This window comes from Macrobrachium nipponense, chromosome 35 (assembly GCF_015104395.2).
Source record: "Macrobrachium nipponense isolate FS-2020 chromosome 35, ASM1510439v2, whole genome shotgun sequence".
Classification (NCBI taxonomy): domain Eukaryota; kingdom Metazoa; phylum Arthropoda; class Malacostraca; order Decapoda; family Palaemonidae; genus Macrobrachium; species Macrobrachium nipponense.
The window spans coordinates 27053457-27125545 of NC_061096.1; the positions used below are offsets into that span (position 1 = coordinate 27053457).

A 72089-nucleotide genomic window follows, 5' to 3' on the forward strand; every position below is an offset into this window, starting at 1 on the left:
TTCACAGGCAGAACTCAACTGCTCTATATATTCACAGGCAGAACTCAACTGCTCAATATATACACAGGCAGAACTCAACTGCTCAATATATTCACAGGCAGAACTCAACTGCTCAATATATTCCCCAGCAGAGCTCAACTGTGCAATATATTCACAGGCAGAACTCAACTACTCAATATATTCACCGGCAGAGCTGAACTGCTCAATATATTCACAGGTAGAGCTCAACTGCTTAATATATTTACAGGCAGAACTCAACTGCTCGATATATTCACCGGCAGAGGTCAACTGCTCAATATATTCACAGGCAGAACTCAACTGCTCAATATATTCCCCGGCAGAGCTCAACTGTGCAATATATTCACAGGCAGAACTCAACTGCTCAATATATTCACAGGCTGAGCTCAACTGTGCAATATATTCACAGGTAGAGCTCAATTGCTCAATATATTCACAGGCAGAACTCAACTGTGCAATATATTCTCATGCAGAACTCAACTGTGTAATATATTCACAGGCAGAGCTCAACTGCTCAATATATTCACCGGCAGAGCTCAACTGTGCAATATATTCACAGGCAGAACTCAACTGATCAATATATTCATAGGCAGAACGCAACTTTGCAGTATATTCACAGGCAGAACTCAACTGCTCAATATATTCACAGGCAGAACTCAACTGCTCAATACATTCACAGGCAGAACTCAACTGCGCAATATATTCACAGGCAGAACACACCTGTGCAGTTTATTCACAGACAGAGCTCAACTGCTCGATATATTAACAGGCAGAACACAACTGTTCAATTTATTCAAAGGCAGAGCTCAACTGCTCAATATATTCACAGGTAGAACACTACTGTGCAATATATTCACAGGCAGAACTCAACTGTGCAATATATTCACAGGCAGAACTCAACTGCTCAATATATTCACCGACAGAGCTCAACTGCTAAATATATTCACTGGCAGAGCTCAACTGCTCAATATATTCACAGGCAGAGTTCAACTGCTCAATATATTCACCCACAGAGCTCAACTGCTCAATATATTCACAGGCAGAGCTCAACTGCTCAGTATATTCACCGACAGAGCTCAATTGCTCAATATATTCACTGGCAGAGTTCAATTGCTCAATATATTCACAGGCAGAGCTCAACTGTGCAATATATTCACAGGCAGAGCTCAACTGTTCAATATATTCCCCGGCAGAGCTCAACTGTGTAATATATTCATAGGCAGAGCTCAACTGCTCAATATAGAGCTGAACTGTGCAATATATTCACAGGCAGAGCTCAACTGCTCAATATATCAATAGGCAGAGCTTAACTGCTCAATATATTCACAGGCAGAGCTTAACTGCTCAATATAGAGCTGAAGTGTGCAATATATTCACAGGCAGAGGTCAACTACTCAATATATCGACAGGCAGAGCTAAACTGCTCAATATATTCACAGGCAGAGCTCAAATGCTCAATATATTCACCGTCAGAGCTCAACTGCTCAATATATTCACAGGCAGAGCTCAACTGCTCAATCTATTCACCGGCAGATCTCAATTCCTCAATATATTCACCGGCAGAGCTCAACTGCTCAACATTTTCACAGGCAGAGCTCAACTGTGCAATATATTCACCGGAAGAGCTCAATTCCTCAATATATTCACGGCAGAGCTTAACTGCTCAATATATTCATAGGCAGAGCTCAATTGATCAATATATTCACCTGCTTAGCTCAATTGCTCAATACATTCACAGCCAGAGCTCAACTGTGCAATATATTCACTGGCAGAGCTCAACTGCTCAATATATTCACAGGCAGAGCTCAACTGCTCAATATAGAGCTTAACTGTGCAATATATTCACAGGCAGAACTGAACTGTGCAATATATTCACAAGCAGAACTCAATTGTGCAATATATTCACAGGCAGAACTCAACTGATCAATATATTCACAGGCAGAACTCAATTGCTCAATATAATCACAGGCAGAACTCAACTGCTCAATATATTCACAGGCAGAACTCAACTGCTCAATATATTCACAGGCAGAACTCAACTGTGCAATATATTCACAGGCAGAACTCAATTGTGCAATATATTCACAGGCAGAACCCAACTACTCAATATATTCACAGGCAGAACTCAACTGTGCAATATACTCACAGGCATAACTCAACTGTGCAATATATTCACAGGCAGAACTCAACTGCTCAATATATTCACAGGTAGAACTCAACTGTGCAATATATTCACAGGCAGAACCCAACTACTCAATATACTCACTCAGAACTCAACTGTGAAATTTTAATATTTTCAACAAGCAAAGAAATCAACGGTGGTGCAATATATTCAACAGGCAAAACCCAACTACTTCAATCTATTCACAGGCAGAACTCAAACGTGCAATATATTCACAGGCAAACAAAAATATATATTCACAGGCAGAAACTAACTGTGCATATCACAGGCAGAACCCAACTACTCAATATATTCACAGGCAGAATTCAACTGTGCAATATATTCACAGGCAGACCAAACTACTCAATATATTCACAGGCAGAACCCAAATGCTCAATATATTCAGAGGCAGAGCTCAACTGTGCAATATATTCACCGGCAGAGCTCAATTCCTCAATATATTCACAGGCAGAGCTCAACTGCTCAATATATTCACAGGCAGAACCCAACTACTCAATATATTCACCTGCTTAGCTCAATTGCTCAATACATTCACAGCCAGAGCTCCAACTGTGCCAAGTATTTATTACCTGGCAGGTAGCTCAACTGCTCAATATTTCCTCAACAGGCAAGCTCAACTGCTCAATATAAGAGCTTAACTGTGCAATATATTACACAGACAGAGCTGAACTGTGCAAATATTTCATTCAAGGCAAGAACTCAACTTGCTCCATATATTTCAACAAGGCAGAACTCAACTGTGCAAATATTTATTTACCGGGCAGAACTTCAAACTGCATCAATATTATTCACAGGCAGCAACTTCAACTGCTCCAATTATAGTTCACAGGCAGAACTCAACTGTGCAATATATTCACAGACATAAACCCAACTGCTCAAATATATCCATCAGGCAAGAACTTTCAACTGTGCAATATATTTACAGGCAGAACTCAACTGTGGCCAATTATTATTCATAGCCAGAACCCAACTACTCAATATATTCAACGGAGGCAGGTGAACTCAACTGTGGCAATAAAAGTTCATCACAGGTCAGAACTCGAACCAACTGTGCAATATAAAATTGAAAAAGGCAGAAACTCACTGGGTGCAATATATTCACAGGCAGAACTCAACTCTGCAATATATTCACAGGCAGAACCCAACTACTCAATATACTTACAGGCAGAAATCAACTGTGCAATATATTCACAGGCAGAACTCAACTGTGCAATATATTCACAGGCAGAACCCAACTACTCAATATATTCACAGGCAGAACTCAACTGTGCAATATATTCACAGGCAGAACTCAACTACTCAATATATTCACAGGCAGAACTCAACTGTGCAATATATTCACAGGCAGAACCCAACTACTCAATATATTCACAGGCAGAACCCAACTGCTCAATATATTCACAGGCAGAGCTCAACTGTGCAATATATTCACTGGCAGATCCAAACTGCTCAATATATTCACAGGCAGAACTCAACTGTGTAGTATATTCACAGTCAGAATCCAACTGCTCAATATAATCACAGGCAGAACTCAACTGTGCAATATATTCACAGGCAGAACTCAACTGTGCAATATATTCACAGACAGAACCCAACTATTCAATATATTCACAGGCAGAACTCAACTGTGCAATATATTCACAGGCAGAACCCAACTGCTCAATATATTCACAGGTAGAACTCAACAGTGCAATATATTCACAGGCAGAACCCAACTACTCAATATATTCACAGGCAGAACTCAGCTGTGCAATATATTCACAGGCAGAACCCAACTGCTCAATATATTTACAGGCAGAACTCAACTGTGCAATATATTTAGGATAGTCTCCACTTTGGAGGGGTGCCGATCGTAAAAATATTTGCCAAAAATACTCTAATCAAGACAGGCTAATGAATTTATCAGGCATTATTAGCACTATAATAACGCATATTCTCTGTGAGTTTTATCATCCTACAGGAAAAATAAATGATTTTATGAAAAAAAATGTGAAATTCAGGGCCCCTTGTACTGTAGGTTATTTGGTGTTCGGTGTGATACTACAGTCTTAAATAGAAATTCTGTCTTACAGAATGTTGGTATATCTACCTGGAACATGCACATAAATAATTATCAAAATAGAACAGTAAATAAGTACGTAACAAAAAAAAAAAAAAAAAGAAAAAAAAAAAAAGAGAGCAATAACTGAAGCGAAAGCGCAGCCGATAAATATGGAAATTGCAAATATTATAGTTTATCTCTCTAAATGGGTCGATGTCGTTTTCTACGTTTCCTACGAGTAGTTTCATCGCAGAAAACCATTTTAGGGGTATCTAAACAAATTTTTGAAGTTCCTTGTCCTCAGAAAAAATAGCTTTTTCGCTTTTTCTCTGGTTTGGTTTTTTCGGGAAGGGGGGGGGGGGGGGACGGGTATTTCTTTGATTGTCCTAAATAATATAATTTTTAGATGTTTTAGGCTATCAAGTGACATAATAACTACAAACTCTCAGAAAGGTTTGTCCCTAAATCGAGGTTTGAATTTTTTCTGAATATTTCTTCCTAGCTATAGTCTCATTTTTCGGCGGGGCTTTCGCTGAACTTACCTGAAGTTGTTGCTCTTTTTTTTGTTATTACGTGCTTATTTACTGTTCTATTTTCATAATACTTCATGTGCATGTTTCAGGTGGATATACCAACTGTAAGACCGAATTTCTATTCAAGACTGTAGTTTCTCACCGATCACCAAATAACCTACAGTACAAGGGGCCCTGAATTTCACATTTTTTTTCATAAAATCATTTATTTTCCCTGTAGGATGATAAAACTCACAGAGAATATGCGTTATTATAGTGCTAATAATGCCTGATAAATTCATTAGCCTGTCTTGATTAGTGTATTTTTGGCAAATATTTTTACGATCGGCACCCCTACAGACTGGTGGAAACTGGAGACTACCCTTCACAGGCAGAACCCAACTGCTCAATATATTCACAGGTAGAACTCAACTGTGCAATATATTCACAGGCAGAACTCAACTGTGCAATATATTCACAGGCAGAACTCAACTGTGCAATATATTCACAGGCAGAACTCAACTGCTCAATATATTCACAGGCAGAACCCAACTGCTCAATATATTCACAGGCAGAACTCAACTGTGCAATATATTCACAGGCAGAACTCAACTGCTCAATATATTCACAGGCAGAACTCAACTGCGCAATATATTCACAGGCAGAGCTCAACTGCTCAATATATTCACAGACAGAACTCAAATGTGCAATATATTCACAGGCAGAACTCAACTGTGCAATATATTCACAGGCAGAACTCAACTGTGCAATATATTCACAGACAGAACTCAACTGTGCAATATATTCACAGGCAGAACTCAACTGCTCAATATATTCACAGGCAGAACTCAACTGCTCAATATATTCACAAGCAGAACTCAACTGTGCAATATATTCACAGGCAGAACTCAACTGCTCAATATATTCACAGGCAGAACTCAACTGCTCAATATATTCACAGGCAGAACTCAACTGTGCAATATATTCACAGGCAGAACTCAACTGCTCAATATATTCACAGGCAGAACTCAACTGCTCAATATATTCACAGGCAGAACTCAACTGCTCAATATATTCCCCGGCAGAGCTCAACTGTGCAATATATTCACAGGCAGAACTGCTCAATATATTCCCCGGCAGAGCTCAACTGTGCAATATATTTCATGATTAAAAACTAAAGGAGAAAAGACATCAGACCTTGCTCAAGATTTCACCTCTCGTAATAATAACTGTACTATATAGTCTGTCGGATAGATCTCCTGTAATAATAAATAGTACTAATAATTCTTTCCTCTTTGGTGTCGAGCTTCGTAACTGAGAGATATTTAGTACCATCTGTATAAACATACGTTAACCGTTTATGAACAGGAGAATGGTAATAATATTATTAGCTTCCGAAGCAATACAGGAACCTTTTTCGAAAATGAAAACTGTAATATTATAAGCTTCCGAAGAAATACAGGAATCTTTTTTCGAAAATGAAGATTTAAACAAATCAGCTCTTACAGCGTCATATGCATCGAGTATACCACCCAATTTTCACACGGGTTTTCAGAAATCGACAAGAAAAACCTAAGAACAAAGCTTATAAATAATAATAAATAATGAATTCAACCATACATGGGCCGTGGTAGTACTACTCAGGAGGCAAAAGATGCCGAATGCCAGCAAAGAAATACTACGGCGCCAGTATCTGCCCGCCATGTTGGTGTTGGAATTTGGGGGAGTCCAAATCTCCAAGTCTTGGCTGGACCAGTTGTTACAAGCACGTTGGCGATGGTATCTTTTTTATTTTAATTAGAAAAATATTACATTCATAACAGAATGTAGGATGTAACAAAATATTACAAGATTAAATATTATACATCCAATATTTACAAATTACTATTGCTTAGAAAAGGATTAGACGTCAAAATCAATTTACTACTTTTTACTGTAAATAGATTTAGCAATTGTTTCTTTATGTAAATCTGATGTTACAAAATATTACAAAATTAAATAAAAATGCAATATTTACAAATAACTATGGCTTAGAAAAGAATTACAAGTCAAAATCAACGTACTAGTACTTTGAACTGTAAATAGGTTTACCAATTTTTTTCTTTATATAAATTTGGATGTTACAAAATATTACAAAATTAAATAGACTTACAATATTTACAAATTACTATTGCTTAGAAAAGAATTAAAGTCAAAATCAACGTACTAATACTTTTTACTGTAAATAGATTTAGCTATTTTTTCTTTATATCAATTTGGATGTTACAAAATATTACAAGATTAAATATACTTCATCCAATATTTAAAAATTTCCATCGCTTAGAAAATAATTAGAAGTCAAAATCGATGTACTGTCGGCCAAAACTGGTGGCAGAGTTTCATAATTTTTCGTTCATCTGCCTGACGCATGACTCATGCCTTTTTTATCTATTTTTCTTTTCAAAGATGGAAGAAATCATGTGTAATGACGGTAAAAACAGTCACTGATATCTTTAGAACATTATGTTATGTTATTGTGTAAAACTATTTTCCATATAGCAAAATTGACGAGAACGAAATGAAGTGATAAAAAACGTCATACCACAACAATAGATATAAATTACCAAATAAATAGGAAACACCTATCACTAGTAAGATCGCATAAACATAGTCCTTAAATTATCCTTTCAATATTAAGTTGAAGGTAGTTGAACTATTCCATTTGTTAAATTTTACAGAAAACATTGGAATCACACAAAATGCTATCAAATTTAAAAACAAAAAGAAAAAACAAACTATATCCTAACAGTGTGAACCAGGCGACCTCACTCTATTGCTTTTGATGTTATGTGCACGGGAATCTAATGTCAATGTGTCATTTATAGGCCTAAGAAACATCCCTCGATGAGCGAGAGACAATTATTGCTCTGCATTCGGTACAAGTTCCTGTTGGAGAGATATCAAGAAAGCTTAATAAACCGAAGAGAATCATACATAGATGAATCATATTGTTTAAAGAACGGCAAAATTTAGAACATGGGGCTAGAGGTGGAACACTTCGAAGCACCACAAGAGCGCAAGACAATATAGTAGTGTAAATGTTGCTGAGCAACATTAATTTGTGAACTTTGAATTCTAGTGCCTCGTCACGACATTGCTGAACCAGGAATCATAACTAGCTCTACGCTTATGACTGGTGTCTGATGAATACTTTAGATGGAGAGGAAGAGATTTTTAAATCTACACTTGAAATCTTTGATAGTTGTCTAATGAATAAGCAAACTTATCTTTCATGAATGAGAGATTCAGTTAGGCTTGCTCTTTTTGTTTTGTTTTTTTATCGGATAGGGAGAGCAACACCTAAAGAATACCTTTTATCGGGAGATACTTTATTAACATCGGCCTAATCCTTCCATCACTCCTATACGTCACCTCCGCTCTTTTCTACATCTCAGGCGACTCGATCCGACTTCTCGCTACGAACTCCATGTGTGAAAGCATCACTAATGATAACGGTTATTTTAAAATTCCCAGCACCGACAACGGACGCCTTAAAATCCATGTTTATAAAATATTTTCTGTTTAAAGAAACTTTATCTTTCATTCCCCAAAATATGTGCATACACTCGTGTTACACCCTGTAGCCATCAAAGAGCAACCCTTGATTAAGCAGTAGGTTTTACTTGGGCAAAAAAAAAAAAAAAAAACATGAAATAGACTTAAATGAGAACGTCATCTTTCATATTTCTTATCCTTTCAGCTACTTATAATATGCTTATGGTAGAAGGTCTAGGTATACATGTCAAACTAATTTGAATTAATTTCTGTTTAGAAGAAATGAATAGCTACAGAAAGATCAACCTAAGAAAGCTTTAATGAAAGTAAGCCTTTCTTAATGTATTCTTCAGTTTTGACTCCCACAGCTTTCCAACGTGTCCAAATGAAACAGGATGATATGCAAGGAATTCGATAAAAAATAAGATTGAATTATATTCGTTTGATTATTTAATGATTGCTTTATGACTTTGAATAGCTAGGTCTGAGTTAATTATGTTAAGCAATTATGAAAATAAAAGATAGAAGAAAGGCGAACATGGCTAATAAAAAACAAGAATAACGGGAATAATCAAATAAAGCAGATTAATATATATATATATATATATATATATATATATATATATATATATATATATTGTCGATCTAAATATTCACTAATATTACGTATCCGAGAGAGTATGTTGCTGAAAATAGACCTAGGCTAATCATGTGGGAAAATCAGAAGTCCAATTTAGGCCAACTAAATGTGTCATGCAGATTATTTTATTGATCAAAGGACAAAATTAGTTTAATTAAACATCGTTTTCAAAGAATGTTAACGCCTTGATGTAGTATTATTTATCGGCTGTAGGAGACAAAATGACAACACCCCAGTACAGTACGATAAGTTGAGTCAAGACTCGAGCGGCTGCAAAGCCAACTTGAAAATCTTCGGTATGCTGTCACGCAGCTAGTGTTAAGAATAAAATTAGAAATCGTGGACCCATCGGTATATATTTTCCTTACTTTGCAAAATAATTATCTTTAATACGTTGAATAAGTCTACTCAATTCTAGTGTAATTTATTTCAAGTATAGCACCTTTGAAAGGAAATGTTATTTATTGCATAAAGTAATATTTCCATAGCGAACAATGAATTAAGAAACTACGCCAATTCTTCGTTGGCCGTCTGTACTACTTTAACTACTACTTTTCACTGTAAATAGATTTGCAATGTTTTTCTTTATATAAATCTGGAACTGTAAATTAGTCCAAATCGTCTTAGATGATCTACCTTGTTTTTTTAATCTTTTTTTCTCTATACTCTGTATAATTCAAGTCACCATTCTGTCTGATGTTTTCTGTGTGTGTTCATTTCACGCCATGTCTTCCGGTAAAAATCTCTATCGGTCTAAAATAAAAATAAAAATTGTAAGTCAGCTTTTACCTGAACGATGATGCGTCGTGGAAAACACAGCATAGAGTTGTTACTGCTGCTACTTCGGCGTCAGAACGGCTACTGATCAAGATTGATTCCATGCTTCCGATCTTTGTATAAATATCAGTTTTGTATCTGCTAGTCACGGTCAGTGTGAGACAGATGTACAGATGTTCATGTGCTCTACATTTGATAACTGACATGCTAGCCTGAAATAGTTATGAAGCGATTCGTCATTGTTTCAACAATGTGAAAATTGGAGCAGCTGAAAAGCCACTCGGTACTGGTTACACATATTTTTACTCGTCCAGTAACTGTATATGACCAGTTTTATATCGTACTATATATGGCCACATTTTTATATCGTACTATACATGGCAACAGTTTTATATCGTACTATTATGGCCACAGTTTTATATCGTACTATATATGGCAACAGTTTTATATCGTACTATATATGGTAACAGTTTTATATCGTACTATTTATGGCCACAGTTTTATATGGTACTATATATGTACGGCCACAGTTTTATATCGTACTATAGATGTACGGCCACAGTTTTATATCGTACTGTATATGGCCACAGTTTCATATCGTACTTTATATGGCAACAGTTTTATATCGTACTATATCAAGACCACCGAGATAGAAGGCCTGTTCGATGTTTTGTGACGTAAGCAAGGGTGGTCCGAGCTGCTAGCACTGGCTACACTGCCAGACGAAAGAAATATAAACAAACCCTCGCTAAATCTATGATTTTTGGTCTGCCAGTTATTAATTTACTTAATTACTCGTCTATACTAATTAGTGTACACCAAATAATACTTACACAAAACACAAGTTATAAGATTAATATAAAATGCTGAACCAAAACAATTTGTTTAGTTACAATACAGTGTCTACCAAAGAACAAACAGCAGTGCATAGGTTTACATCACAAAAAAAAAAAACATGGTTCTTTCTACTATATGTGAATGAAATAATTCTCTCATACATAGTCATTATTTGGTATTTAAATTTTCTAACTTTCTCTCTGGCTACAATAGTTATTTTCTTGATCAACAATTATTCAATGAAACGTTAATAGAAACCCATATTGTTAATTTTTGTTTTTCTGTACTATAGCCTTCATTACTTATTGAGCAGCTTAATTATTATTTCCCCGTTGACATTTAACGTTTAAATTCATGATTGTCGACCAAATGTAAAATTTTGACATTTGCATTCTTAATAAAAAGGGAGTGATTTTTTCCAATAGTTAGTAAAGCTTGAACGATATATTTATTGGATATAAGTAAAATTAAATGAACATTTTGTTTCTCAAAGTTGTAGGGAGATAATTCTTTTAATGATAGTTTTTATGAATGTTCATAGAGTAAACATCTATCTCATGAAGTTTTTCAAAGGGCTGAATGGTGCATAATGAATTTGGTTTTCCAAATTATTGACATGAAGGAGAACTGTGGTAACTTCATTGTTTTATTTATAACTTTCTGGCCGAGCCAATCATTCCTGATATATTTTAACAATTTTACTGAAACATACACGAAAGAGGGCATTTGCTACTCTGAAATGGGTGAGGATACACTATAGACAGCTGAGGAATCCTGGGAAAATAGGACATTGCTTTCCCAATGATAGCATTATGATGTTACAATGCAAAACACTGTAAAAATTATTTTTTTTCTGAGCCTATAATTACTTTTTTTTAGTGTGCAGTGCAGAACATCAGCTTTTATGCTTTAATTGGGAATTTGTGCAACATACTTGAATTTAGACTTTACCAGTTCAACATTAATTAAAATGCACCTGTTGCAGCTTCACTATAGCCAAAGGCTGAACCAAGAATATTTTTGCCTTTATAATGAAAATATGGTGCTAAGTACGTGAGTTTCATCCACCATCAGTATCACTATTTTGTCATTGGGTAGTAATGATTTACATTTACTCTTAATGTACATCAGAAAATTTTAGTCATTTTGTTATGATGCTGGGCAGACCTGTTTGAAAAAACACTCCCCTGATGGTACAATAACTTTGAGGGGAACAACTATAGGTAAAACAAAAACACAATATTACCAGCTCTGATGAATAATCAAATTTATTCAGTCATTAACTAGAGCTAAAATTATTGCCAAAAATGAAATAACTAGTTTTATAACAGCAATGCAATATATATTGCACTGTTAGAAATACATTCAGCAGTATCAGTTCTCTGGAGTTACTGAATATCTGCTTAATGATTATTTGTATCATGAACCTCTGCAGGAATCTTGAGATCTCCTAAGTGATGTATGTACTTCAGTGGCATGAAAAATGCATGTGCTGTAGGTTAGGCTGAACTGTAGATAGGGCATTGTGGCACAAGTATGGTATTTCATTAATCTGTACCGAAGTTTTACCTGTGGAAGAAGAAAGATGGTCTTTTAATATTTTTATGTGTATATATGAGCACTGAAACCTAGTATGTAATGCAATGAGGATAGGTTAGGTTAGGTTAATGAAATTTCTAATGTAGGCTCCTTTTTTGAACCTGTAACCCTTAGAATACTATGCCAGTTTACTTTTATTCACCTTAACCCATCTAGGCCCAAAAGGTTTGTCCCATGGCTTTGACTATTGTCCATGGAAACTTGCCTATTTCCCCACCACTATAATGCACTTAAGTTGTAATGAATTTATAACTTATATGTCTGTGCTAATGTAACTCTTGAGTACCTTGTCTCAGGTTCTATCCCCACAGTTAGGTATCATGTTTGCAACCTTCTTACTTGACACAGGGTCATTGTCCCAATTATTGCAATAATACTCTTTACCACATATAGGCTACAGAATGCTTTAAATTTCTTCTGGGGTTTCTATGCACTTAAAGTACGTAAGTTTACTCTTCTTAGGTTTACTTGTTTGTTGTGTTTGCCCTTTCTTTGCTTGTTGGTAACTTTTTATATGCTGCTTGCCTTACCGGACTACTGCTACCATTATTAGTCTTGCCTATTATGACATTTAAATTGTTTTTTCCGAAGCTTTATAAGTCCTGAACTGGGAGTTGTTGGACACAGGATACTCTGAGAGTTGTTGGACACAGGCTACACTGCACTGGGTATAGGTTGGCATAGGCTACACGGGGGTGTTGTTTGGTATAGGTAGTAGGCTACACTGGGAGCTCTTTCACTAAGGCTAGCCTATACCTACCTTTTTAAATATCTAACTTCCCTGGTAGTTACATATATATAGCTTAATCCCGCTGATTCGTCGCGCGCACGGCAGAAATTCAAAATTCGCGGCTATCGCCGATAGACGGTCAGGTGATCATACCTGTACTCCCTCTATCCAGATATCTGGAACCATTCCCATTTGTCCTCAGAAATTCCCTGCCGTCGCTCGGTGCAGCACGTTTGGAAATTCGCTCTTCTTTGTTTGGGTTTGCTACAATTGGTGAAGTACCCATTTTTTTTCTTGGTTTTTTCGTTGATGGCTTTCGCTGATTTTGGACTATTCTTGGCTTTTCTTTGTGCTTAGATAGACTTTGTTGTTTTCCGACTTGGAATTTTTTCTCTGATTTTGGTTTTCTCAAGATGGCTGACTCTGTTGTGAGAATGTGTGTGAAGGGGTGCAAGACCCGGCTTCCTAAAGCCGCTCTTGATCCTCACTCAATTTGTAAGCATTGCAGAGGACACGTTTGTACTGTTGAAGATAGATGCAATGAATGTGAGAGTCTGTCGGAGAGAGAATGGAGAGACTATGATAGATATGTGAGACGTTTAGAAAGAGACAGAATTAGGAGAGCTAGATCTTCTAGTGTTCTTTCTTCTAGATCTTCTGATAATCTGCCCCCTTCTAACGTATCTAAATCTAATATTCCTAATCTTGATCCTAAGGTAGTAGTACCAGATCCTCCTACGGAGTCGGAGGTAAGTGAACCAACCATGAAGGATATTATGGCCGCGATTTCTGCCTTAGGGGTACAAGTAAAATCCCTTACTTCGGATAAGGAAGTGATGTGGGGTGCAGTGCGGGGTTTGCAACGCAAATTCGGTGATAGTGATATTGCAGTGGAGGGTGCGTCCGTTCGTGTCTGTCATGCTCCTAGCCCTGGACCTCTTCCATGCTCCCCAACCCCTGGGAGAAGGAACGTCGACCGGCTAAGGGAGGTGAGAGACGTTAAACAGCGGACGGGCGTCCCCTCGAGTAATCCTGTTGACGCATCCCAGGACGCTCTCCCTCGCCACAGGAAAGGTGAGATGAGGAAGTGTTCGGATCCTTGCTCTCCTGCCAATATAAGAGGCAAGGTGTCGCACAGGCGGCCGTCCCCTTTGGCAGGAGGTAAGGAAGTTTCGGACGAAGAGAGACTTTCGGTGCTTGCGTCTTCGTCTGATGACGCAAGACCTCGACGCGGTTGGCGTCAACCCCTACAGTCAAGACCCCTCAAGAGACGCAAGTCCCCCGTAGCGTTACAACAACCGTCGTGCAGTAATTGGAGCTCGCCGGAGAAGTTCTTATCGGAGGAGGACGACGCATCCGCTCCGAAACAGAGACGCATGACGCACAGCTCTTCGGAAGAAGGAGAAGTTTACTTTACATCGGTGCATGCTTCTCCCCCTCCCCCAGACTGGGAGGTGTCTCAAAGAGCGTCTCCACCTCGTCGACAAAAGACCACTACTAGTGTCTCCGAAGCGGTAGATGGACGGGCAGTGCCGCCTTCAGTCATTCCCCAACAGCAAGAGGCACCGCAAGCAGCGTTCTTGTCGGGACTTCAACAGTCCATTTCGTCCCTGTTTGACGCCTTCAAGTCACAAGGATTGAAAGGAGAGACGCACAAGAGAGAACCCAAGGACGTTAACGGGCCAGTCAAGAGGATACGATCGGAATTGGCTCGGGGAGATGCTTACGGTCAGCGTGACGCGGACTCGCGGCAAGCTGCAGCGGGGGTAGACGCTCCCTCGCAGCAAGCTGGACGCATAACGGAAAGCGTCAAGGAGCGTGACGCTCCGTCACAGGCTGCGGGACGCAGTCAGGACGCAGACAGACAGGACGACGGATGTGATTCTCCCGCTCGTTCGACTTCAGACAATGTCAATCCGCTAGAAGAGATCTCGGACTATGAGACGCAAGAAAATCTGCACGAAGCGGATCTCAAAAGGTTACTTGCGGTCTTGGCAGACTTGTATCCGGCAGACTTCCAGCAAGCAGTTCCTCGAAGTCCACCCTCGCAATTTTTGAAGGGTAGACCTCAGAAGTCTTCCTCCTTCAGGAAGACGGTTTTGGCCAGATCGGCCAAGAAAGCTTTGTCTACGCTGAACGATTGGATTGTCAAGAAGAAGGAACAGGGTAGGACTACCTTTTCCTTTCCCCCAACGAGATTGGCCTCTCGATCGAGCGTGTGGTACGAGACTGGGGAAGCTCTCGGATTGGGAGTTCCTGCTTCCTCCCAAGGGGACTTTTCCAGGCTTGTAGACGCATCGCGTAGGACTGCCATGTCCAAGGCTAAGGTTATGTGGTCCGGGTCAGAAATAGACCACTTGCTGAAAGGCATTTTCAGAACCATTGAAGTCTTCAGCTTAATGGATTGGACTCTTGGAGCTCTAGCTGATGTGTCGGACGACAAGAACGAGACACTGATGCATTTGATTGCCTGTCTAGATAAGGCGGTAAGGGATGGCACTGTCGAGCTAACGGCCCTTTTTGCAGCTGGCATTCTTAAGAAGAGGGCTATGTTTTGTTCCTTTCTTTCGTCGGGAGTGACTTTAGCACAGAAGTCAGAGCTTTTATATGCTCCGTTAACGAAACAGCTATTCCCTTCAGAGCTGGTAAAGGACTTGTCGGCTGCTCTTGCGCAACAAGCAACGCAAGACTTGATCACCAGGACTGCTAGGAAGGTACTTCCGGCTAACTTTTTAGCCAGGAAGGAGAAGGAGACTCCTCCCACGCGTCAGCCCTTTCGTGGGAAGGCTTTTGCGAGAGGAACCAAGAAGACGGCCGCAGGAGGACAACCCAGGAAAACCCCTAAGCTGCAACCTAAATCCAGGAAATGATTTTGTCAGCCTCCAGACACGAGTGGGAGCCAGGCTTTCCCAATACTGGCAAGAGTGGAAACTAAGGGGAGCAGACGAATGGACAATCGAGGTGCTGAAGGAAGGATACAAGATCCCCTTCCTAAGGAAGCCCCCTCTTTCGTCAGAACCGTTAGAGTTGACAGCCACTTATTCAGGAAACAAAGCAACAGCTCTGCAGGAGCAAGTCGATCAGATGCTGTCAAAAGCGGCGATAGAAATAATAGAGAACACCTCTTCGGAGGGATTTTACAACAGGCTATTTCTGGTACCAAAGAACTCGGGGGGGTGGAGACCCGTGCTGGACGTAAGTCCTCTGAACAAATTCGTAAGCAAAGTCAAGTTTGCTATGGAGACAGCAGCGTCAGTCCTAGCAGGCACCAGACAGGGGGACTGGATGGTGTCGATAGACCTGCAGGACGCTTATTTCCACGTCCCAATCCACCCGGATTACAGGAAATACCTGAGATTTGTTCATCGGTCAAAAACGTATCAGTTCAGAGCACTTTGTTTTGGACTAAACACGGCTCCTTACGTTTTCACTCGAGTGGTGTCGAACGTATCCCGGTGGTTACATCTGGAGGGGTACGGATTTCGATGTACCTGGACGACTGGATAATCAGAGCCAAGTCGCAAGTAAAGTGTCTGGAGGACCTACAAGTAACTATGACGTTAACACAACAGTTGGGGCTGTTAGTAAACCTAGACAAATCACAACTGACTCCTTCACAAGACATCATCTACCTGGGGATGAGGATTCAGTCAGTGGTTTTTCGGGCTTTTCCAGCCCCGAATCGCATTCTAGAGTGCTTAAGAAAGGTGAAGCTCTTCCTAGGGAGATGGACCTGCTCGGCGAGGGAATGGATGAGTCTGCTGGGGACCCTCTCCTCGATCGAGCAATTCGTCTCCCTGGGAAGACTACACCTTCGTCCACTTCAGTTTCATCTAGCAAGTTACTGGACGAGAGACCAAGACCTCGAGACATGGATTCCGATTCCTCGGGGAATCAAGGATCATTTGAGTTGGTGGGACGATCCAAAAAACTTCAAGAGGGCCTCGAACTTCAACAGAAGAACCCCGATCTAGTGTTGTATTCAGACGCATCGGACGTGGGATGGGGTGCAACACTGGGGAAGGACGAGATCTCTGGTCTATGGCAAGATCATCAAAAAGAATGGCATATCAATATGAAGGAGCTGACGGCCATTCATCTAGCCCTTCTGCACTTCCAGGAGGAAGTCAAGAACAAGGTAGTTCAGGTCAACGCGGACAACACCACGGCGTTGGCCTACATAAAGAAACAGGGAGGCACTCGTTCGGACTCCCTTTACGAGGCAGCAAAGGATCTCTTATTGTGGGCGAAAGAGAGGAACATTACGCTTCTAACTCGCTTCATAGAAGGAGAGAAGAACGTCAGGGCGGATCTCCTCAGCAGAGAAAGACAGGTTCTCACGACGGAGTGGACCCTGCATCACGAGGTATGCAACAGGCTTTGGGAACTATGGGGAGAACCGACAATAGACCTCTTTGCGACGCAGAAGGCAAAGAGGCTACCTGTTTATTGCTCACCAATCCCAGACCAGGAAGCAGTGGCAGTGGACGCTTTCCTCGTGGATTGGGAAAGACTAAACGCGTACGCCTTCCCCCCATTCAAGATCCTAGACAGAGTCCTGAAAAAGTTCAGGGAATCGGTCAACACCCGGATGATATTAATAGCTCCGTTTTGGCCAACGAGACCCTGGATCACGGAGGTGATGGAATGGCTGGTAGACACCCCCAGATCGTTGCCCTGTCGGAGCGATCTACTCAAACAGCCACACTTAGAGAGATACCATCAAAATCTCCTCGCTCTCAATCTAACTGCCTTTTTACTATCAAAAAACTGGCAAGAGCAAAGGGGGGCTTTTTCGAGGGAAGCTGCGAGAGCAATCGCAAGAGCGAGGAGGACGTCCACGATCAAATTATATCAATCTAAGTGGGACGTCTTTAGAGAATGGTGCAGGATTAGAAACATTTCCTCTTCCAATACCTCTATAATTCAAATAGCAGACTTTTTGTTATTTCTAAGAAACCAACAGAAACTAGCGGTTTCTACCATCAAAGGATACCGCAGTATGCTAACATCCGTTTTCTGTCATAGGAACATTGACGTATCAGGAAACAAAGGATCTCTCGGACCTCATAAGGTCTTTCGAGACAGCTAAAAGGAAGGACAATCCAACCCCCTCTTGGAATTTGGATGTTGTCCTGTCATTTTTAACTTCGAGTAGGTTCGAACCCCTCGACAAGGCATCATGGAAGGACCTCACCAAGAAGACTCTATTCCTGGTTGCATTGGCACAAGCAAGAGAATTGGAGAACTGTAAGCCTTTAGCAAGAATGTAGGCTTCAGTGGGGAGAATGCAGTCTGTTCGCTGCAACTAGGTTTTCTCGCCAAAAATGAGAATCCTTCTCATCCATGGCCTAGATCCTTTACCATCCCGGGATTGTCTCATTTAGTAGGACAGGAAAAGGAGAGAGGACTTTGTCCAGTGAGAGCCCTAAAATTTTATTTACAGAAAACCAAACACTTTAAGAGGACAGACGGACAATCTCTGGTGTTCGGTAAAAAGCCTTCACTACCTTTGTCGAAGAACGCACTGGCGTTCTTTATCAAAAGACTTGATAAAGGAAGCTCACCAGAACTGTGATGAGAAAAGCTTCCCAATCCTCAAAGTCAAGGCGCACGAAGTAAGAGCTGTGGCGACTTCGATGGCGTATCGACACAACAAGTCGATGAAGGCTATTTTAGAAGCGACTTTTTGGAGAAGCAAGTCGATCTTCGCAGATTGCTACCTCAAAGAGGTACAGACCCAATATGAAGATTGTTGCTCCCTGGGTCCGTACGTTGCCTCGGCGCCGTAGTTGGAGAAGGTGCTACTGCCTCTAACCCATAACCTTTTTTTTATACCCCTTGCTTTTCTTGAACTTGGTATCACAGGTTTGTCTGTGAAGGTTGTCGCAACCTTCCACAGTCTGGGATGCAAGTCTAAGTTAGTGTTTTTTTTTTTTTTTTTTTTTAGTGTGTTAGTTGGTCAGGTGGTCAGCTCATTGTCCATGGCTTTGCCGGGATAGCAAGGGTGGTGGTCTAGTCAGGTTAAGGTCGAGGACCGTCTGACAGCCCCACAGAGACTTTCTACAGCCCCTGGGTGGATCGCTGGGTCTCTCAAGGAATGCAGGCTAATGAGGCAGGAAAACTTTAAAGCCAGCTTCCTTATCAGGTAAGAACCAGATTATTAGTCCAGCTAATTTGTAGCGATTAATAATTTTACGAATTCCCAACGGTGTCGCGGTTCTCGAACCCACCACCAAAGGTGTCAATCAGCTATATATATGTAACTACCAGGGAAGTTAGATATTTAAAAATGTTATTTTCATTTTAAAATAAGTTTTTAAATATACTTACCTGGTAGTTACATATATATAGCTTAATCCCGCCGATTCGTCGCGCGCACGGCAGAAATTCAAAATTCGCGGCTATCGCCGATAGACGGTCAGGTGATCATACCTGTACTCCCTCTATCCAGATATCTGGAACCATTCCCATTTGTCCTCAGAAATTCCATGCCCCTGTTCTCAGAGGGGAGGAGGGAGGGACCTTTATATATGTAACTACCAGGTAAGTATATTTAAAAACTTATTTTAAAATGAAAATAACATATTTGACTCTGTTAAGCATTGGTTGACATGAATTGCCATAAGTTTTATGTTCCAGTTCATAAATAAAACAATGGAACCACGGAAACACCTCGTGTCCAAGTGATGTTAAGGGAAGGAAGATCGAGAGTTTGGAGTGAGTCGCCAGTCACTCACCTCGGAGAGTTGGAGTCGGACCACCAGGGTCGACGTCAACACGTCATGATGTCACATCAAACAGGCCTTCTATCTCAGTGGTCTTGACTATATACGACCACAGTTTATATATCCTAGCACTACCCGGTACATCTTTTATTTTACCACAAACCCCACTGAGAATTAAGATAATATCATTTGGTAATGGTCTGAGACCAGAAAATTCACTATTTCTTGTCGGGTCACTATCTTTATGATATTGACAGTCTTTTGTTTTTGTTTATATACAAAGCGCATTGTCCTAAACAAAGTCTAAAGTATGTAGATTTTGGTCCTAAACACGCCTCCAAAGTGGTTACATACTGGGTTAAAACATGGCAACCAAGGTAACTATCAAGGAAAGATTATTATGACTATTTTACCATATATTTTTTTTTTTTTTTTTTTTTTGCCTCTCATGTAAATGTACAAGTATAGTACTAGAGATCAGTGTTCCTCTGATAAAATCACTTGACAATTTATTTCTCAACTGTGAATGTTTTCTGAAATTTACTTCAATCGAAATTATAAGACGTGCATAAAAAAGTAGTGCCATGTTTTCTGTAGATCTACTTGTAGTTTCTGCCATTTTATCTGTAGATCTCATATTAGTCTCTCAGATTTTTTATGTAGATCTACTAGTAGTTTCTGCCATTTTTCCTGTAGATCTACCAGTAGCTTCTGCCATTTTTTCTGTAGATCTGCCAAAGTAGTCTGCCATTTTTCCTGTAGATCTACAAGTAGTTTCTGCCATTTTTTCTGTAGATCTCATCATAGTCTCAGCAATTTGACCTAAGGTCTCATTTTTGTGCTATAACCCCACCTGGTGCCAATAATATATCTCATTACGATACCAGACATTACCCTTTGCTCATCCACTCTGGTTTCAGTGTCAACATATCAGAGTTCATACTAGCTGCATCCAACATTCATTGACTGAACGTTTTGTAGTATCTGTATCTTAGTCTTTTCTTCAGCGAGCAGCAGATAGGACTGTTTTTTTTTCTTAACACGAGGATTTTTTTTCTCTTCCCGAAAGATGGCTGGTCGAAAAGGGTTCCTACTTGAACGCCAAGGACGTCAGAGGAAAGACGCCTGAGGACCTCGCTAAGGACGCTGGGTACAAGGACGTCGCTCGATACCTGAAGGAGAAAGCGGAGGAGGTAAATGTCGAACAACGTTTTGTCAAATATCGTCAGCCGATATACCATGTATAGATATAGTAGTAGATTCACATCAACTGTGCATCTGATGTCTAAGCCAGTCCCTGACGACGCTCCGGATTGGCTGTTGATAAGCCAGTCACAGGGCTGGAAACTCAGTCTCTCTCGAGAGTCCACATAGATAGTACGTGCGTCTTTCAAAAGTATCCTGAGGGATAATTTTGAAAGACATAGATCCCTCAGGAGAGGTGGAACATACATCCTGCCTATGCGAACTCTCTCCAGAGACTTGGGAGTTTCCAGCCCTGTGACTGGCTTATCAACAGCCAATCAGGAGCGTAGTGAAGGACTGGCCTAGATATCAAATGCACAGTTGATGTGAATCTATTATAGTTTAGTGGTTAGTGACGTGGTATACCACAGACACGAACCTAATACATTATAGAATGCACTCTTATGCAATCACAGGGTGCCATGACGTCTTGCAGGCTCCTTAAATAGGCTGCGTCTAGAATGATTGAGTTTAAGGATACGGAATCGAATCCCTCAGGAAGCACAGGAAACAAAGCCAGACGGGTGGATGAAGGAGAGGCGCAGGCTTATATAGACCGGATCGGCTTCTACGGCAGCGTCTGGTTTCAGTTAAAACAAATTGCTCAAAGGGTATAGCAACGTAAGCTCTAAAATGGTAAATGTTAGTGGTAAGGTGAATGAAATAACTATAGGAAGACATCAGTTGGTAAAACCCCCTCGAAGTCGTGGAACGTGATTTTTTCCCCCGCTCGTTTCTTTTCAAGAACACCCTCGAGAGCCTGATGGAGGAGAAGGAGCATCAAGTGGCCGAGCTCAATCAGGAGGTGGAGGACTTGTCGTGCGAAGTGGAGCACCTGACGGGAGAAATCCAGAAGAGGGACGAAATCATCAAGAACCTGCAGGCCAAGAAGGCACCAACTAGTACTATGTTATAGTATAGTACTAAAACTATCACGCTCGTTATTTGTTTGCACACCGGAAGTCAAGCGTGGCTGGTTATGCGCGTGGTCTTCCCTCTTCCCCAACCCTTCCTCCCTCCCCACTCCCCTCTCTCCTCCTTCTTCTTCCCAGCTGGTTTCCATTTTTCTTCTGGGGTGGCTGTTTCCATCTATTTCTATCCTGCGCTTCTGCCTCATCAATTCCCTTCTCATGTAAGTCTCCTCAAACAGTCCTTCCATCTCTTTCTTGGTATCCCTCTTCTTTATCTTCCTTGAACCTCCATCCCCATAGTATGTCTCCCAGCGTGGTCCTCATCTCTCATCAGCAGGTGTCCATACCATCTCAGCCTCCCCCTCTCCTTCTTCCATGTTGAAAATAAGGAAGAATTCTTAGGAGAATTATGGCATTACAGAGAGGAAAAACTTGCACAGACACAAACAGGAATATAACGAACAAGGGAGGAGCCGTTTCAAAAGCAAATCTCGCCCACTACTACCACTACTATTGCTACTAAATCTCTCATTTTTCCCCCTTCTTGCGAACCCCATAGAACTCGCCAGCTCCCGCCTGTATATAATCACTATCTTCAGTGAACTTTCCATGCCATATATCTCTCCAGTCAGTTTTGTTAAACCCGAAATTTGCATGTACATTGAAATAATTTTCATAATTTCTGGCGTTAGTACTCCAGCTCCATCCCAATGACACAGTGAATTCTAATTGTGAAAAATAATTCTATAATCGAAGTGATTAAATGTACCCTCAATGTATGTTTCGCCTCTTATTTTAGTTTCCTGTTAACGAAAACTATTGAGAACGCTTTGTCTGTGCGTCCGCCCTCAAATCTTGAAAAACTACTGAGGCTAGAGGGCTCCTAATTGGTATGTTGCTCACCCATCCTCCAATCATCAAACGTACCAATAAGCAGCCCACTAGCCTCAGTAGTTTTTATTTAATATACAGTTAAAATTAACCATGATCTTACAGAGACCACCGAAAGATATATCTATCTGAGCTGTCATTCTGATCATCATATGTTGACCTTGTAACATGTGATAGCACACAATAGATCCAGCTGCAACCTCTTTCATTACTGCCATAGATCTACTATAGCTGGTTCACTTAAGGTGGATTCTTCGGTGAGCACTATACCTGGGAGACGTTCGTTTGGCGGCCGCTGATTGGCTAGGAGGTGACTATACCTTCCGGTACCAGCCAATCAGCGGCCGCCAAACAAACGTCCCGTAAGCATAGGGCTCACAGGTCAGCCAGACAGCTCCCCAATTTTAAGCCTCTTTTGCGCACCTACGTCATCTGAGAGAGCGTGGTGGTGAGAACCATTAAGAGCGTATAGATAGGTCTAACACCGGTTTTTTTTCTTTTTTTTCTGTTTGAAGATGTGATTTTTGAAGCGTCAAAGAATGTAAATAAAATATTTGCCTTTTGAAAATATTTCATCACGTTACAACTTTCATTTTTTTTCTTAGTGCATCCTTGCATGGTTGCCCTTGACATTTCCTTTAATTTATCAAATTATTAAGTTATTCGAAAATACACTGATATCTTTACAAAAAAAAGCAATAATATCGTCAGGAACTTCAATATCAGACTTTTTTCAATTTAAAGCAAAGCTTTTAAAACATATTTGCCCTCCATGACACAGTCTATCCAAGTACCATTCATTAGTATTTATTTATTCTTATTTCCTAACTCAGGGTATTTCACACAAACATGTTTGACAATATATCCCCCAATGTATTCAAGTACCTCCTCCTCATTTAGTCCCTCGATATCGTTTTTGATTCCTGTGTCTGCTCTCAAAAGGCCTTCCTTCTTCCTCATCAAAAACATCTTTTTCTAAATCAAAATCGAAATTTCTAAACATCTGTGTTGTTACTCATTTTTCTCATGCTAACTCCCTTTCTTTTGTTACATATTCCTCTTCACTGGCAGATTCAAGGGATTTTTCGACTGAGGTGACACCTTCATTTCCTAACAACAATTTTTTTAAGTCTGAGTATAAAATTCACTGCTTTTGGATGATCATGGTGAATGACCATTTGCCTTATGCACCCATAGAAATGTTGAAGGCAATATTGATTCAATCTTTGTGTCAGAAGGTAGCCAATACTATGAGAGGCTTTTAACATATTAAATAAAGCAATTGTGGATTGACATGAAAACAATGATTCCTTTCTCCAGAAATTAATACTTTTTTAGCATTAGGACTTTTAACTTTCATAATACTCATTACCTCAATGACCTTTAGCAATTTAACAGTTTGTTTTTCTACATCAATACCAAAAACATTGATTTTACCAAACTATCCATACATGCAAGAAGAATTCATGATGTCGAGCCAATCATTCATTATTAGAAGAATAAGATCGGACGTTTCACTCCAGTTTTGGCACTTCAACAGTCCCCTTTCGCTTAAATATTTGAACGATTTGGCACATGGTGTAGACACCATTTTCACTGCTAATTTAACGCAATGTCTTTGTTGACCAGTTACATTTAAATGCATTTCATTAATCTTATATGCAAGCCCAATGTCTGTTTTGGTTTTACTAAGCAGTTCTCGTATGCTAGAATCTGAAATACACTCCATTATTAAGGAAAAAACAAAGTCAATAAAACTATTTCTTGCTAATTTGATTAAATGGGGAACATCAGAGAACACAACGTTAATTCTGTCTGCACGACAACAGGCATGTATGTACCCAATGGTCTTTGTACGGTTTTTCTTTTGAAAAACGATGGTATTATATATTAGTATTTCGTTTTTTCACTTGAATTAGAACAGCCAAATACCGCGTAGTTGCTTGGCATTATAACTGATAGCATAAATGAATAAAAAAGATATATGGGCACACAGCAAGTCCTGTTGTTTACCTTTTGGTTAACCGCGTCTGAGAGACCAGGGCACGTGACATCACGGTATTGGTGATTCATACCCAAAGCTGCGCGCTGGCTGACCTGTTCTACCTTAAGTGAACCAACTATGGTTCAAGCCAAGCTGCACCATTTCTGTCCCCAACTCGCAGTATCCACTTTTTAGTTTGGGTATTTAACAGTTTTTTTTTTTTTTTTTTTTTTTTTTAGTTCTCTTTCTGCGTTTTCCGTTCAGTAATTTAGAATATCTCCTCATAGACTTTTCAAATCAGTATTTACCAAGCGTCGACCACATGTATTATTATTAGTGGTTATTTAGAAGATGAATCCTATTCACGTGGCATAGGACTACAGGAGGAGCCACTGACTTGAAATTCAGGCTTTTCCAATTTTGGTGTCCGTTTGGAAAATGTTATGACGGAAGAGAATTTGAAATGGAAAAAGAAGAGATTAGCCATGATAAACCTCCCCCCAAAAAATGAGAAATTGAAAAATGCATTAGATAAGAATGTATATAGAAAATATTAAGTTTTTTAGGACTTTGGAAAATGAAAAGAGAGGCTTTTATATGCAGTGCAACCTTTATTACTATAGTGCAATATATCCTCCAAATGGAATCACACGAAACACATGGAAGAAAAGGACATGAAATTCAAAAATGTCGGCAAGTTTACATTGAACAGTAATGGGTCAGACAGAATGTAAATATATACGTATGTTCATATATATATTTATTTTGTTATTTTGCTTTCAGCTATTATTGACTGTTAAGTCGTGTAACTATTATGTATTTTAATGATATATTAACTCTAGAGCAAATTTTTAAAAAAAATTGAATTTAACAGAAAACACTTATTGTATTTTGCTCTGTTCTGTTCAATGTTAAATTCAAAATTAAACTCTTTTAGAAACCGCTAACGACTACTATGAGATTCACAGGCGATGTCCCGGTGTTTTTTCCGGAATAAGATTTTACCAACGTACCTGACAAAGATCCTACTTTGTCACAGGGTATCTTACATTCCTACCTAAATTTTGACTGTATTCTGTATGACGAAAGTAGCATAATTCTGGTAAATTATAAGAGTAACACCGACTTCTTGTAGACATTGTCAGCCAACTCAGAGGAATGTCTTTCGAAGATATAATGACGTAACTTATGACAGTTATTAACTTGCCTCCTTCTCAATGGATAATTGGCTATTCGTGAAAAAGTCTCAACCTCTGGCAACAATGAAATACAACCAAAACTCCTTGTTTACACTTTGTAGTGGTAGTAGTAGTATATATATGATTTGTGTCATGAGGTCGAGTGCTAAAATCCTTGAAGAAAAAAAGGGTTTCCACAAGTAATCCGAGAAATTATTTCTATCACCATTTCTCCATTGAAAAATTATACAGTTAAAAATCAATTAAGAAAGTGAAGAAAACTTCGGCATTCGTCGTAACTCCTTTGATAATTTTCTGCACCTTTAGAAAATCAACAAATGACGAGAACTTGGTAGCCTTGGATGTCCGGATGTACTCCTTACCCAAAAAATGGGCCCTATTATTCATTTACCCGTTCAAGCTTACGTAGGGTTTGCCACGGGCCACCTCACTTGTAAACAATTGTGCAGGTCGAATCTCAAAAGCTGTCCTGCAACCACGGGGACAATGACTTTTCATAGCTGCCATTCTTGAAGCCTTGACAAGGTACGAATAATTTACTCAGAATTTCAAGGTACGAATATTCACTCAGAATTTCAAAGACATATGCTTATGTCACGTATAGCTTAGAAACCATACATCAGAGTGTTCCACCACTGGCTTCGGGTGCTTTATTTTACTCTTATGAATATACTTTTTTCTAATATGATTAATAAAGAATGCTGCAAAAAATTAGGTAGGGATGTAAAGTATACTATGGCTAAGGAATATCTTTGTCAAATGCACACAAAAAAGTCATTCTGGAAAAACACCGGGACAAAGGCTCTGAATCTTATAGCAATCCCTTTCTTTTGAATAATTATATCTTAATGATAGAACTAAGGAACTTCACAAAATTATAGTAACTACGAGCTCAAGCACAAGCAAGTCAGAAAGCATAAGACTAGAGTTCAGATGAAGCCAGGCCTCCAGAGACGAGATAATATCAGTGAGCGTCTTTAAACGGCCGGTGGACACACTTTGCCGCCCTGTGTTTTGCTCTTGATCCAATCCAGGTACTTGCTGGTCCTTGTGTAGATTCCCGGACTGTTCGGTTTGGCACATCCGTCGCCGAAGGACACGACTCCCACCTGAGTGTAAGTCTGGCCCTCCAGCACGGCGAGGGGACCTCCTGAGTCCCCCTGGCAGGAGTCTTTCCCTCCCTCGACCAGTCCGGCGCAGATGTTGTTCTGTGTGATGACGTAATCGCTCGGGAAGTCCCCTGGGCAATCAGGACTAAGGATTGGGACAGAGACCTCGTATGGCACGTTGGTTCCAGCTGAATCGGTAGACTGCAACTTGCCCCATCCTGCGACGATGCCGTCGTCTCCCTCGTAAGTCATGCTGTCGTCTGCCGGAAGGCAGATGGGTCTGATAGGTCCGTCGGCTGTTAAGCTTAAAGGCTCCTTCAGTGTGATAATTGCAATATCATTCTCGCTAGTGGTACTGTCGTATTGCTCGTGAACTACATAGTCTTCAATTTCAACCTTCTTCGTTACTCCGGGGATGTCGTCCGCCGTCGAGATTAAGTTATGGTCCGCTAACCCTATTCGGACTTCGTCGCGCGAGAGGGGATAGACTTGGTCTCTGAACAAGCAGTGGGCCGCTGTGAGGATGTGGCGATCATCGATAACGCTGGCTCCACAGATGAAGGTGTCTCCATTGTCCCTATAAATGCTGGTCAGCCAAGGATACTTGTGTTCGGGTGTCACCACCTGCCCTCCTACGATTCGAGGTTCGTTGGCTCGGCCGCACTGACAAGACCCTAAAACCAGAAATAGTGAGCTGAGCAGCACAGATTATCACCAGTTAAGAGCCCTTCTAAAAAAAAGACCCGCAGAACAACATCAATAATAATAATAATAAAAATACTCCATAGACATTGCATTTATCTCAGTCTAACTAGAACTAGGTCCTACCTTGACCTGTTTTCTGTGCTTCATGAATTACTCTGGTATGCAGTCTACGTACACTGTTTCACCGTGTTTGGTGCTAAGTAGTAGTTTCATATTAACCGTGCACCTGATGTCTAGGCCAGTCCCCTACGACACTCCTGATTGGCTGTTGATAAGCCAGTCACAGGGCTGGAAACTCTCGAGAGACTGAGTTTTCAACCCTGTCATTGGCTTATCAACAGCCAATCAGGAGCGTCGTATGGACTGGCCTAGACATCAAATGCACGGTTGATGTGAATCTACAATGGAACCGAACATGGTGATGAAGTGTAGGTAGCCGAGTGGCTAATATCAAACACGGCGAAACATTATAGATCTCATACCAGGGCAGATTCATGACGCATAGATAAGATGACTATTCCAAACTTACCCGACAAGCAGCAAGTACATTTCGATCCTTTGCACAGACGAGCATCAGTATTCCCCGCACAAGTGGAGGAGGCTTCGGTCACTTTCATGCAATGGCCTCCCTTTTTCGTGCACTTTTTCACTTGCTTGCAATCTGAAAGGGTTAATTCGTATGTTTATTGAGCAATTCTTCAGCCTCTTCGTGGCGAGATTTCTGTCTCGTCAGGAAATAGTACGAGGCTGAATCTTTACAGGTAAGATGTGGTCACAATATCTCTGGAATATATTTGAGGTTTCTTTAACGTTCTGTGACAAGAACGGTTAGAGGAAAGAGTGGAAAAATACGTTTTTTTTTTCTCCCTTACCCAATACGTCTAGGCAACAGGTGCAGCTCGCCCCTTTACACAGGGTGTCGTCAGTTCCCGTAGTACAGTTGTTTTTTTTCACTGGTACGCAGATGCCCATCTCGAGGGTGCAGGGCTTACGTTTGACGCACTTCCGCTTCGGGCCGACTTGCTTGGCTTTTGAAAAGGAGACGACAAAGTTGACGTTCCAGAGACAGAGAATTAGAATTGACATTCCAGAGACAGAGAATTAGAATTGACATTCCAGAGACAGAGAATTAGAGTTGACATACCAGAGACAGAGAATTAGAGTTGACATTCCAGAGACAGAGGATTAGAGTTGACATTCCAGAGACAGAGAAATTATAGATGGCGAGATAAAGTGAATGAAGATATGGAGAAAAAGAGGAGGATGATGCTTTTGACAGAAGCCAGTGGAGGAGGAGAAGGCGTATCAGGCAACCGACCTCTTGACGTAGGGATAATTAACGGTTTGAAAGAACAAGAAGAAGAAGTGGGGACAATATTGACATTGCAGAAGGCGATCTTTGTAATAACTGAAATTCCTCTCAATTGGAGATCCCTTGAACAAAAATACTCCTTATGATCAAGAATCTTCGAATGCTTATCTACAAGTATAACGAAATATCTGTTGTCCTTACGTGGACTACCCTGCCTCGACTGGGGTCCTGTTGTCAGGCAGCAGACAGACCCTGGCGGACAGCGGAACGGCGAACGCTTACAACCAGTTTCCACTTCGTCTCTGGGGACGCACTCGCCTCCATTAGAGCTGCATTTTCCGTTTTGCTGCCAAATAAGGAAGGGAGAACACTGAAGAACAAGTGGAATACTGAGGAACAACGAATAAGTGCATTGTTTTGCTCTTGTATAAAAAAGACAGTACACTTTTTATTCTTATTTTAGGGCAACTGTCTATACGAGAGCTAGAATCAAGCGGATTAATTCCCATTAGCAATCGTTCTGGTGTTTTTAGGTTTACCAACAATATATATATATATATATATATATATATATATATATATATATATATATATATATATATATATATAGATTATATATATATATATGAAATTAGAAAGCTTGTGAAGAGATGCTGCATATTATATATATATATATATATATATATATATAATATATATATATATATATATAAATTATATATATTAATAAATTATATATATTAAATATATATATATATATATATATTATATATAATAGCAGGCCATCTCTTCACAAGCTTTCTAGTCCTACTTAATTGTACCGGTAAACTGGATCAGGAGGTATGTTAGTAAACACTAATGAAATGATACGAAAAATGTAAAATGATTTTCGCCTACTCGGGGAATAAACCTTTCAAACTACTTTGTTGTTGTTGTTGATGTTAGGGGGGGTAGGATAGGTCTATGAAAGAGCATAAATTGGTCTGGAAAAGGTGTTTCGCTCTGAGTTAAAGATACAGGAATTTTAGGAAATGATCTTTATGATTTATCTATTTGAATGAAAATGTAAAAAAATGAGTAATATGCATGTTAGACAATACAGAACAATGATTTTTTATATAAAATATAGCATGTTATTTTTCAATTTTCGTTGGTGAAAAGCTGATTTGATTAGTTTTCATTTTCGAAAAATTTATTCCTGCGTGACTTCGACATTGTTTTATTATTTTATCACCATTTTCCTTTTTTCAAAGACTAATGTATTGTTACAGAGAGCAAACGACTGTTCAGTTACGAAGCTCGACGCCAGAGAGAAACATAATAGTGCCATTATCTTTCTATACCATGATGGGCGTTATGTCTGTCCGTCCGTCTGTCATTCAATCATGGACAAACGGCTGGCCCGATGGGCATGAAACTTGGCAAGGTGTGGGGGCTAAAGTAGGGGTTCACTGAATCTGCGCTGGTTCTGCCCGTGAAACGGGGCTGGTTATGCCCGTAGACTTAGTTACATTACGAATTTATCATACATAACGGTTAAAAAACACTAGCGAGTCACTTGTATGAAGCGGCAGATGAATATGCTTTTAGTAAGGATTGGTAAATTGCTAGTTATAAAAACATTGCTACAAGACATCCGCGTAACATTCCTATAGGTCCTTGTGGCGCTATTCGGAAGACAAGTTCTTCAAGAAGTGAAAACTTGGGCAAGACAAAATGAAAATCAGGAAATCTTGGCAGTTAGGTGCTATGTGGCCAAGTGATCGAGCAGCGCAGGTGGGGGTCGAAGGGACGCTTTGTTAGTATCGAATTCTTTTGTCTTTCAGTTTTTAATCGCGATAGTTTGTGTTCAGGCTTTTCGATGTTACAGCTAGGTCTGCCATCTCCCACCAGCAAGGACCATTTTCAGTCAGTCTCACGTTTTTATTGGTTCCAGTGAAACACTCTGTGAAGAATAGTTCATATTGGCTGCAATGTTCCGTCAGGCGTAGTACTATGGCGCGCTTAGATCAATTCGTATAATTTGTTCAGTAAGATGTTTATCAGTATTCCTATGTATATTTAGTTCTCTTTCAGTGGGAGCTGAAGGTGCACTTTCTTATGAAATATGTTTGGAAAGAAGCCCTAGGAAGGAGGTTTCATATTCATACAGGGACCCAAAACTATACTGCCAAATTTTGACCTAAAAATTATTTCGTGCATTATATTCACAAGCAGAACTCAACTATGCAATATATTCACAGGCAGAACTCAACTGTGCAATATATTCACAGGCAGAACTCAACTGTGCAATATATTCACAGGCAGAACTCAACTGTGCAATATATTCACAGGCAGAGCTCAACTGCTCAATATATTCACAGGCACAACACAACTGTGCAATATATTCACAGTCAGAACTCAACTGCTCAATACATTCACAGGCACAACACAACTGTGCAATATATTCACAGGCAGAACACAACTGCTCAATATATTCACAGGCAGAGCTCAACTGCTCAATATATTCACAGGCAGAACACAACTGTGCAATATATTCACAGGCAGAGCTCAACTGCTCAATATATTCACCGGCAGAGCTCAACTGCTCAATATATTCACAGGCAGATCTCAACTGTGCAATATATTCGCAGGCAGAACTCAACTGTGCAATATATTCACAGGCAGAGCTCAACTGCTCAATATATTCACCGGTAGAGCTCAGCTGCTCAATATATTCACCGGCAGAACTCAACTGCTCAATATATTCACCGGCAGAGCTCAACTGCTCAATATATTCACCGGCAGAGCTCAACTGCTCAATATATCCACCGTCAGAGCTCAACTGCGCAATATATTCATCGGCAGAGCTCAATTGTGCAATATATTCACCGGCAGAACTCAACTGCTCAATATATTCACCGGCAGAGCTTAACTGCTCAATATATTCACCAGCAGAGCTCAACTGCTCAATGTATTCACAGGCAGAGCTCAACTGTGCAATATATTCAGAGGCAGAGCTCAACTGTGCAATATATTCACCGGCAGAACTCAACTGCTCAATATATCCACCGTCAGAGCTCAACTGCTCAATATATTCACCGGCAGAGCTCAACTGCTCAATATATTCACCGTCAGAGCTCAACTGCGCAATATATTCACTGGCAGAGCTAAACTGCTCAATATATTCACCGGCAGAGCTCAACTGCTCAATATATTCACCGTCAGAGCTCAACTGCGCAATATATTCACCGGCAGAGCTCAACTGCGCAATATATTCACCGACAGAGCTCAACTGCTCAATATATTCACCGGCAGAGCTCAACTGCTCAATATATTCACAAGCAGAGCTCAACTGCGCAATATATTCACTGGCACAGCTCAACTGCGCAATATATTCACCCACAGAGCTCAACTGAGCAATATATTCACAGGCAGAGCTCAACTGCTCAATATATTCACCAGCAGAGCTCAACTGCTCAAAATATTCACAAGCAGAACTCAACTGTGCAATATATTCACCGGCAGAGCTCAACTGCACAATATATTAACAGGCAGAGCTCAACTGCACAATATATTCACAGGCAGAGCTCAACTGCTCAATAATTATTCACGGTCACAGCCCTCAATCCTGCTAAACAATATATTCACTGGCAGAGCCCTGAATACCTTGCGCAATTATATTCACCGGCATAGCTCATCTGGCCTCAATATATTCACAGGCAGAGCTCAACTGCGGCAACTATATTGTCACTAGGCAGAGCTCAAACTTGCCACAAATATCTTCCACAGGTCCCCGCATAGCTCAACTGTGCAAATATTCATTCCAAAGGCAGAGCTGAACTGGCGCAATATATTCCACAGGCATGAGCTGAACTGCGCAATATTTCATTCGCGGCAGAGCCTCAACTGACTGTAATATTTCACAAGCAGAGCTCATCTGCGCAATATATTCGCAGAGCTCAACTGCTACATATATTCATAAGCAGAACTAAACTGTGCAATATATTCACCGGCAGAGCTCAACTGTGCAATATATTCACCGGCAGAGCTCAACTGCGCAATATATTAACAGGCAGAGCTTAACTGCTCAATATATTCACAGGCAGAGCTCAACTGCTCAATATATTCACCGGCAGAGCTCAACTGCTCAATGTATTCACAGGCAGAGTTCAACTGCGCAATATATTCACAGGCAGAGCTCAACTGCGCAATATATTCACAGGCAGAGCTCAACTGCACAATACATTCACTGGCAGAGCTCAACTGCGCAATATATTCACAGGCAGAGCTCAACTGCGCAATATATTCACAGGCAGAGCTCAACTGCGTAATATATTCACCGGCAGAGCAAAACTGAGCAATATATTCACCGGCAGAGCTCAACTGCGCAATATATTCACCGGCAGAGCTCAACTGCGCAATATATTCACCAGCAGAGCTCAACTGCGCAATATATTCACAGGCAGAGCTCAACTGTGCAATATATTCACCGGCAGAGCTCAACTGCGCAATATATTCACAGCCAGAGCTCAACTGCGCAATATATTCACCAGCAGAGCTCAACTGCTCAATATATTCACCGGCAGAGCTCAACTGCGCAATATATTCACCGGCAGAGCTGAACTGCGCAATATATTCACCGGCAGAGCTCAACTGCGCAATATATTCACCGCCAGAGCTCAACTGCGCAATATATTCACAGGCAGAGCTCAACTGTGCAATATATTCACAGGCAGAGCTTATCTGCGCAATATATTCACCGGCAGAGCTCAACTGCGCAATATATTCACCGGCAGAGCTCAACTGCTCAATATATTCACCGGCAGAGCTCAACTGCGCAATATATTCACAGGCAGAGCTCAACTGTGCAATATATTCACAGGCAGAGCTTATCTGCGCAATATATTCACAGGCAGAGCTGAACTGCGCAATATATTCACCGGCAGAGCTCAACTGCTCAATAGATTCGGCAGAGCTCACTGCTCAATTATTCACAGGCAGAGTTTCAACTGCTCAATATATTTCACATATGCAGTAGCTCACTGCGCAATATATTCACAGGCAGAGCTCAACTGCACAATACCTTCCTGGCAGAGCTCAACTGCGCATATATTCAAGGCAGAGCTCCACTGCGCATATATTCACAGGCAGAGCTCATCTGCGTAAATATTCACCGCCAAGCAAAACTGAGCAATATATTCACCGCAGAGCTCAACCTGCGCAATATTGTCACCGGGCAGAGCTCAACTGCGCACTATAGTCACCAGCAAGAGCTCAACTGCGCAATATATTCATCACATGCGAGAGCTCAATGTGCAATATATTCCCCGGCAAGAAGCTCAACTGCGCAATATATTCACGCCAGAGCTCAACTGCTGCAATATATTCACCACGAGCTCAACTGCTCAATATATTCACCGGCATAGCTCAACTTGCGCAATATATTCACCGCAGAGCTGACCTGCGCAATATATTCACCGGCAGAGCTCAACTTGCGCAATATATTCACCGCCAGAGCTCAACGCGCAATATATTCACAGGCAGAGCTCAACCTGTGGCAATATATTCACAGGCAAGAGCTTATCTGCTCAATATATTCACCGGCAGAGCTCAACTGCGCAATAATATACACCACCGTCAGAGCTCAGACAAACTGCTTCTGCTCAATATAGTCACCGGCAGGAGCTCACTGGCGCAATTATTCCAGGCAAGCTCACTGTGGCAAATATTATTCACAGGCTAGAGCTTATCGGCGCATTAATTCACAGGCAGAAGGCTGAACTGCGCAATTATATTCACCGGCATAGCTCAACTGCTACTTAGATTCACCGGCAGAGCTCAACTGCGCTAATATAGTCACCAGCAGAGCTCAACTGGCGCAATATATTCAACAGAGCAGACTCAACTTGTGTGTGCGAAGGTGTGTGGCTTTCCCGGCAAGCTCAACTGCGCATTATAGTCAACCAGGCCAGAGCTTCAACTGCGCAATAATTTCACCGCGAGCTTCAACTGGCTCAATATATTCACGGCGGGTGCAGATCTTCAACCTGCGCAATATATGGTCACCGGCAGAGCTGAACTGCGCATATATTCACCGCAGAGCTCAACTGTGGCGCAATAATTCACCGCCAGAGCTCGAAACTGCGCAATATTTCACGAGGCAGAGCCCTGTGCAATATATTCACAGGCAGATCGCGTATTCTGCGCAATATATTCACTCGGCATAGCTCAACTGCGCAATATTTCACCGGCTAGCTCACTGCTCATATATTCACCGGCAAGCTCAACTGCGCAATATATTCACAGGCCGAGCTCAACTGTGTCAATATATTCACCGTGCAGAGCTTATCTGCGCAATATATTCACAGCAGAGCTGAAGCTGGGGGCGCATATATTCACCGCTGCAGAAGCTCAACGCTCAATAGATATTCCCGCAGAGCTCAACTCGCGCAATAATATTCACCTGCAGAGCCTCACTGAGCAATATATTCACCGGCAGAGCTTAACTGCGCAATATATTCACTGGCAGAGCTGAACTGTGCAATATATTCACTGGCAGAGCTCAACTGCTCAATATATTCACCGGCAGAGCTCAACTGCTCAATATATTCACCGGCAGAGCTCAACTGCGCAATATTTTCACCGGCAGAGCTCAACTTCTCAATATATTCACCGGCAGAGCTCAACTGCGCAATATATTCACAGGCAGAGCTGAACTGCGCAATATATTCACCGGCAGAGCTCAACTGTGCAATATATTCACCGGCAGAGCACAACTGCGCAATATATTGACCGGCAGAGCTGTACTGCTCAATATATTCACCGGCAGAGCTGAACTGCTCAATATATTCACCGGCAGAGCTCAACTGCTCAATATATTCACCGGCAGAGCTCAACTGCTCAATATATTCACCGGCAGAGCTCAACTGCTCAATATATACACCGGCAGAACTGAACTGCGCAATATATTCACCGGCAGAGCTCAACTGCGCAATATATTCACCGGCAGAGCTGAACTGCGCAATATATTCACCGGCAGAGCTCAACTGCGCAATATATTCACCGGCAGAGCTGAACTGCTCAATATATTCACCGGCAGAACTGAACTGCTCAATATATTCACCGGCAGAGCTCACTGCTCATATATTCACGGCGGAGCTCAACTGTTGGAAATATATTCCACCGGCAGAGCTCAACTGTGCAATATATTCACCGGCAGAGCTGAACATCTCAATATTTCACCGGCAGATCTGAACTGCTCAATATATTCACCGGCAAGCGTTCCAACTAACTCAATATCTTTCCACTCGGCAGAGCTGAACTGCGCAATATATTCACCAACGGCAGAGCTGAACTGCTCTCAATATATTCACAGCAGAAGCTGAACTGCGCACAATATATTCACGCCAGCAGAGCTGAACTGCTCAATATATTTGTTCAACCAGGGGCAGAGCTGAACTGCTCAATCTCCATATTCACCGGCAAGCTGAACTGCGGCAATATATTCAACCGGGGCAGAGCTAATCTCAATATACTCCAGCCGAGCTGAACTGCGTCAATATATTCACCGGCAGAGCTGCAACTGCGGCAAGTAATTAATCTATTCAGCAGAGCCTGAACTGCTCAATATATTCACCAGCAGAGCTGAACTGCTCAATATATTCGCCAGCAGAGCTGAACTGCTCAATATATTCACCAGCAGAGCTGAACTGCTCAATATATTCACCGGCAGAGTTCAACTACTCAATATATTCACCGGCAGAGCTGAACTGCGCAATATATTCACCAGCAGAGCTGAACTGCTCAATATATTCACCAGCAGAGCTGAACTGCTCAATATATTCGCCAGCAGAGCTGAACTGCTCAATATATTCTCCAGCAGAGCTGAACTGCGCAATATATTCACCGGCAGAGCTGAACTGCGCAATATATTCACCGGCAGAGCTGAACTGCTCAATATATTCACCGACAGAGCTGAACAGCTCAATATATTCACCAGCAGAGCTGAACTGCTCAATATATTCACCAGCAGAGCTGAACTGTGCAATATATTCACCTGCAGAGCTGAACTTCTCAAGATATTCACCAACAGAGCTGAACTGTGCAATATATTCACCAGCAGAGCTGAACTGCCCAATATATTCACCAGCAGAGCTGAACTGCGCAATATATTCACCAGTAGAGCTGAACTTCTCAATATATTCACCGTCAGAGCTGAACTGCGCAATATATTCACCAGCAGAACTGAACTTCTCAATATATTCACCGGCAGAGCTGAAATGCTCAATATATTCACCGGCAGAGCTGAACAGCTCAATATATTCACCAGCAGAGCTGAACTGCTCAATATATTCACCGGCAGAGCTGAATTGCTCAATATATTCACCAGCAGAGCTGAACTGCTCAATGTATTCACCAGCAGAGCTGAACTTCTCAATATATTCACCGGCAGAGCTGAACTGCGCAATATATTCACCAGCAAAGCTGAACTGCGCAATATATTCACCAGCAGAGCTGAACTGCCTAATATATTAACCTGCAGAGCTGAACTGCTCAATATATTCATCAGCAGAGCTGAACTGCCCAATATATTCACCAGCAGAGCTGAACTGCCCAATATATTCACCAGCAGAGCTGAACTGCCCAATATATTCACCAGCAGTGCTTAACTGCTCAATATATTCACCGGCAGAGCTGAACTGCTCAATATATTCACTGGCAGAGCTGAACTGCTCAATATATACACCGACAGAGCTGAACTGCACAATATATTCACCAGCAGAGCTGAACTGCCTAATATATTCACCAGCAGAGCTGAACTGCTCAATATATTCACCAGCAGAGCTGAACTGCCCAATATATTCACCAGCAGAGCTGAACTGCCCAATATATTCACCAGCAGAGCTGAACTGCCCAATATATTCACCAGCAGAGCTGAACTGCCCAATATATTCACCAGCAGTGCTGAACTGCTCAATATATTCACCAGCAGAGCTGAACTGCTCAATATATTCACTGGCAGAGCTGAACTGCTCAATATATACACCGGCAGAGCTGAACTGCGCAATATATTGACCAGCAGAGCTGAACTGCCTAATATATTCACCAGCAGAGCTGAACTGCTCAATATATTCACCAGCAGAGCTGAACTGCCCAATATATTCACCAGCAGAGCTGAACTGCCCAATATATTCACCAGCAGAGCTGAACTGCCCAATATATTCACCAGCAGTGCTGAACTGCTCAATATATTCACCAGCAGAGCTCAACTGTGCAATATATTCACCGGCAGAGCTCAACTGCGCAATATATTCACAGGCAGAGCTCAACTGCGCAATATATTCACAAGCAGAGCTGATCTGCCCAATATATTCACCGGCAGAGCTGAACTGCGCAATATATTCACCGGCAGAGCTGAACTGCGCAATATATTCACCGGCAGAGCTGAACTGCGCAATATATTCACCGGCAGAGCTGAACTGCGCAATAAATTCTCCAGCAGAGCTGAACTGCGCAATATATTCACCGGCAGAGCTGAACTGCGCAATATATTCGCAGGCAGAACTCAACTGCGCAATATATTCACCGCCAGAGCTGAGCTGTGCAATATATTCAAAGGCAGGGCTCAACTGCCGAGCAATTTGCAAAGTCCCTCATCAAATCTGGAGAGAAGGACCCATCCTTGTGGGATAGAGTAAACCCAGTTGTAACATCGAATCGATAAAATTAAAAAATAAAAACTTTCATGATTAAAAACTAAATGAGAAAAGACATCAGACCTTGCTCAAGATTTCACCTCTCGTAATAATAACTATACTATATAGTCTTTCGGATAGATCTCCTTGTAATAATAAATAGTACTAATAATTCTTTCCTCTTTGGTGTCGAGCTTCGCAACAGAGAGAGATATTTTAGTACCATCTGTATAACCATACGTTAACCTTTTATGAACAGGAGAATGGTAATAATATTATTAGTTTCCGAAGCAATACAGGAACTTTTTTCGAAAATGAAAACTGTAATATTATAAGCTTCCGAAGAAATACAGGAATCTTTTTTCGAAAATGAAGATTTAAACAAATCAGCTCTTACAGCGTCATATGCATCGAGTATATCACCCAATTTTCACACGGGTTTTCAGAAATCGACAAGAAAAACCTAAGATCAAAGCTTATAAATAATAATATATAATGAATTCAATCATACCTGGGCCGTGGTAGTACTACTCAGGAGGCAAAAGATGCCGAATGCCAGCAAAGAAATACTACGGCGCCAGTATCTGCCCGCCATGTTGGTGTTGGAATTTGGGGGAGTCCAAATCTCCAAGTCTTGGCTGGACCAGTTGTTACAAGCACGTGTGGCGATGGTATCTTTTTTATTTTAATTAGAAAAATATTACATTCATAACATAGAATGTAGGATGTAACAAAATATTACAAGATTAAATATTATACATCCAATATTTACAAATTACTATTGCTTAGAAAAGAATTAGAAGTCAAAATCGATGGACTACTTTAACTACTACTTTTTACTGTAAATAGATTTGCAATTTTTTTTCTCTATATCAATTTGGATGTTACAAAATATTACAAAATTAAATAGACATACAATATTTACAAATTACTATTGCTTAGAAAACAATTAAAGTCAAAATCAACGTACTAATACTTTTTACAGTAGATTTAGCAATTTTTCTTTACATAAATTTGGATGTTACAAAATATTACAAGATTAAATATACTACATACAATAATTACAGGGTAATATGGCTTAGAAAAGGATTAGACGTCAAAATCAATGTACTACTTTTTATTGTAAATAGATTTAGCAATTGTTTCTTTATGTAAATTTGGATGTTACAAAATATTACAAAATTAAATAAAAATGCAATATTTACAAATAACTATGGCTTAGAAAAGAATTACAAGTCAAAATCAACGTACTAGTACTTTTAACTGTAAATAGGTTTACCAATTTTTTCTTTATATAAATTTGGATGTTACAAAATATTACAAAATTAAATATACATACATTTACAAATTACTATAGCTTTGAAAAGAATTAGAAGTCAAAATCGATGTACTACTATACTTTTACTGTAAATAGATTTAGCAATATTTCTTTATATCAATTTGGATGTTACAAAATATTACAAAATTGAATAGACATACAATATTTACAAATTACTATTGCTTAGAAAAGAATTAAAGTCAAAATCAACGTACTAATACTTTTACTGTAAATAGATTTAGCTATTTTTTCTTTATATCAATTTGGATGTTACAAAATATTACAAGATTAAATATACTACATCCCATATTTAAAAATTACCATCGCTTAGAAAATAATTAGAAGTCAAAATCGATGTACAGACGGCCAACGAAGAATTGGCGTAGTTTCTTAATTCATTGTTCGTTATGGAAATATTGCCATATGCAGATGCCAGATTATTTACTTAACAATAAATAACATTTCCTTTCAAAGATACTATACTTGAAATAAATTACATTAGAATAGAGTAGACTTATTCAACGTATAAAAGATAATTATTTTGCAAAGTAAGGAAAATATATACCGATGGGTCCACGATTTCTAATTTTATTCTCAACTCTAGCTTCGTGACAGCATACCGAAGCATTTTGAAGTTGGCTTTGCTGCCGCTCGAGTCTTGACTCAACGTATCGTACTGCACTGGGATGTTGTCATTTCGTCTCCTACAGCCGATAAACAATACATCAAGGCATGAACATTCTTTGAAAACAATGTTTAATTAAACTAATTTTGTCCTATGATCAATAAAATAATTTGCATGACACATTTAGTGTGCCTAAATTGGACTTCTGATTTTCCCACATGATTAGTCTAGGTCTATTTTCAGCAGTATACTCTCGGATACGTAATATAAATGAATATTTAAATCGACAATATATATACATATATATATATATATATATATATATATATATATATATATATATATATATATATAAATTTGCTTTATTTGATTATTCCCGTTATTCTTGTTTTATTAGCCATGTTCGCCTAGCTTCTTATCCTTTTCATAATTGCTTAACATAATTAACTCAGACCTAGCTATTCAAAGTCATAAAGCAATCATAAAAAAAATCAAACGAATATAATTCAGTCTTATTTTTTATCGAATTCCTTGTATATCATCCTTTTTCATTTGGACGCGTTGGAAATCTGTGGGAGTCAAAACTGACGAATACATTAAGAAAGGCTTACTTTCATTAAAGCTTTCCTAGGTTGATCTTTCTGTAGCTATTCATTTCTTCTAAATAGAAATTAATTCAAATTAGTTTCACATGTATACCTAGACCTACTACCATAAGCATATTATAAGTAGCTGAAAGGATAAGAAATATGAAAGGTGACGTTCTCGTTTCAGTCTATTTCATATGTTTTTATTTATTTATTTATTTATTTTTTTAAGAAAAACCTACTGCTTTAATCAAGGGTTGCTCTTTGACGGCTACAAGGTGTAACACGAGTGTATGCACATATTTTGGGGAATGAAAGATAAAGTTTCTTTGAACAGGAAATATTTTATAAACATGCATTTTAAGGCGTCCGTTGTTGGTGCGGGGAATTTTAAAATAAACCGTTATCATTAGTGATGCTTTCACGCGATGAAGTTCATAGAGAGAAGTCGGGCCGTCGGCTCGAGTCGCCTGAGATGTAGAAGAGAGCGGAGGTGGCGTATAGGAGTGATGGAGGGATTAGGCCGATGTTAATAAAGTATCTCCAAAAAAATGTATTCTTTAGGTTTTGAAGAAAAAATAATGCATGCATCATTGAAACTGTTTCCCTCCCAATCCGTGGTATTCATTAGCCACCGATAAAAAAACAAAACAAAAAGAGTAAGCCTAACTGAATCTCTCATCCAACCAAGATAAGTTTGCTTATTCATTAGACACATATCAAAAATTTCAAGTGTAGATTTAAAAATCTCTTCCTCTCCATCTAAAGTATTCATCAGACACCAGTCATAAGCGTAGAGCTAGTTATGATTCCTGGTTCAGCAATGTCGTGACGAGGCACTAGAATTCAAAGTTCACAAATGAATGTTGCTCAGCAACATTTACACTACTGTATTGTCTTGCTCTCTTGTGGTGCTTCGAGGTGTTCCACCTCTAGCCCCATGTTCTAAATTTTGCCGTTCTTTAAACAATTTGATTCATCTATGTATGATTCTCTTCGGTTTATTAAGCTTTCTTGATATCTCTCCAACAGGAACTTGTACCGAATGCAGTGCAATAATTGTCTCTCGCTCATCGAGGGATGTTTCTTAGACCTATAAATGACATTAGATTCCCGTGCACGTAACATCAAAAGCAATAGAGTGAGGTCGCCTGGTTCACACTGTTATGATATAGTTTGTTTTATCTTTTTGTTTTTAAATTTGATAGCATTTTGTGTGATTCCAATGTTTTCTGTAAAATTTAACAAATGGAATAGTTCAACTACCTTCAACTTAATATTGAAAGGATAATTTAAGGACTATGTTTATGCGATCTTACTAGTGATAGGTGTCTCCTATTTATTTGGTAATGTATATCTATGGTTGTGGTATGACGTTTTTTATCACTTCATTTCGTTCACGTCAATTTTGCTATATGGAAAATAGTTTTACACAATAACATAACATAATGTTCTAAAGATATCAGGGACTGTTTTTACCGTCATTACTCATGATTTCTTCCATCTTTGAAAAGAAAAATAGATAAATAAGGCATGAGTCATGCGTCAGGCAGATGAACGAAAAATTATGAAACTGCCACCAGTGTACTGTCGGCCAAAAAACTTGTGGCAGATTTTCATAATTTTTGGTTCATCTGCCTGACGCATGACTCATGCCTTATTTATCTATTTTTCTTTTCAAAGATGGAAGCAATCATGTGTAATGACGGTAAAAACAGTCCCTGATATCTTTAGAACATTATGTTATGTTATTGTGTAAAACTATTTTCCATATAGCAAAATTGACGTGAACGAAATGAAGTGATAAAAAACGTCATACCACAACCATAGATATACATTACCAAATAAATAGGAGACACCTATCACTAGTAAGATCGCATAAACATAGTCCTTAAATTATCCTTTCAATATTAAGTTGAAGGTAGTTGAACTATTCCATTTGTTAAATTTTACAGAAAACATTGGAATCACACAAAATGCTATCAAATTTAAAAACAAAAAGATAAAACAAACTATATCATAACAGTGTGAACCAGGCGACCTCACTCTATTGCTTTTGATGTTACGTGCACGGGAATCTAATGTCATTTATAGGTCTAAGAAACATCCCTCGATGAGCGAGAGACAATTATTGCACTGCATTCGGTACAAGTTCCTGTTGGAGAGATATCAAGAAAGCTTAATAAACCGAAGAGAATCATACATAGATGAATCAAATTGTTTAAAGAACGGCAAAATTTAGAACATGGGGCTAGAGGTGGAACACCTCGAAGCACCACAAGAGAGCAAGACAATACAGTAGTGTAAATGTTGCTGAGCAACATTAATTTGTGAACTTTGAATTCTAGTGCCTCGTCACGACATTGCTGAACCAGGAATCATAACTAGCTCTACGCTTATGACTGGTGTCTGATGAATACTTTAGATGGAGAGGAAGAGATTTTTAAATCTACACTTGAAATCTTTGATAGTTGTCTAATGAATAAGTCTAATGAATAAGCAAACTTATCTTTCATGAATGAGAGATTCAGTTAGGCTTACTCTTTTTGTTTTGTTTTTTTCATCGGTGACCAGTGAATACCACGGATAGGTAGAGAATCAGTTTCAATGATGCATTTTTTTTTCTTCAACACCTAAAGAATACCTTTTATTGGGAGATACTTTATTAACATCGGCCTAATCCTTCCATCACTCCTATACGTCACCTCCGCTCTTTTCTACATCTCAGGCGACTCGATCCGACTTCTCGCTACGAACTCCATGTGTGAAAGCATCACTAATGATAACGGTTATTTTAAAATTCCCAGCACCGACAACGGACGCCTTAAAATCCATGTTTATAAAATATTTTCTGTTCAAAGAAACTTTATCTTTCATTCCCCAAAATATGTGCATACACTCGTGTTACACCCTGTAGCTGTCAAAGAGCAACCCTTGATTAAAGCAGTAGGTTTTACTTGGAAAAAAAAAAACATGAAATAGACTTAAATGAGAACGTCACCTTTCATATTTCTTATCCTTTCAGCTACTTATAATATGCTTATGGTAGAAGGTCTAGGTATACATGTCAAACTAATTTGAATTAATTTCTATTTAGAAGAAATGAATAGCTACAGAAAGATCAACCTAAGAAAGCTTTAATGAAAGTAAGCCTTTCTTAATGTATTCGTCAGTTTTGACTCCCACAGCTTTCCAACGTGTCCAAATGAAACAGGATGATATGCAAGGAATTCGATAAAAAATAAGACTGAATTATATTCGTTTGATTATTTAATGATTACTTTTTGACTTTGAATAGCTAGGTCTGAGTTAACTATGTTAAACAATTATGAAAAGGATAAGAAGAAAGGCGAACATGGCTAATAAAACAAGAATAACGGGAATAATCAAATAAAGCAGATTAATATATAGTATATATATATATATATATATATATATATATATATATATATATATATATATATATATATATATATATATATATATATATATATATGTCGATCTAAATATTCACTAATATTACGTATCCGAGAGAGTATGCTGCTGAAAATAGACCTAGGCTAATCATGCGGGAAAATCAGAAGTCCAATTTAGGCCAACTAAATGTGTCATGCAGATTATTTTATTGATCAAAGGACAAAATTAGTTTAATTAAACATCGTTTTCAAAGAATGTTAACGCCTTGATGTAGTATTATTTATCGGCTGTAGGAGACAAAATGACAACACCCCAGTACAGTACGGTAAGTTGAGTCAAGACTCGAGCGGCTGCAAAGCCAACTTGAAAATCTTCGGTATGCTGTCACGCAGCTAGTGTTGAGAATAAAATTAGAAATCGTGGACCCATCGGTATATATTTTCCTTACTTTGCAAAATAATTATCTTTAATACGTTGAATAAGTCTACTCAATTCTAGTGTAATTTATTTCAAGTATTGCACCTTTGAAAGGAAATGTTATTTATTGGTAAGTAAATAATCTGGCCCCTGCATAAAGCAATATTTCCATAGCGAACAATGAATTAAGAAACTACGCCAATTCTTCGTTGGCCGTCTCTACTACTTTAACTACTACTTTTCACTGTAAATAGATTTGCAATATTTTTCTTTATATAAATCTGGAACCGTAAATTAGTCCAAGTCGTCTTAGATGATCTAGCTTGTTTTTTTAATCTTTTTTTCTCTATACTCTGTATAATTCAAGTCACCATTCTGTCTGATGTTTTCTGTGTGTGCTCATTTCACGCCATGTCTTCCGTAAAAAAATCTCTATCGGTCTAAAATAAAAATAAAAATTGTAAGTCAGCTTTTACCTGAACGATGAGGCGTCGTGGAAAACACAGCATAGAGTTGTTACTGCTGCCACTTCGGCGTCAGAACGGCCACTGATCAAGACTGATCCCATGCTTCCATCTTTGTATAAATATCAGTTTTGTATCTGTTAGGCACGGTCATTGTGAGACAGATGTACAGATGTTCATGTGCTCTACATTTGATAACTGACATGCTAGCCTGAAATAGTTATGAAGCTATTCGTCGTTGTTTCAACAACGTGAAAATTGGAGCAGCTGATAAGCCACTCGGTACTGGTTACACATATTTTTACTCGTCCAGTAACTGTATATGACCAGTTTTATATCGTACTATATATGGCCACATTTTTATATCGTACTATACATTGCAACAGTTTTATATCGTACTATTATGACCACAGTTTTATATCGTACTATATATGGCAACAGTTTTATATCGTACTATATATGGTAACAGTTTTATATCGTACTATTTATGGCCACAGTTTTATATGGTCCTGTATATGTACAGCCACAGTTTTATATCGTACTATATATGTACGGCCACAGTTTTATATCGTACTGTATATGGCCACAGTTTCATATCGTACTTTATATGGCAACAGTTTTATATCGTACTATATATGGTAACAGTTTTATATCGTACTATTTATGGCCACAGTTTTATATGGTCCTGTATATGTACAGCCACAGTTTTATATCGTACTATATATGTACGGCCACAGTTTTATATCGTACTGTATATGGCCACAGTTTCATATCGTACTTTATATGGCAACAGTTTTATATCGTACTATATCAAGACCACCGAGATAGAAGGCCTGTTCGATGTTTTGTGACGTAAGCAAGGGTGGTCCGAGCTGCTAGCACTGACTACGCTGCCAGACGAAATAAAAATATAAACAAACCCTCGCTAAATCTATGATTTTTGGTCTGCCAGTTATTAATTACTCGTCTATACTAATTAGTGTACACCAAATAATACATACACGAAACACAAGTTATAAGATTAATATAAAATGCTGAACCAAAACAATTTGTTTAGTTACAATACAGTGTCTACCAAAGAACAAACAGCAGTGCATAGGTTTACATCACACAAAAAAAAAACATGGTTCTTTCTACTATATGTGAATGAAATAATTCTCTCATACATAGTCATTATTTGGTATTTAAATTTTCTAACTTTCTCTCTGGCTACAATAGTTATTTTCTTGATCAACAATTATTCAATGAAACGTTAATAGAAACCCATATTGTTAATTTTTGTTTTTCTGTACTATAGCCTTCATTACTTATTGAGCAGCTTATCTATTATTTCCCCGTTGACATTTAACGTTTAAATTCATGATTGTCGACCAAATGTAAAATTTTGACATTTGCATTCTTAATAAAAAGGGAGTGATTTTTTCCAATAGTTAGTAAAGCTTGAATGATATATTCATTGGATATTAGTAAAATTAAATGAACATTTTGTTTCTCAAAGTTGTAGGGAGATAATTCTTTTAATGATAGTTTTTATGAATGTTCATAGAGTAAACATCTATATCATGAAGTTTTTCAAAGGGCTGAATGGTGCATAATGAATTTGGTTTTCCAAATTATTGACATCAAGGAGAATTGAGGTAACTTCATTGTTTTATTTATAACTTTCTGGCCGAGCCAATTATTCCTGATATATTTTAACAATTTTACTGAAACATTCACGAAAGAGGGCATTTGCTACTCTGCAATGGGTGAGGATACACTATAGACAGCTGAGGAATCCTGGGAAAATAGGACATTGCTTTCCCAATGATAGCATTATGATGTTACAATGCAAAACACTGTAAAAATGATTTTTTTTCTGAGCCTATAATTACTTTTTTTAGTGTGCAGTGCAGAACATCAGCTTTTATGCTTTAATTGGGAATTTGTGCAACTTACTTGAATTTAGACGTTACCAGTTCAACATTAATTAAAATGCACCTGTTGCAGCTTCACTATAGCCAAAGGCTGAACCAAGAACATTTTTGCCTTTATAATGAAAATATGGTGCTAAAGTACGTGAGTTTCATCCACCATCAGTATCACTATTTTGTAATTGGGTTGTAATGATTTACATTTACTCTTAATGTACATCAGAAAATTTGAGTAATTTTGTTATGATGCTGGGCAGACCTGTTTGAAAAAACACTCCCCTGATGGTACAATAACTTTGAGGGGAACAACTATAGGTAAAACAAAAACACAACATTACCAGCTCTGATGAATAATCAAATTTATTCAGTCATTAACTAGAGCTAAAATTATTGCCAAAAATGAAATAACTAGTTTTATAACAGCAATGCAATACAGGCAGTCCCCGGGTTATGACGGGGGTTCCGTTCTTAAGACGCGTCGTAACCCGAAAATCGTTGTAAGCCGGAACGACGTTCTTGAAAACATGTCCACAGGGAAAATTTCACTAATTTGCAATTTTTCTTAGGGCCGTATCTCTAAAATTATCACTAATTTACTCTTTTCATGTGCAACACTGTGTATTCACAAATTACTGTATATTTTCATTAAAATACAAGAGAGAGAGGGAGAGAGAGAGAGATTACTTAAAACCATTAAATTCGTTGACCATTGTATGGCATTGTTAAACTCTGAGTTTCACTGGAGTTATGAGGTAGGGAAACTGATACAGAAAAAGACAAAGGGAAGAATTTTCTTTTGAAATTAGTTATCGTATTATTACTACTTCTATTATTATTATTATTATTTATTATTATTATTATTATTATTATTATTATTATTATTATTATTATTATTATTTGAAAAATATAATAAACACGTGCATCTACCATAAAAATTCTCTCATCTCAGTAAGAAAGAGGAATTATCCTTACAAGTGAAATGGAAAGGTCATTTTCATCTCTTTAAAATACGACCATTATGAATTTTGTAATTAAAGTTTTATTATTATTATGATTATTATTATTATTAAATAACTGAAATTACCAATAAACATTTTACATACTAATACCATAAAAATTCTTTCATCTCAGTAAAAGAGAGAGAGAGAGAGAGAGTGTTTATCTCTCTCTGTTCTCTCAAAAAATACTTATAACGCTTCCAGTGAAAGAGAGGGAGGGAGTTACCACTATGACACATTATTATCTTGTGTGGCAAAAGAGAGAGAGAGAGAGAGAGAGAGAGAGAGAGAGAGAGAGAGAGAGAGAGAGAGAGTTAACCTTAATTAAAAGTGACATGGATAGATTAGTATGTATTGTATTTCTTTAAAATACTATCACATATAAATTTTGTAATTACAGTTATTATTATTATTATTATTATAATTTGAAAGTATTAAAAACAAAAAATAGTACAAGTACATAAAAAATCTCGAGTCTCAGTAAATGAGAGAGAGAGAGAGAGAGAGAGAATCCCAGGAACACGTGATTGCAACACTGCAGCTCTTCCCCGTCCTGGCTGTCACAGAACTTGTTATATCTGACAGTTTTAGTACCTGGATCTCGAGAAAGGGTTACTGGAAGAAGACTGGGATTTCCTTCATTCTTCCATAATTTTTTAAATATAAGCTAAAATCTTACTAATTCACTATGGTATTTTCTTTAATGAATTGATATTATTGTTGTATAAATTAATATTAATATTTGAAAATAGTAAATCATTTATTTATCATACAAAAAAACGTACATCTTTGTAGTAGAGAGAGAGAGAGAGAATTATTATTTTTATTATGTGATATCATTTCAACTTATTAAACTTACTAATACAGTATTAATCAAAATTAATATTTGAAAATTAGTAAATCATTTTTGTATTATTATAAAAATGTATTTTGTCATGAAAATAATCATCAAAATACACTAATTAGTGATTATTTTCGTCGGAAAATACAAAGAGAGAGAGAGAGAGAGAGAGAGAGAGAGAGAGAGAGAGAGAGAGAGAGAGAGAAACTATGGTTTTTTATATCCAACGTTCTAAGTAGAGTATAAATGGATTCTTTAAGTGAAATAATGTTTCAATGATATTTTGCTGTTTTGTATCAAAGGATATGTATACTGTTTGAGAATGCGTTCCTTATCCTTGACTATGGTTACCATACAGTTTAATAGCGTAAATTAATTTATGCGCCCTCCGCTCAGAAACTGGTTCTGCGTAAAAGGCATAAAAAACCGTCGTAACCTTGGAATTTGCGTTGTAATCTAACCAGAAACTTAGTTTTGTTAATTATGTATACTGGAAACAAGCAATGATTTTTTCATTATTTGCGCTTTTGGACTGTTATAAACTGAGCATCCCAAGCTAGTGTATTCATTTGCTTGGAAACTAGTTCCGCATATGAGGCGTCACTAAAAAAATTTAAAAAATACGACATAAAAAGTGTCGAAAATCATCATAACCTCAAGATTTTTGTTGTAATCTAACCAAAAACTTATTTTTATTAATATACTGTGCTAAACTATAAAGGATTCTTATCATAGTATGCGTTTTTTAAAAGCGCCGTTAACTCGGAGCGTCAGAAGCGTCAGCGTCGTAACCTCGGAACAAGCGGCGTAACCCAGGGCGGATTTTTCAATGAATATTTAAGAAAAAGCGTCGTAACCTCGGAACGTCGTAAGCCGGACCCGTTGTAACCCGGGGACCGCCTGTATATATTGCAGTGTTAGAAATACATTCAGCAGTATCAGTTCTCTGGAGTTACTGAATATCTGCTTAATGATATTTGTATCATGAACCTCTGCAGGAATCTAGGTTAGGTTAGGTTAATGAAATTTCTAATGTAGGCTCCTGTTTTGAACCTGTAACTCTTAGAATACTATGCCAGTTTACTTTTATTCACCTTAACCCATCTAGGCCCAAAAGGTTTGTCCCATGGCTTTGACTATTGTCCATGGAAACTTGCCTATTTCCCCACCACTATAATGCACTTAAGTTGTAATGAACATGGTATTTTTATTATAAAATAAGGTTTCACACATACTTACCGAACAATTACATAGCTATACGCTTCTTACCTTACGGCAGTCGAAATTCCAAATTTCTCGGCGCTAATTGGCGCTGCTGACGTGTAGGTGATACAACCCCGCCCACTTTCGGGGATCCCCGGTACTACTGAGCTTTGCTTGACAATTCGTTGAGCCGCCCCGTCCATCTGTGGGGAGGAGGGAGGGCTTTAATCATGTAATTGTTCGGTAAGTATGTGTGAAACCTTATTTTATAATAAAAATACCATTTTCACACATGAAACTTACCGAACAATTACATAGCTGAATCCACATTACCAGGCTGGTGGGTATATGGACTTTAAATGCAAATAAGAAAAAACTCACATTGCAAGAATGTTGTAGTACCTTACCTCGTGAGAGAGCAGCTGCAGGAGAATCCTGCTTCTGGTCGGCGCTCTCATCACTTGTAGGGAACGTGGCAGTAGTGGCCAGGATCGTTCCTACTACTAGTGGGTATTCTGCAACCATGGAGGTTCACCGATGGTTGATCAGAATGAAAATAATATGCGCCCTTGCCCTGGGCTGTGACCAGATTAAAATAAAACAATTCAAAAGACCATCACCTTACCACCATAACCATAAAAAATAATAACCAAACCTAACCCTACCATAAAAAACTGGCGGGTACTCCTGTACCGTGTACCCGCAGGCTTCCCCAAAACTCGACCACCTTCTAATCAAGACGAAGAGATAGTCAAAAGGAAGGGGAATTGGACCAAATCCCCTATGCTTCCTTTCCCAACACCATGCCCATCACCGACAAAGGTCCTAAACGACAACAATTATCAAACGTTGCTTCCACATCCTTCAGGTAATGGAGAGCAAAAACGATCTCGACCTCCAGAAGTAGCTTGCAAAATAGATGCTAGCGACGTATTATGTCTAAAAGCATGGAAGTCGCTAACTTTGCCCTAACCTCGTGGGCTTTAACTTTAACACACCTGTAGAGTCTGATCTCTTACTGACGTGTGTGCTTCCTGAATCAGGCTCCTTAAAAAGAACGAAATTGCGTTCTTAGACATAGGACGGCTCGGATCTTTAACCGAACACCACAATCGGTTCGAACTTCCTCTCAAAGCCTTTGTTTTATGAATATAAAATTTCAGTGCTCTCACCGGACACAAAGAACGTTCTTCGTCCTCTTCTCCTACTAATCCTGACAAGCTTCGAATGGAGAAGAAACGAGGCCATGGTCTCGAAGGATCTTCATTCTTCGCTAAAAAATCCTGAGTATAGGCACACACAGCTTTGTCTTGTGTAAATCCTATCTCTTTACTCATTGTTTGCATCTCGCTGATTCTACCAGCTGAAGCTAAGGCGACTAAGAATAACGTCTTCTTAGTAAGATCCTTCAAAGAAGCCGAATTAAGAGGTTCAAAATTCGCTTTAGAGAGCCAGGACAATACCATGTCTAAATTCCAGTCCACTAAACCTGGTCTCCTTGTCCTAGTGGACTCAAAAGATTTAATCAAGTCGCTGATGTCCGAGTTATTAGATATATTTAAGTTTCTATGTTTAAAAACTGATGCCAACATAGATCTGTATCCTTTTATTGTCGAAGTCGACAACTTCCTAACGTCTCTCAGATATATTAGGAAGTTTGCTATCTCTTGTATAGAGGTTTTAGTAGAAGTTGTGTGACTTTCACTGCACCAATTTCTAAAAACTCCCCATTTTGACTGATAGAGTTTGGCCGAAGAGACTCTTCTACAGTTAGCAATAGCCTCTGCCGCTCTTCTTGAAAAACCTTTCGCTCTGACCAGGTCCCGGACAGTCTGAATCCTGTCAGAGCGAGATACGACAACCCTTGGTGATTTCTGTCGAAATGGGGCTGTTTGAGTAGCGATGGAATTTGTGGCAGAAGCCTGGGGAAGTCTACTAACATCCTCAGGAGATCCGGGAACCACTCCTCTCTGGGCCAAAAAGGAGCTATTAGAGTCATCGTAACGTTCTGGTGACTCTGGAACTTGTTTAATACCTCTCTGATCATCGCAAATGGTGGAAATGCGTAAACATTCAGACCTGACCAGTCGAGAAGCATTGCATCCGTTTTCCAGGCTGACGGGTCCAGGACCGGAGAACAGAATAGAGGAAGCCTGTTGTTCCTGGACGTTGCAAAGAGGTCTATCGTTGGTTGTCCCCACAACCGCCATAGATCCTGACAAACTCTGATATCCAATGTCCACTCTGTCGGAAGAACCTGATGCGCACGACTGAGTTCGTCTGCTAAAACATTGAGCTTCCCTTGCACGTACCTGGGGAAGAGAGTCACTTTGTGCGCTTTCGCCCACAGAAGAAGATGCTCCGTCATTCTGTACAGGGAGAACGAATGTGTCCCTCCCTGTTTTCTTATATATGACAGCGCTGTGGTGTTGTCCGAGAACACCGCAACTTTCTTCCCTTCGACTAGAGGGGTGAAACTTTGAAGTCCAAGAAAAATTGCTTTCAGCTCTTTTATGTTGATATGAAGACCTCTCTCCTGTTCCGTCCAGATACCTGATGTCTTCTCTTTCCCCAACAGGGCTCCCCATCCTGAGTACGATGCGTCGGCATAAAATTCTAGCTCTGGATTCGTTCTTTCGAGGGACAAACCCTCCTGAGCTCTTTCCTTCGACAACCACCAACGAAGATCTTCCTTGATTTCCTCGGAGATCGGAATAACAATCGAATCCGGTTGAATTTTCCGGTCCCAATTGGCCTTTAGGTAGAATTGCAGCGTCCTCATGTGAAGACGACCAAGTGTAACAAAAGTCTTCACCGAAGCGAGAGTCCCTAACAGGCTCATCCACTCCAGAGCCGTGCAGGACGAGCGGTTTAACAGCTTCCGTACAGTCGCAAGGAGGGAGACTATTCTCCTTGTGGAGAGAAAAACCTGAAAAACTTGTGAGTCCAGAATCATCCCAAATATGGAATCCTCTGACTCGGTATTAACTGTGACTTCTCTAAATTCATTACTAATCCCAGTTGCTGTGTTAATATTAGTGTCCGATTTAAATCCCTCACACACTGGATCTGGAGTCGGACCTTAGAAGCCAGTCGTCCAGATAAAAAGCAATATTGATTCCCATCAAATGTAACCATCGACTTACCGGGGCCAGGACTCGAGTAAATGCTTGTGGGGCTGTCGAAAGTCCGAAACAGAGCACTCTGAACTGATAAACTCTGCCGTCGAAAACGAACCGTAGATATTTCCTGGAGCTCCGATGAATAGGTACATGGAAATATGCATCTTTCATGTCCAGCGATACCATCCAGTTCTCCTGGTCGAAGAGCTGACATAACCGAACCGGTTGGTTTCCATACGAAACTTCGTCTTCAGAACAAAGATATTGAGAGCACTCACATCCAGGACCGGCCTCCAGCCCCCGATTGAACCTTGGGACAACGAACAGCCTGTTGTAAAAGCCCGGTGAGATGTCTTCCACTATTTCTATGGCCTTCTTGGTAATCAGGGCTTCTACTTCCTTGGTAAGAGCCAAAGCTCTTTCTGATCCCTGCGAGTATGCTGTCAAGGCGATGGGAATACTCGACAGTGGTGGATCTTGCACAAACGGGATCACATAACCTTCTCTTAATACTGTGATCACCCACTGTTCCGCCCCTCTTCGACTCCATTCCCGCCAAAACAGGCGGAGTCTTGCTCCTACAGGTGTGTGAGGGTAAAAATTCCTACTTGTCCGACTGTCTCGAGGGTGGTTTCTTACTGGTTGTGGCCTGTGGACGCAAATTAGTCCTTGGTCTGGGTTGCCATCTAGACTTTCCTCCGTGAAAAGGTTGCTTCTGAAGAGGTGACCCTTTAGCTCCTGTAGGTGGTGTCTCCTTGGGACGTCGCGTCGACGAACGAGTCAATAAGTCGTTGGTAGACTTTTCTCTAGATCTGCGAGAACTTGCTGAATAACCTGTTCAGGGAATAAATGCGACTTACATAAAGGCGCAAACATGAGAGCAGACTTCTGGTTAGAAGTTACTCCCTTGGAGGTGAAAGAGCACCAAAGTTCTCTCTTTTTAAGGACGCCCAGAGTAAAAAGAGATGCAAGCTCCCCTGAGCCATCCCTGACTGCTTTGTCGGCACACGATAATACATCAAGCCAGTCCGTCGCCAAGCTATCTTCCAGAGACTGACAATCCTCTATTTTCCTTGCTAATGCAGCAATAGTCCAGTCTAAGAAGCTGAAAACTTCTATTACCTTAAATAGGTTCTTAATCAGGTGGTCGAAATCAGGCGAAGAGAAGAAAATTTTCGCCGACGAAAACGCTGTCCTTCTGTTAGCGGAGGCAGCGACTCCCAAAGAGGGAGCATAAAATTTATATGTCTTCTGTAACTTGGACGGTGGGACAGCGAAGGCGGCTTTACCAGACTCCCTCTTCTTCTCCAGCCACTTCTCTGCTTCTTTGAAGACTCTTTTCGCCGACTGCGAAAGCACCAGTTTAGGTAGACTCGCCGAAAGTACTTTCCTATCCTTAACAAAGGTAGAAGGAGGCGAAAATAGAGGAGCTGGCTCGAATTCCGTATAAGAAGCCAACAAAAACTTCATTAAGTTGGAGTAAGCAGAAGCCGCTTTCGACTCTTGTTCCGACTGATCCTCCCCATCCGACATTGTCGACTGCTTGGCTTCTTCATCCGTATAAGACTTAACTTTCTTCAACGACTTAACTAAGTCCTGAAGCTGTCTCAACGGTTCCAAAAAAGCTTCTTCTTTGTTGTTCGCATCATCTCCCGATGGTGCGTGCGAAGGAAGCAACTTCCTTGATGAAAACTTGCGAGTCGAACTCTCTCTCTTGTTAGCTGGCGAACGAGTCGAAACTTTCCTTGTTTCAGTCGGCGAGACAAAACCATGCGAGTCCGACACTGATACCTCGCGAGATCGTTTGCGAACAGCACCCGAACCTCTAGGCGAAAGATACACAGGGTTCTCCCACAAGCTACACGAGGGTTGAGGACTCTTTTCCCTCCCTCTCTTCACAGGTGATGACGAATTATCCAATGGCATTGCGCGCCTTTTCAACGGGCGTGACACTTCACTCCACTTCTTTCGCCTGGTATCAGGTGAACACACCTCCGAGTCCGACGACAAACCTACACCAGACACATCTACACCTTTCCAGTGGTGTCTCTTTACAGAAATCGAGTCGAAATTCACGACTGAGTCGACGGCCGCCTGTGGGCAAACCCCTCCAGTCTCCCTTCGACTCACGGTATGTCTTCTCCCAGGTGCTGGGGAGCGGGACAGTGACCTCGGTCTAGGAGACGTGGAGGGACGGACAGCCGCCTCCTCGGATACGACACTTGCACTTTTCACTTCACCAGACTTGATCACAAATTCACGAAAAGATGTACCTAAATCCATGACAGATTTAGCAAGCAGCTCAAATTTCCTATCCATCTTATTTTCTAATTGGACAATGGTGTCGGAATCAGAAGCATGGGGAACCTGAGCCGGAGTAAGGTGTACTGAAGTAGGAGGACTATCAATAGGAGAGACGTTTGACAAAATAGGAGAAGACAAAGCGGGCTTCTTTGCCTCTGACGGCAAAGGAGTTGACTCTAATCTAGCCCTACTATCAGCCCTAATTGGCTGCCTTTGTTTCTTTTCCTATCTTTTTCCATCTTATCAAGATGAGACAAAAAACTCTTCCATCCTTGATCATCTAGATCTTCACATTCATTACATGTACGCTCTTTAGTACACTCTTGCCCCCTACATTTCACGCACTTTGAGTGTGGGTCATAACATAATTTGGCTAATCTAGTTTTGCAGCCTTCGCTGCAAAACCTAACAGAGGAACCTGAATCTGAAATAACTCACACAAAACAGATGAATAAAGAAAGCAGCTAAGCCGTCAAACACAAAAAACAACCAAGAAAATTGTACTTCACCAAATCGGGTGTCAAACAAAAATGGCGAACAGTTGACTGCAGCAAAATACACAGGTGTTTCACCGTGGGCGGCAGAAAACGAATGGTCAAGCAAAGTTCAGTAGTACCGGGGATCCCCGAAAGTGGGCGGGGTTGTATCACCTACATGTCAGCAGCGCCAATTAGCGCCGAGAAATTTGGAATTTCGACTGACGTAAGGTAAGAAGCGTATAGCTATGTAATTGTTCGGTAAGTTTCATGTGTGAAATTATAACTTATATGTCTGTGCTAATGTAACTCTTGAGTACTTGTCTCAGGTTTTATCACACAGTTAGGTATCATGTTTGCAACCTTCTTACTTGACACAGGGTCATTGTCCCAATTATTGCAATAATACTCTTTACCACATATAGGCAACAGAATGCTTTAAATTTCTTTTGGGGTTTCTATACACTTAAAGTACATAAGTTTACTCATCTTACGTTTACTTGTTTGTAGTGTTTGCCCTTTCTTTGCTTGTTGGTAACTTTTTATGTTGGACACAGGATACTCTGAGAGTTGTTGGACACAGGCTACACTGGGTATAGGTTGGCATAGGCTACACGGGGTGTTGTTTGGTACAGGTAGTAGGCTACACTGGGAGCTCTTTCACTAAGGTAAGCCATAGCCCTACCTACCTATTCGACTCTGTTAAGCATTGGTTGACATGAATTCCTACTAAAATTCAATGTAGGCTAAACCAGTCTTTCTTTATCTTGCACCTGACCTTGTTGCTCACAACTTCTACCTAGAATGCAGACTGTATTTAGCCTATATTGCAGTCGAAAGTCATCCAGAGAGAAAAGTCAAATGGGTAGTACCTGTTGCAGCGAACTTATTGCTGAGTTTATCTGCTTACCACAGTAAGTTCGTCCAAAAAAGGACACTAGATGTATCCATGGCTCGCTACCTCATGATGCCATAAGTTTTATGCTCCAATTCATAAATAAAACAATGGAACCAAGAAAACACCTCGTGTCCAAGTGATGTTAAGGGAAGGAAGATCGAGAGTTTGGAGTGACTCAGAGTCGCCAGTCACTCGCCTCGGAGAGTTGGAGTCGGACCACCAGGGTCGACGTCATCACGTCATGATGTCACATCGAACAGGCCTTCTATCTCAGTGGTCTTGACTATATACGACCACAGTTTATATATCCTAGCACTACCCGGTACATCTTTTATTTTACCACAAACCCCACTGAGAATTAAGATAATATCATTTGGTAATGGTCTGAGACCAGAAAATTCACAATATTTCTTGTCGGGCCACTATCTTTATGATATTGACAGTCTTTTGTTTTTGTTTATATACAAAGCGCGTTGTCCTGAACAAAGTCTAAAGTATGTAGATCTTGGTCCTAAACACGCCTCCAAAGTGGTTACATACCGGGTTAAAACATGGCAACCAAGGTAACTATCAAGGAAAGATTATTGTGACTATTTTACCCGATACTTTTTTTTGTTTTTTATTTTGCCTCTAATGTAAATGTACAAGTATAGTACTAGAGATCAGTGTTCCTCTGATAAAATCACTTGGCAATTTATTTCTCAACTGTGAATGTTTTCTGAAATTTACTTCAATCGAAATTATAAGAAGTGCATAAAAAAGTAGTGCCATGTTTTCTGTAGATCTACTTGTAGTTTCTGCCATTTTATCTGTAGATCTACCAGTAGTTTGTGCCATTTTATCTGTAGATCTACCAGTTTTCTGCCATTTTATCTGTAGATCTACCAGTGGTTTCTGCCATTTTTTTTCTGTAGATCTACTAGTAGTTTCTGCCATTTTTTCTGTAGATCTACTAGTAGTTTCTGCCATTTTTTCTGTAGATCTACTAGTAGTTTCTGCCATTTTTTTCTGTAGATCCACTAGTAGTTTCTGCCATTTTTTCTGTAGATCTGCTAGTAGTTTCTGCCATTTTTCTGTAGATCTACAAGTACTTTCTGCCATTTTTTCTGTAGATCTCATATTAGTCTCTCAGATTTTTTCTGTAGATCTACTAGTAGTTTCTGCCATTTTTCCTGTAGACCTACCAGTAGCTTCTGCCATTTTTTCTGTAGATCTGCTAAAGTAGTCTGCCATTTTTCCTGTAGATCTACAAGTAGTTTCTGCCATTTTTTCTGTAGATCTCATCATAGTCTCAGCAATTTGACCTAAGGGCTCATTTTTGTGCTATAACCCCACCTGGTGCCAATAATATATCTCATTACGATACCAGACATTACCCTTTGCTCATCCACTCTGGTTTCAGTGTCAACATATCAGAGTTCACACTAGCTGCATCCAACATTCATTGACTGAACGTTTTGTAGTATCTGTATCTTAGTCTTTTCTTCAGCGAGCAGCAGATAGGACTGTTTTTTTTTTTTCTTAACACGAGGATTTTTTTTCTCTTCCCTAAAGATGGCTGGTCGAAAAGGGTTCCTACTTGAACGCTAAGGACGTCAGAGGAAAGACGCCTGAGGACCTCGCTAAGGACGCTGGGTACAAGGATGTTGCTCGATACCTGAAGGAGAAAGCGGAGGAGGTAAATGTCGAACAACGTTTTGTCAAATATCGTCAGCCGGTATACCATGTATAGATATAGTAGTAGATTCACATCAACTGTGCATCTGATGTCTAAGCCAGTCCCTTACGACGCTCCGGATTGGCTGTTGATAAGCCAGTCACAGGGCTGGAAACTCAGACTCTCTCGAGAGTCCACATAGATAGGACGTGCGTCTTTCAAAAGTATCCTGAGGGATACTTTTGAAAGACGTAGATCCTCAGGAGAGGTGGAACATACATCCTGCCTATGTAAACTCTCTACAGAGACTTGGGAGTTTCCAGCCCTGTGACTGGCTTATCAACAGCCAATCAGGAGCGTAGTAAGGGACTGGCCTAGATATCAAATGCACAGTTGATGTGAATCTATTATAGTTTAGTGGTTAGTGTCGTGGTATACCACAGACACGAACCTAATCCATTATAGAATGCACTCTTATGCAATCACAGGGTGCCATGACATCTTGCAGGCTCCTTAAATAGGCTGCGTCTAGAATGATTGAGTTTAAGGATACGGAATCGAATCCCTCAGAAAGCACAGGAAACAAAGCCAGACAGGTGGATGAAGGAGAGGCGTAGGCTTATATAGACCGGATCGGCTTCTACGGCAGCGTCTGGTTTCAGTTAAAACAAATAGCTCAGAGGTTATAGCAACGTAAGCACTAAAATGGTAAATGTTAGTGGTAAGGTGATTGAAATAACTATAGGAAGACACCAGTTGGTAAAACCCCCTGGAATAATAAAGGCAGTCGAGGAAGATCGCCCAAAATATACACTTTATTGATCTCAGCTTCTTTCTCTCTCAAAGCTCGAGCTACCCAGCGGCTTCAGCCGGGCATACAGCGATGTCATAAAGGCGTTGTTGGTGGATGATCCCAAGAAGAGACCCAAGGCGGCCGATAACTCAGACTTCCGCTTTTCCTCGTAAGTTGAAGCCAGCTCAAAGGACGCCACTAAACGCTCGGTCATACCAAGTCGGCCTAGGCTTAGCGTCTGTGGCGGCCTTAACAGTTGTTATAAGTTTAAGATTTATCGATGAAACATTTTTACATTTTTTTTAAGACAATGAAATAGATTCTTATTGAACTCCCGAAGTCGTGGGACGTGATTTTTTTCCCCCGCTCGTTTCTTCTCAAGAACGCCCTCGAGAGCCTGATGGAGGAGAAGGAGCATCAAGTGGCCGAGCTCAACCAGGAGGTGGAGGACTTGTCGCGCGAAGTGGAGCACCTGACGGGAGAAATCCAGAAGAGGGACGAAATCATCAAGAACCTGCAGGCCAAGAAGGCACCAACTAGTACTATATAGTACTAAAACTATCACGCTCGTTATTTGTTTGCACACCGGAAGTCAAACGTGACTGGTTATGTGCGTGGTCTTCCCCCTTCCCCAACCCTTCCTCCCTCCCCACTCCCCTCTCTCCTTCTTCTTCTTCCCAGCTGGTTTCCATTTTTTTCTGGGGTGGCTGTTTCCATCTATTTCTATCCTGCGCTTCTGCCTCATCAATTCCCTTCTCATGTAAGTCTCCTCTCACACAGTCCTTCCATCTCTTTCTTAGTCTCCTTCTTCTTCGTCTTCCTTGAACCTCCATCCCCATAGTATGTCTCCCAGCGTGGTCCTCATCTCTCTCAGCAGGTGTCCATACCATCTCAGCCTCCCCCTCTCCTTCTTCCATGGTGAAAATAGGGAAGAATTCGTAAGAGAATTATGGCATTACAGAGAGGAAAAACTTGCAGACACAAACAGGAATATAACGAACAAGGGAGGAGCCGTTTCAAAAGCAAATCTCGCCTACTACTACCACTACTATTGCTACTAAATCTCTTATTTTTCCCCCTTCTGCTAACCCCATAGAACTCACCAGCTCCCGCCTGTATAGAATCACTATCTTCAGTGAACTTTCCATGCTATTATATATCTCTCCAATCAGTTTTGTTAAACCCGAAATTTGCATGTACATTGAAATAATTTTCATAATTTCTGGCGTTAGTACTCCAGCTCCATCCCAATAACACAGTGAATTCTAATTGTGAAAAATAATTCTATAATCGTAGTGATTAAATATACCCTCAATGTAAGTTTCGCCTCTAATTTTAGTTTCCTGTTAACGAAAACTATTGAACGCTTTGTCCGTGCATCCGCCCTCAGATCTTAAAAACTACTGAGGCTAGAGGGCTGCAAATTGGTATGTTGCTCACCCACCCTCCAATCATCAAACGTACCAATAAGCAGCCCTCTAGCCTCAGTAGTTTTTATTTGATTTAAAGTTTAAGTTGACCATGATCTTACAGAGACCACCGAAAGATAGATCTATCTGAGCTGTCATTCTGATCAGCATATGTTGGCCTCTGTGATAGCATAGAGCAACTTACAAACACATGATAGGACTCCCCAGTAGTGGGTTGGTGCCATCAGCACACCTCATCTGGTGCACCGTAGGCATTACTTAAGGGTCTTTGCAACGTCACTTCCGTCCCCCAGCTGCAACCTCTTTCATTACTGTCATAGAACCACTATAGTTGGTTCACTTAAGGTAGATTCTTGGGTGAGCCCTATACGTTCGTTTGGCGGCCGCTGATTGGCTGGGAGGTGACTTTACCTATCGGTACCAGCCAATCAGCGGCCGCCAAACAAACGTCCCGTTAGCATAGGCTCATCCAAGAATCTACCTTAAGTGAACCAGCTATGGTTCAAGCTGCACCATTTCTGTCCCCAACTCGCAGTATCCACTTTTCAGTTGTTTGGGTATTTACCAGTTTTTTTTTTTTTTTTCTGCGTTTTCCGTTTAGTAATTTACAATATCTCCCCATAGACTTTTCAAATCAGTATCTACCAAGCGTCGACCACATGTATTATTATTAGTGGCTATTCAGAAGATGAATCCTATTCACGTGGCATAGGCCTACAGGAGCCATTAACATGAAATTCAGGCTTTTCCAATTTTGGTGTCCATTTGGAAAACGTTATGACGGAAGAGAATTTGAAATGGAAAAAGAAGAGATTAGCCATGATAAACCTCCCCCCAAAAATGAGAAATTGATAAATGCATTAGATAAGAATGTATACAGAAAATATAAAAAGTTTTTTAGGACTTTGGAAAATGAAAAGAGAGGCTTTTATATGCAGTGCAACCTTTATTACTATAGTGCAATATATCCTCCAATTGGAATCACACGAAACACATGGAAGAAAAGGACAAGTCATTCAAAAATGTCGGCAAGTTTACATTGAACAGAATGGGTCAGACAGAATGTAAATAAATACGTATGTTCATATATATTTATCTTGTTATTTTGCTTTCAGCTATTATTTACTTTTAAATCATGTAACTATTATGTATTTTAATGATATATTAACTCTTTAGGCCAAATTTTAAAAAAAATTAATTTAACAGGAAAAAACTTATTGTATTTTGTACTGTCGTGTTCAATGTTAAATTCAAAATTAAACTTCTTTAGAAACCGCTAATGACTACTATGAGATTCACAGCCGAATTCCCGATGTTTTTTTTCCGGAATAAGATTTTACCATCGTACCTGACAAAGATATAATGACGTAACTTATGACAGTCATTAACTTGCCTCCTTCTCGATGGATAATTGGCTATTCGTGAAAAAGTCTCAATCTCTAGCAACAATAAAATACAACCAATACTCCTTGTTCACACTTTGTAGTAGTAGTAGAAGTATATATGATTTGTGTCATGAGGTCGAGTGCTAAATTCCTTGAAGAAGAAAAGGGTATCTACATGTAATCCGAAAAATTATTTCTATCACCATTTCTCCATTGAAAAATTATACAGTTAAAAATCAATTAAGAAAGTGAAGAAAACATCGGCATTCGTCGTAACTCCTTTGATCATTTTCTGCACCTTTTGAAAATCAACAAATGACGAGAACTTGGTAGCCTTGGATGTCCGGATGTACTCCTTACCCAAAAAAAGGGCCCTATTATTCATTTACCCGTTCAAGCTTACGTAGGGTTTGCCCCGGGCCTCCTCACTTGTAAACAATTGTGCAGGTCGAATCACAAAAGCTGTCTTGCAACCACGTTGACAATGACTTATCATAGCCGCCATTCTTGAAGCCTTGACAAGGTACGAATATTCACTCAGAATTTCAAACATATGTTTATGTCACGTATAGTTTAGAAACCATACATTAGACAAAGGCTCTGAATCTCATAGTAATCCCTTTCTTTTGAATAATTATAATATCTTAATGATAGAACAAAGGAACTTTCAAAATTATAGCCTAACTACGAGCTCAAGCACAAGCAAGTCAGAAAGTATAAGACTAGAGTTCAGAGGAAGCCAGGTTTCCAGAGACGAGATAATATCAGTGAGCGTCTTTAAACGGCCGGTGGACACACTCTGCCGCCCTGTGTTTTACTCTTGATCCAATCCAGGTACTTGCTGGTCCTCGTGTAGATTCCCGGACTGTTCGGTTTGGCACATCCGTCGCCGAAGGACACGACTCCCACCTGAGTGTAAGTCTGGCCCTCCAACACAACGAGGGGACCTCCTGAGTCCCCCTGGCAGGAGTCTTTCCCTCCCTCGACCAGTCCGGCGCAGATGTTGTTCTGTGTGATGACGTAATCACTCGGGAATTCCCCTGGGCAAGCAGGACTAAGGATTGGGACAGAGACCTCGTATGGCACGTTGGTTCCAGCTGGATCGGTAGACTGCAACTTGCCCCATCCCGCGACGATGCCGTTGTCTCCCTCGTAAGTCTTGCTGTCGTCTGCCGGAAGGCAAATGGGTCTGATAGGACCGTCGGCTGTCAAGGTTAAAGGCTCCTTCAGTGTGATAATGGCAATATCATTCTCGCTAGTGGTACTGTCGTATTGCTCGTGAACTACATAGTCTTCGATTTCAACTTTCTTAGTTACACCGGGGATGTCGTCCGCCGTCGAGATTAAGTTGTGGTCCGCTAACCCTACTCGGACTTCGTCGCGCGAGAGGGGATAGACTTGGTCTTGGTCTCTGAACATGCAGTGGGCCGCTGTGAGGATGTGGCGGTCATCGATAACGCTGGCTCCACAGATGAAGGTGTCTCCATTGTCCCTATAAATGCTGGTCAGCCAAGGATACTTGTGTTCGGGTGTCACCACCTGCCCTCCCACGATTCGAGGTTCGTTGGCTCGGCCGCACTGACAAGACCCTGAAACCAGAAACAGTAAGCTGAGCTGCACAGATTATCACCAGTTAAGAGCCCTTCTAAAAAAGACCCGCAGAACAACATCAATAATAATAATAATAAAAATACTCCATAGACATTGCATTTATCTCAGTCTAACTAGAACTAGGTCCTACCTTGACCTGTTTTCTGTGCTTCATGAATTACTCTGGTATGCAGTCTACGTACACTGTTTCACCGTGTTTGGTGCTAAGTAGTAGTTTCATATTAACCGTGCACCTGATGTCTAGGCCTGTCCCCTACGACACTCCTGATTGGCTGTTGATAAGCCTGTCACAGGGCTGGAAACTCGAGAGAGACTGAGTTTCCAACCCTGTCATTGCCTTATCAACAGCCAATCAGGAGCGTCGTAAGGGACGGGCCTAGACATCATATGCACGGTTGATGTGAATCTACAATGGAACCGAACATGGTGATGAAGTATAGGTAGCCGAGTGGCTAATATTAAACACGGCGAAACATTATAGATCGCATACCAGGGCAGATTCATGACGCATAGATAAGATGACTATTCCAATCTTACCCGACAAGCAGCAAGTACATTTCGATCCTTTGCACAGACGAGCATCAGTATTCCCTGCACAAGTGGAGGAGGCTTCGGTCACTTTCATGCAATGGCCTCCCTTTTTCGTGCACTTTTTCACTTGCTTGCAATCTGAAAGGGTTAATTCGTATGTTTATCGAGCAATTCTTCAGCCTCTTCGTGGCGAGATTTCTGTCTCGTCAGGAAATAGTACGAGGCTGAATCTTTAAAGGGAAGATGTGGTCACAATATCTCTGGAATATATTTGAGGCTTCTTTAACGTTCTGTGACAAGAACGGTTAGAGGAGAGTGGAAAATTACGTTTATTTTTTTCTCCCTTACCCAATACGTCTAGGCAACAGGTGCAGCTCGCCCCTTTACACAGGGTGTCGTCAGTTCCCGTAGTACAGGTGTTTTTTTTCACTGGTACGCAGATGCCCATCTCGAGGGTGCAGGGCTTACGTTTGACGCACTTCCGCTTCGGGCCGACTTGCTTGGCTTTTGAAAAGGAGACGACAAAGTTGACATTCCAGAGACAGAGAATTAGAATTGACATTCCAGAGACAGAGAACATTCCAGAGACAGAGAATTAAAGTTGACATTCCAGAGACAGAGAATTAGAGTTGACATTCCACAGACAGAATGAGAATTGACATTCCAGAGACAGAGAATTAGAGTTGACATTCCACAGACAGAGAATTAGAATTGACATTCCAGACAGAGAATTAGAGTTGACATGCAAGAGACAGAGAATTATAGATGGCGAGATAAAGTGAATGAAGATATGGAGAGGAGGAGGATGATGGCTTTGATAAAAGCCGGTGGAGGAGAAGGCGTATCAGGCAACCGACCTCTTGACGTAGGGATAACGGTTTGAAAGAACAAGAAGTAGGGACAATATTGACATTGCAGAAGGCGATCTTTGTGATAACTGAAACTCCTCTCAATTGGAGATCCCTTGAACAAAAATACTCCGTATGATCGTGAATCTTCGAATGCTTATCTACAAGTATAACGAAATATCTGTTGTCCTTACGTGGACTACCCTGCCTCGATTGGGGTCCTGTTGTCAGGCAGCAGACAGACCCTGGCGGACAGCGGAACGGCGAACGCTTACAACCAGTTTCCACTTCGTCTCTGGGGACGCACTCGCCTCCATTGGAGCTGCATTTTCCGTTTTGCTGTCAAATAAAGAAGAGAGAATGCGAAGGAAGAACGAATAAGTGCATTGTTATGCTTTTATATATATAAAAAAAACGGTAGCATTTTTAAAAATTTTTAAAGTAACTGTCTATACAAGAGCTAGAATCCAGCGGATTCATTCCCATTAGCAATTGCTCTGGTGTTTTTAGGCTTACCAACAGAATATATGCATACATACTTATGTATATATATGCAGCATTTGTCTAAACAAGCTTTCTAGTACTACTTAATTGTACCGGTACACTGGATCAGGAATTATGTTAGTAAACACTAATGAAATGATAAGTAAAATATAGAATTATTATCGTCTTCTCGGGGAGTAAGCCTACAAACTACTTTGTTGTTGATATTGTTGTTGGGGGGAGGGGGGGAGGGGTAGCATAGGTCTATGAAAGAGCATAAATTGGTCTGGAAAAGGTGTTTCGCTTTGAGTTACAGATATAGGAATTTTAGGATATGAGCTTTATGATTTATCTATTTGAATGAAAATGTAAAAAGTAAGTAATGTGCACGTTAGACAATGCAGAACAATTATTTTTTATATAAAATATAGCGTATTTATTTCAATTTTCGTTGGTGAAACAAGGATCCATGTGACCGTAGATTTCAGCACGTTTTAAGTTACGTTAAGACTATGTTTACAACTAATGCATGAGGGGAAAATCTAGCACGCGTCCCGAATAAGCTGGAGGTCGGATCACGCCTTGTATTATTTATTCTATAACTAAGAATATTCGAAAAAAAATTAAGGGTAATTATTTTTTGTGACAAATTCTAACCGTATTGTCCTAACCAGATAAATTTTGATATTCAAGACTACAATAAAATCATGTGATAATTCAGGAGCTGATTTGATTATTGTTTTCATTTTCGAAAAAAAGTTATTCCTTTTATCACCATTTTCCCTTTTCTCATAGAGGCTAATGTATTGTTACAGAGAGCAAACAACTGTTCAGTTACTAAGCTCGACACCAGAGAGAAACACACTATAGTACTACTATTATATAATATATTGTTTACGTAACGTTCCTATAGGTCCTTGTGGCGCTATCCTGAAGACCAGTTCTTCAAGAAGCGAAAACTTGGGCAAGGCAACATGAAAATCATGAAATCTTGGCAGTTAGGTGCTATGTGGCCAAGTGACACAGAGCAGAACAGGTGGGGGTCGAAGGGACGCTTTGTTAGTATCGAATTCTTTTGTCTTTTAGTTTTTAATTGCTGTAGTTTGTGTTCAGGCAATCCGATGTTACAGCTATGGCTACCATCTCCCACCAGCAAGGATCATTTTCAGTTAGTCTCACGTTTTTATTGGTTTCAGTGAAACACTGTGAAGAATAGTTCATATTGGCTGCAATGTCCCGTCAGGCGTAGTACTATGGCTTGCTTTTGAGCGCTTCTTTTCATGTCTAAATGCCGTCGTTCTTAAACCAATACTTATATTCAGCAAGATGTTTATTAGGATTCCTATGTATATTTAGTTCTGTTTCAGTGGGAGCTGAAGGTGCTCTTTCTTATGAAATATGTTTGGAAAGAAGCCCGTAGAAGGAGGTTTCATATTCATACAGGGACCCTAAGCTACTGCCGAAAAATTTGATATATAAATGATTTTGCAATATATTCACAGGCAGAGCTCAACTGCCGAGCAGTTTGCAAGGTCCATCATCAAATCTTGGAGACAAGGACCATTCTTTGTTGGAGAGAGTAGACCCAGTTGTAACATCGAATCGATAAAAAAAATAAAAAATAAAAAATCTCTCATAATTAAAAACTAAAGGATAAAAGACTCAGGCCTTGCTCAAGTTTTAACCCCTTGTAATAACTATAATATATAGTCTTTCGGATAGATCTCTTTCTAACAACAATATAGTACTAATAACTGGTTCCTCTTTGGTGTCGAGCTCCCCACCTGAGAGAGATATTTTAGTATCATGTATAACCATACGTTAACCTTTTGTGAACAGGAGAATGGTGATAACATTATTTGCTTCCGAAGCAATACAGGAATCTTTTTCGAAAATGAAAACTGTAATATTATAAGTTTCCGAAGAAATACAGAAATCTTATATTTCGAAAAGGAAGACTAAACAAACAAGCTTTTACAGCGCCATATGAATCGAGTATATCACCCAATTTCACAGGGGTTTTCAGAAATCGACAAGAAAAACCTAAGAACAAAGCTTCTAAATAATAATAACTTCAACCATACCTGGGCTGTCGTAGTACTACTCAGGACGCAAAAGATGCCGAATGCCAGCAAAGAAATACTACGGCGCCAGTATCTGCCCGCCATGTTGGTGTTGGAGAGTTCAAATCTGCCAGTCTTGGCTGGACCGTTGTTACAAGCACGTGTGGCGATGGTATCTTTTTTGTTTTAATTAGAAAAATATCAAATTCATTACATAAGAAGTAGGATGTTACAAAATTAAATATACAGAGAAATATTTACAAATTACTATGGCTTAGAAAAGAATTAGAGGTCAAAATCGATGTACTGCTTTAAGTACTACTTTTTACTTCAAATAGATTTGCAATATTTTTCTTTATATAAATCTGGACCCGTAAATTAGTCCAATTCGTCATAGATTATCTACCCTGTCTTTTAATTTTTTTCTCTATGTTCTCTATAATTCAAGTCACCATTTTGTCTGATGTTTTCTTCTCGTGTTCATTTCACGCCATGTCTTCAGTAAAAAAATCTCTATCGGTCTAAAATGAAAAAAAAAAAAAAATCGTAAGTCAGCTTTTACCTGAACGATGATGCGTCGTAGAAAACCGAGCTGAGAGTTGTTACTGCTACTGCTTTGGCGTCAGAATGGCTACTGATCAAGAATGATTCCATGATTCCCTTTTTGAATAAATATCAGTTTTGTATCTGTTGGTCACAGTCAGTGTGAGACAGATGCACAGATGTTCATGCGCTCTACATTTGAGAACTGACATGCTGGCCTGAAATAGTTATGAAGTGAATCGTCATTGTTTCTACAACATGAAAATTGGAGCAGCTGAAAAGCCACTCGGTACTGGTTACACATATATTTTTACTCGTCCAGTTACTGTATATGGCCACAGTTTTATATCGTACTATACATGGCAACAGTTTTATATCGTACTATATACGGCAACAGTTTTATATCTTACTATATATGGCAACAGTTTTATATCGTACTATATATGGCAACAGTTTTATATCGTACTATCATGGCCACAGTTTTATATCGTACTATATATGGAAACAGTTTTATATCGTACTATATATGACAAGTTTTATATCGTACTATATATGGCAACAGTTTTATATCGTACTATCATGGTCACAGTTTTATATCGTACTATATATGGCAACAGTTTTATATCTTACTATACATGACAACAGTTTTATATCGTACTATATATGGCAACAGTTTTATATCGTACTATAAATGGCCACAGTTTTATATCATACTATATATGGCCACAGTTTTATATCGTAGTACTACCCGGTACATCTTTTATTTTACCACAAACTCCACTGAGAATTTAAAATGATATCGTTTGGTAATGGTCTGAGGCCAGAAAATTCACAATATTTCTTGCCGGGTCACTATCTTTATGATATTGACAGTCTTTTGTTTAAGTTTATATACATAGCGCCAACGGGGTTGTCCGAAACAAAGTCTGAAGTTTGTAGATCTTGGTCCTAAACACGCCTCCAAAGTGGTTACAAGGCAACCAGGGTCACTATCAAGGAAGGATTATTGTGACTACTTTACCAGATACTTTTCTTTTTACCCGGATTCGTTCGAAAGAAATGGCAATAAATCTCTAATGAAAACCCACAAGTATAGTACTAGAGATCAGTGTTCCTCTCTGATAAAATCACCTGGCAATTTATTTTCAGCTGTGAGTGTTTTTCTGAAATTTACTTCAATCGAAATTGTAAGTCGTGCATAAAAGACATAAAAAGACTTTAAATTAATGTGACTATTTTTTTTCTTCCGTGACTGTTTTCCTAGACAAAATTGACTTTTCTTTTGTGATTTTTTTTTTCCTGTGATTGTTTTACCTGGATTCGTAAACACAACCGGTGGACTGAGAGAAGAGAAATTCTCCTCTCAGTACAAGTCACTGATAACAAGTTGACGGTCTTCAAGCAGAAACTGCCATACCTAAAAGCTCTCAGGTTACCAATGGAAAACGTACGAGATTTACATCTCCAGATGGGATCGAAGTAGGAACCAGTGAAGTCAGGTTATTCATATATATTCTTTCCCGCCGTTATCCATACACTAAAGGGTCGGTTGCCTGATGCGCCTTTCCTTACAACATCAGGCATGGTTTATTATTTGGCAAAGGGGTTTTTACGACCTCATGCCCTTGCTGTCATCAACTACAGTTATTGGGGGTGGGCCAAGCCTTTGACTAAAACGTCCACCTGCAAGGCAGCAGTTGCCAATTATTGGCGGTGGGGCTAGACTTTGACTAAAAAGTCCACCTGCAAGGTAGCAGTTTCCAGTTATTGCCGATGGGCCTATAGCCTTTGACTAAAAAGTAAGACTGCAAGGTAGCAGTTTCCACAGTTATTTGCGATGGGCCTATAGCCTTTGGCTAAAAAGTAAGACTGCAAGGTAGCAGTTTCCAGTTATTGGCGATGGGCCTATAGCCTTTGACTCAAAAGTAAGACTGTAAGGTAGCAGTTACCACAGTTATTGGCGATGGTCCTATAGCCTTTGACCAAAAAGTAAGACTGTAAAGCAGCAGTTTCCACAGTTATTGGCAGTGGGCCTATAGCCTTTGACTAACAAGTCCACCTGCAAGGCAGCTGTTTCCAGTTATTGGCAGTGGGCCTATAGCCTTTGACTAACAAGTCCACCTGCAAGGCAGCTGTTGCCACACTTATTGGCAGTGGGCCTGTAGCCTTTGACTAAAAGCGTAAGACTGCAAGGCACCAGCTGTCCTTTTAGTCGTGTTTGATCTTGTTTTGATCTTATTTTATTTTATATTTTCGGTCCGTCTGGTTTATAGGAAGGACGAGTGTTTGGTTCAATAAGATTATATCTTTGGTAACTAGCATTACACATGACTTGTAATCATTTTGGTTAGAATAATATTGTACACTTATAGATGAATATATTTAGAAATACGTCTAATCTGGTTTAGGAGAGATGAGTCGTTTTGGCAAAAAATCTTCAGTAGCTAACATTTTTTATACATTGTTATAGTTTTATAAAATATCTGTATATGTAGCTAAATAAAATGTAAACAGATGCAATATATATATATATACAAGTTTGTGATCATATATATATATATATATATATATATATATATATATATATAGATATATATACTATATGTATGTATAGTTTGTGACACGTGTATTTTATCAACCACGGTCTACGAGATGTACTCGTGGCTGTCGACTTATAACAATGTCACCCATTTTTGGACTAGATTGTCGATGATGTAACACGATCGATGTAATATTTCAAGGACTTGGCAATATCCAGGCACGATAGGTAATCAGTACACAAGACCAGACCTTCAAAAGGACGAGAGGACATATCTGTTACACGCAATTCGAGCAGAACACCTGCCCGACCAGGAAATGGGAGAGATTTTACCAACTAAAATTACAGTGGGAAAACTTGTCCGAGAGGAAATGGGGCTTCGTCCTTGTTTACAGAGCAGATACGAGCACACCATTACACCTGCCGTGCCTTTAAATACGTTTGGAGTTTTTGATGAACAAGATAAATAGACTTATTTTTTCTATATTCTGTCCAGGTGGGGGTAGGATTATTGTTACCTTCAGCGGCGAAGTCGTCATATTTTCGCTTACCCGGGGAGTAACCCCACAAACTATACTTTGTTTTTGGAGGGTGGGGGTTTGGAAAGCCCTATGGATGAGTCCAAAAAAAAGTCTAAAAACGGTGTTTCGCGTCGAGTTACAGATACAGGATTTTTAGGATGGCATATTTATGATTTATTTGTTCGGATGAAAATTTTAAAAAATAAATAATGTGCACGTTAAACAGATCAGAAAAATGATTTCTAATAGAATATAGTGTATTTATTTTAATTTTCGTTGGTGAAACAAGGACCTATTTGACAGTAGACTTCAGCACGTTTTAAATTATTTTGGTGTACTGAATTTAGGCTACGTTTCTGTTTAATTCGCGTCCTTTTTTATTGTGGTATTAAATATGAAGACCACTTCACGTTAACGTCAGAAATATAATATTTACAACTTACGAAATCTTGCACGCGTTCCGCCGAGTAA

The 72089-nt window shown here is 39.8% G+C and overlaps 3 protein-coding genes across 3 annotated transcripts in view; all 3 read right to left on the reverse strand.

Annotated features, from left to right (window-relative positions):
- Positions 1-9777, reverse strand: part of LOC135208514 (trypsin-like) — a 37036-nt gene extending 27259 nt beyond the window's left edge. Inside the window, exons 1-2 of the mRNA XM_064240789.1 lie at positions 9717-9777; positions 6374-6536 (exon numbers count right to left, since the gene is read on the reverse strand). Of these exons, the coding sequence (XP_064096859.1) occupies positions 6374-6457 (84 nt within the window). The 5' untranslated portion in view covers positions 6458-6536; positions 9717-9777. The remainder of the gene's footprint in view (positions 1-6373; positions 6537-9716) is intronic.
- Positions 9778-25220: 15443 nt separating this feature from the next.
- Positions 25221-45627, reverse strand: LOC135208517 (serine protease 1-like). Its single transcript, XM_064240794.1, has 6 exons — positions 45472-45627; positions 39143-39306; positions 29156-29300; positions 28515-28670; positions 28172-28303; positions 25221-27611 (listed from the first exon to the last, which is right to left on the reverse strand). The coding sequence occupies exons 2-6, from the start codon at positions 39224-39226 to the stop codon at positions 26806-26808; spliced, it is 1323 nt and encodes a 440-aa protein (XP_064096864.1). The 5' UTR covers positions 39227-39306; positions 45472-45627; the 3' UTR covers positions 25221-26805.
- A 16393-nt stretch (positions 45628-62020) lies between these two features.
- Positions 62021-68733, reverse strand: LOC135208518 (anionic trypsin-2-like). The gene is made up of 6 exons (XM_064240795.1): positions 68578-68733; positions 68037-68191; positions 65664-65808; positions 64970-65125; positions 64628-64759; positions 62021-64068 (listed from the first exon to the last, which is right to left on the reverse strand). The coding sequence occupies exons 2-6, from the start codon at positions 68118-68120 to the stop codon at positions 63257-63259; spliced, it is 1329 nt and encodes a 442-aa protein (XP_064096865.1). The 5' UTR covers positions 68121-68191; positions 68578-68733; the 3' UTR covers positions 62021-63256.
- Positions 68734-72089: the final 3356 nt, after the last annotated feature.

Excerpts from the sequence above, each read along its gene's own strand:
- LOC135208518 (XM_064240795.1), bottom strand. The coding sequence starts at position 68,120 with ATGGCGGGCAGATACTGGCGCCGTAGTATTTCTTTGCTGGCATTCGGC. Across the intron at positions 65,809-68,036 it reads GTAGTACTACGACAGCCCAG|CAAAACGGAAAATGCAGCTC; the intron begins GTATGGTTGAAG and ends TTTATTTGACAG. Across the intron at positions 64,069-64,627 it reads ATGTACTTGCTGCTTGTCGG|GGTCTTGTCAGTGCGGCCGA; the intron begins GTAAGATTGGAA and ends TTCTGGTTTCAG.
- LOC135208517 (XM_064240794.1), bottom strand. The coding sequence starts at position 39,226 with ATGGCGGGCAGATACTGGCGCCGTAGTATTTCTTTGCTGGCATTCGGC. Across the intron at positions 29,301-39,142 it reads GTAGTACTACCACGGCCCAG|CAAAACGGAAAATGCAGCTC; the intron begins GTATGATTGAAT and ends CTTATTTGGCAG. Across the intron at positions 27,612-28,171 it reads ATGTACTTGCTGCTTGTCGG|GGTCTTGTCAGTGCGGCCGA; the intron begins GTAAGTTTGGAA and ends TTCTGGTTTTAG.